Source organism: Lathyrus oleraceus, chromosome 7, assembly GCF_024323335.1.
Source record: "Lathyrus oleraceus cultivar Zhongwan6 chromosome 7, CAAS_Psat_ZW6_1.0, whole genome shotgun sequence".
Taxonomy (NCBI): Eukaryota; Viridiplantae; Streptophyta; class Magnoliopsida; order Fabales; family Fabaceae; genus Lathyrus; species Lathyrus oleraceus.
Window position 1 is genome coordinate 269,437,969 of NC_066585.1, and position 72,089 is coordinate 269,510,057.

At 37.7% G+C, this 72,089-nt stretch overlaps 1 protein-coding gene and 1 pseudogene across 1 annotated transcript; both read left to right on the top strand.

The window, feature by feature from the left end:
- The first annotated feature begins 21,674 nt into the window (after positions 1 to 21,674).
- Positions 21,675 to 21,774, top strand: LOC127108736 (uncharacterized; annotated as a pseudogene).
- A 19,472-nt stretch (positions 21,775 to 41,246) lies between these two features.
- LOC127102115 (inactive leucine-rich repeat receptor-like serine/threonine-protein kinase At1g60630) lies at positions 41,247 to 46,017 on the top strand. The gene is made up of 3 exons (XM_051039527.1): positions 41,247 to 41,567; positions 41,732 to 43,497; positions 45,177 to 46,017. The coding sequence occupies exons 2-3, from the start codon at positions 42,141 to 42,143 to the stop codon at positions 45,839 to 45,841; spliced, it is 2,022 nt and encodes a 673-aa protein (XP_050895484.1). The 5' UTR covers positions 41,247 to 41,567; positions 41,732 to 42,140; the 3' UTR covers positions 45,842 to 46,017.
- The last annotated feature ends 26,072 nt before the right edge of the window (positions 46,018 to 72,089 follow it).

The window sequence follows — 72,089 nt, forward strand, 5'->3', positions numbered from 1 at the left end:
CATCTTCAGAGAGTCAAGTATATCTTTGGCTGTTTCTCTGTTGGTGATCTTTTCATATTCGTTGTACGATATGGCATTGAGAAGTATGGTTCTGGCCTTGTGGTGATTTTTGAAGACACGTTTCTGATCTTCTGACATCTTATTTCTGGGAACTTCAGCTCCATTTTCTAAGACTGGAGGTGTGTATCCATCTGTGACAATGTCCCAGAGGTCAGCATCATAACCCAGAAAGAAACTTTCGATTCTATCTTTCCAGTAGTCAAACTTCTCTCCATTAAAGACAGGAGGCTTAGCATTGTAACTATCTCTTTCATTTGAGTGGGCCATAGTTTTTCTCGTACTGGATCTCTCTACACTGTTAAGTGTTTGATTAGAAAATCAATAACAGAGCCGGAGCTCTGATACCAATTGAAGGTGAGAAAAACAAGAAAGGGGGGTTTGAATTGTTTGGAAAAATAAGCGCTTTTTCAAAATGAAAATCACACAAGGATTTTATACTGGTTCGCTTATAACACAAAGCTACTCCAGTCCACCCGGCCGAGGTGATTTCGCCTTCAACAAGGACTTAATCCACTAATCTTGAAAGATTGATTACAAACAACGTCTAAGAGAAAGATCTCTTAGTCCTCTCAAGTATACAGACTACACAGAGTCACTTGAGGAAATAAACAAACAATAGATAAAAGATTTATGTAATATAGAGTGCTTCTAAGAAAGCAAATATTACAATAGTAAGAACAAAATGATTCACGTTATAAGCAACAGCTTCGTGAATATTTAGAGAGTAAGAGAGTTTTCTTGAACGTTGATGTTTCAGTATAGTTTTCGCTTGTATATGTTGTGTGTGCTGAATGTTGATTTTTAGTCCTTTATATAGATCAGTGAGGTAGTAGTTGAAACTGATGAGTAATGAAATGAATTTACGCCATAACATAAATAGCTTCTTCCAGGATAACTTTCTCTCCTTGAAATGACTACTTACCACATATAGTACCTTCTTTATTGAAATTGGAGATTAACGTCTCTTTCTATTTTAGGAAATCCATTTGCAAATCTTTACTTGACTTTAACGTTACTCTTTCATAATTAGCAATTCCTTGATCAGAGTCTTCGTGTATCTGAGAATCTTGGAATCTTGCTTCTGATGTTGATCTCTTTTGAGTTCTGATGGATTCTTCAGATAGCGCTGAGAGTTTCTGGAGTTAGACAAACCGTTGCTCAGAGTCAGAACTTCTAGAGCTTACTTCTTGTTCAGATGCTTCTGATACTTTGCTGTTTTGCTCAGAGTTAGACTTTCTTGAACGTGTTTCCACTTCAGATGCTTCTGGTCTTCTGATAATTTGTATCTGATCTGGTTCTGTATCTGATGATGTCATCAGATTTCTTCCTTCTTTCTTTAGAACCCTGCACACTTAGAAACTTTTCGTTAGGGTGCCATTTTTGGTTTCATCCTTTGTTATCATCAAAATCAAGGAATCTGATGTAGAACAATTTTTGTTCTTACATACACCTCTCCACCATAATGCCAAGGCACGGCATCATCTTTGTCATACGGAATCGGCCCAGGTACCGTGATGGTAACTGGAGCCGCCTCAGCTAGATTTGACAAATCCACTAGATCAAAATAAATCGTTATGATGGAGACTTCATCCTTCCCCATATCAACCTTCTCAATCAGAATACTCCCCTCATCCATCAGACCCTGGACAGTCTTCCTCAATAATTCACACCCGTTGACAGAAACAGTGCACCCAGCACAATCATCATTACAGCCTGAATAGACCCCATTCAACAACAATTGCCTCTTGACCTCATCCAGAGGAGTCTTCAACTGATCAACACTTGACAACCCAACTCTACTCTCCTCAGAGATTGCATTCACCCCCCTTTGACCATGCGCGGGCATGGGATTAGCATTGACGTTGGGAGATGGTGCGAAGTTGATAGCTTTTGAATCCACCAGGTCTTGAACTGTGTGCTTAAAAGCTTTGTAGTTCTCTATGTTGTGTCCGGGAGCACCCGAATGGAATTCGCATTTAGCATTCTCATCATAATTGGCTGACCTTTGATCAGGTCTCAAAGGTGCCAGAGTCCTGGTCTGTACTAGCCCCAGATCCATCAACTTTTTAAACAGAAAAGAATAAGTCACAGACGGCCTGTCGAACTGCCTATCATTCATTCTCCCCTTGACTTGATATCCGGCCCTCTGAGGCCTCTGTTGAAACGGTTGTCTTTGTTGTTGAGGTTGTTGCTGTTGCTGTTGCGGTGTAGGCTGATGCTCAGCAGGAATAGTTACCGCAGCAGTGTGCTGGAAGTAACGATCCCTACTGGGTCCCCGCTGTGCGTATACTGCACTGGTATCCCCCTCCTTCTTCCTCTGGCCATTACTAAAAGGCTTCTTCGACCCTGAAGACGAAGCTGCACCCTGAATCTTACCGAGCTTCAACCAACTCTCAATCCTTTCACCAGCCACCACTATATCCGAAAAGTTGGTCACCGGACAACCAACCATTCTCTCAGCAAACGCCCCTTGCAGGGTCCCCATGAAGAGATCAGACATCTCTCTGTCAACTAGTGGAGGTTGCACTCTGGCAGCCAACTCCCTCCATCTCTGGGCGTATTCTTTAAACCCTTCGCTATTCTTTTGAGACATACCCTGCAGCTGGGTACGACTCGGGGCCATATCAGCATTGAACTGATACTGTTTAAAGAATGCGTCCCCAAGATCTTGCCAGTTCTTGATATCTGAGGACTTGAGCTTGGTGTACCACTCCAGTGAGCCTCCAGACAGACTGTCCTGAAAGAAATACATCCACAGCTTTTGGTCCATGGTGTAAGCTGAGATCTTACGAACAAATGCCTGCAGATGTGTTTCGGGGCAGGAACTCCTATTATAACGATCAAACGCGGGCGCTTTGAACTTTTGCGGGATCACAATCCCCTCCACTAACCCCATGTTCGACATATTGACCACCCCAGGAGTGGCGTAGCTCTCCAAAGCTCTGATCTTTTCAGCCAGCAGCTGAATCTCTTTGTTTTGTGGTGGAGCACCATACTGACCAAATGGCTCATTGTGCATTGAGAACTGATCTGCCTCTCTATCTTCCTCTCGATCATCTTCAACACCGAAGAAAGGCGGGAAAAGACTATCTTTCAAGTTAGGGCCCATCGGACCAGGTTGACCCCCTGTAGCAGTGCCAAAACCACCAGCATTATCATTTACCATACCCACAGTTGCTCTTTTACCACCGTCTCGAGAACCACCCAGCCCCTGGTTGGAGACACCATTCAGGTTTACACCACTATTAGCCGCTGAAGCCCGCTCGAGCTTCTCAACTTTGTCAGCCAAAGCTTTCTGACCAACTGCAAAACCCTGCATGATGTTGATCAGCTCATTCATTTTATCTTTCAGCTCGAGAATATCCGTGTTCGGAAGATCCATCAGTCTTGGAGTATTGCGCCGAGTAAAGTATCTGTGAGGGCGTGTTGAGTGCAAAGGTACAACTCTACGAGCACGAGCAATGATTCCTGTAACAATCAAGCACGCTAGAACTGATACCTGCAAAACAGCAAACGTGTTAATATGCATGAATGCAACGTCTATCCATATGAGGAAGCTTCCGTCTTTCGATCCTGGTTTCATCGAGACAAATAACATTTTGACATCCATATTCTGAAATTCAAGATGTCTCTCAACCAGATTCTCAATCAATAATGCTCCCCATATGGCTAAACGTAGTTTAGGTGCAGATGAATGCAAAATGGGAATGATGCAGATGTATGAATGCACTGCATTGCCATCCTCCAAGTCCTCTGATCATCTGTTGCTCTGAATCACAGCCCTGACTTCTGAACCAATCACAACCATCTGAAGGAAAATGTAACCACAAATCCATCTCAAGGGTTCCGAAATAAACGGAAGACAGATACACCATCATCATCACCAAACAATCTCTGAGCAGATACCCATAATCCTCTTTGAATCGGCCCGGGGAATCCTGAAATAAACGGATCCCCACTGATAAATAACTCGGACAACACTCCGGCGTCTCAGAAAGAAATGGCCATAAATCCGCCTTATAAATAGGACTCTGATCAACGGAACCAATAGTTACCATCTGAGTCATCATCTGAACATGCATCTGTAAGAATCACCCTCCCCTCACAGGTAAATTCTAATCAGGTCATCCTAAGGCGGATAATAGTCTCGACAATCGGGCGAAGATACTCAATGGGTTTGCCCTTTCGGGTGTGCCATTGTAGCTCCCTTAAGACCGTCTAAACCAAAGATCCGGGAAATGATCGGTCACCAGAGTCAATAGCCCAGAAGAGATAACCCAACCAAAGTGGAAGACCCCACTAAGGAAGAGCTCTCAAATGAACCTCGTCCGACTTGTGGTATGTCACGTTGCAACAACATGCTGATAAAGCAAATGAGGAACGTGAGACCACACTAATCCTAGGTGTATACTCGGGCCTGGGTTTTAGCCCCACTCAGAACACCCACCCCAAAACAGTGGAACCATCTGCATAGAGGACGGCAACAACATGATAGTATGATGCATGCAAATATTTATGCAAATATATACACGGTTAGAATAATAAATGCAATAAATACAACAACACAAACAACCTAAACTATCCTAGAACGCTAGGAGAGACTCACTTAGGGAAGATGGACCAGCACAGGTCAACATCCGTGAAGTCCCCAGCAGAGTCGCCAGCTGTCGCATCCGCGAAAAAAACAACCGGCGGGCTAAAACAAAAACAAACAGAGCCGCCACTGCACGTTATTTATCCCAAAATAGGGAAAGGAAATGCTCAGAGAAACCTGGAAAAAGCATGGTCTCGCGACCAAAGAGAAAGGGTAAGGGAGTCGGTTACGCAAGGGGAAGGTATTAGCACCCCTCACGTCCGTCGTACTCGACGGGATCCACGCTCTAAAAGAAAGAAAAGGTTGCTAAAACAAACACCACACATATACCGAAAACAAAACAGGTGGGGTTAAGAGGAAGAGGGCTCGCTAGGACATCGCGTCCTATGCCTACGTATCTCGTCTGGAACGAGAATCAGAGCTGCCGTAGTTCGGCTCACGCACGCCAAACAAGACACACATAAACTCAGGCAAACATGGAGCCTGAATGCCAATCACTGGGCTTACATCAGCATCCGAACCAAAACAGACACACACTGGAACCCAGATGCCACTTGATGGACTTACACCGGCTTCCAAGCACACCACAAGCACAATCAGGATACGAACAGCCAATCGCTGGGCTTACATCCATATCCTGACACACAAAAGAGTTAACAAACAAACACACGCAAAAAGGAAAAAAAGTGCCCGGAGAGACCTCGCACGGTCTCCTGCCTACGTACCTCATCTGGTATGAGGATCAGGGCGACGTAGTTCCCCCCAACGGGGGAGAAAGACTAGCTAGACACAAAGGGAAGACACACTACCAGGGAGCTGTACTCGAGCCTAGTGTTATCATGCATCATTGCCCTATGTTATGGTTTCTACCTACTTGCACAACAGCAAGCTAATCCTATCCAGGAAGAAAGCAAGCATGCAAGCATCAACAAAACAAAACAAGCATTTCAAGCAAGTATTCACCAAGCACACACTATATCCAGTCAAGTGGGCTCAAACAATGGGTTAGACTGCCGAGGCAAGTCATCTGTACAAGGGTAGTGTTCGCTCTTAACCTTGCCATTGAGGGGCTAAGGTGAAGCAGATGAAAGGGGAGTGAAAATTAGACTTCACAACTCTTATCCCTGTCCAGGGAGAGCTTCAGACGAAGGAGTGTGGGTTCAGAAAGGAGGAACCCTTCTACACTCAAGACTCTGACACAACTGTACAAAGTACAAGATCTTGGGTTTGTGTCCCAATGCATCAACACAATGGTGTGAGCAGAGGGACGACTCAACAAGAATAGCGGGGGATAGATTGCATATCCCTTGGGTTCCGCCGATTGCCTTAATCAAGGTCTTTACCTGCTTGGGGACAAAGTTAAACAATCACAAACATCGCCTCTTAAGGAGGACTTCAGACAGTTGCTTGGCCAAGTAACAGGCCAGGTCTTCCATACTACATGGAGAATAGAAATTCTACCTCAATTGGTTTAAAAACCAAGCAACAGCACAGCAAGTTCTTAAAGAACTGTAAGCAACTAAATGTACCTGAAATCAATCAAGTATCATCAGTACTCAGACAAACCAACAGTAAACAGCAAAAGTCAAACACAAGTTAATGCACACAAGTGCAAGCCATGAGCTCAAACTCAAGCATCAAATCCTACAACACAAAATCAATGTTAGTTTACAACATCAAACAAAACTCAATTTAATCAGCTTGCATTGTTCTCCTTAAGCCTTTTGCATTTCTTCCTGAAACACAATTCAAAAGTGAGAAACAAGACCACTAGGCCAAGCCTAGGGTCCAAAAGAGATAAAAAATCCAAAACAGCAAGTGAAAATTATCCAAAGTCACAATCAACCAAATTAGAAGCAAATGCAATTGGTCCCATGCTCATATCAATCACCATTATCATTTCATGCACACTTTATCACAAACTAGGTCATTTGCAACACCAAAAGTCCAAACAGAACTATATCAATCAAAAGCATACCAAAACAATTCAATTAATTCCACAAAAATTCACACCTAAACAGGACACATTCAATGAATAGCATGTCAATTTTTAGCTCAATTGGACAAAAGGAAGTAGGTCAATGAAAATCAAGAAGTTCAGACAAATTCAAACAAGCCAATACAAGGCATCAACATAAGCATCAACTTCCAAAAATCATAAAACAGTGACAACAATTAAGAAATGAATGGGATCAAAACCACAATGACCTACAAGGTGTCTACAATGCTCATACCAAATTTCACATTCATCCAATACACTATGAGAATTTCACAAGCAACATGCCAACATGTGTCACACAATGTCACCAAAATGATCCAACAGAAGAGAAAATCACAATCAATTAGGAAATGATATCAAAAATTCTAGAAAAAATCACATGTGATCTCAACATACATATGTTCAACCATGCAAAATTTCAGCTCAAATCAACATCCCTAAGCATTTTAAATAAAATCAGGAAGTTCATCAAGCTTGGTGTGACACAAATTGTCACACCTCTATTCAAAAATTCACATCTCTTCAACCAAGTGTCCAAAAATCACAAACTCTACATGAAAATCACCATCAAGATGTCCAGAACAAGCATAAAGAATTTCATCCATTTCTTTGAAGGCATCATCATTTCATGAAAGATATGGTAAGACATGTTCAAATGTGACACATTGAATCAATCCCTAAGCCAATTAATTTTCTACACATGCAAAAATTCCACAAAAATCATGATTAAATTCTACACATCACAAGGAGTATTATGAAAAAAATCTCACCAAAATTGGATAAAAAATGAGTGAGCTATGAATTTTTAAAGATCATGTAACAAAATGTAAAATGAAATGAAAAGAGAAATGAAATAAAATAAATAATTATTGAATCAGTGGCATTCTCGTAATATTAAAACGTCTGGCCAAAACGACGCCGCTTCAATTAGAAGCGATGGCGCGTTTCTATTGGACGCTACTGGCGGTAAACATGAATTTGAATCCAGGCCAGGAAATAATGGATCTACGCGTGCTTCTTCATCATGTTCAGCAAACACCAAAACCGAATTTCCAGAAAATCATGAACATCAAAACTCCACCAAAATCAACAAGCTTATAATCAAAAGAACCGTCTCATCACGTACGTCATGGATATGTACTTTGTTTAACCTAATTCTAAGCATGGCAATGGGATCGATCCAAAATAGAAACGCACACCAAACTTTAGATCCAAATATCTCATTCAATATTCAACCAAATCACAAACCACAAGTTGCATCGTGTTCTACATCACAAGATCTTTCTAAACCCTAGCTTAATTCGAGCAATGGTGAAATTCGAAAACTGACCTAGTGATGAAGGCAGCGCTTGATCTTGATGTTTCAAGGTGTAAAAGCTCCAAACAGATTGAGATTATGGATGAGGAAGTTGAATGCAATGCCTAGCTCGATCCAAAACAGCTCCAATTGGAAGAAACTTCAATTTGCCATTGTTGAGCAAGCTTTGTACAGTCCTTGATCTTGAAGCTTTTGGCAATGATATAGCAAAACAGTTGCACAATGAGGTTTGTGGAGAATGAATCAAAGAAGAATCGTGCCAATTGATGAAGAAATCTTGAAAAATGCTTGATGAAATTTGAGAGGATTTTGCAATTTTGGAGGGAAAGTTTGTTATGATTCTTGGAATATGAAATGTGTTAGCATTTTCTGTTATGATTAGTAACTTATACCAATGCCTTAATCCAATTTGCTAATCTCAATTATCAAAATTGGAAGTGATTAGTGAAAATGAGTTTCTTAATGCAAGGGCAAAAGTGAACTTTCCAATTTGTGCACTATGACAGCTCATGACAGTTCACACAACTTCTAAATGGTATTTGGAGTATGTGGGAATGGTTCTCATGTCCATAGGCCTTGTAAATCTCAATTTCACTATCTCACACCAAAAATGCACTTAAATCCACTTGAAATTTGACTTTTTGCCTTGACCATTTTTAATGAATTTTGATCATACACCATGAAAGTACATGTGAAATGGGGTTTGCTCATAAAAAGATCATCCATTTTGGACATTCCATGTGAAAGTTATGCCACTTTGATTATAGGCATTTTTGGAAAATGAATGGACCATAACTTGTCAACCATACATGAGAAATTCAAGTTCTTGGACTTTTTGGAAAGGTGAGAGCAAGATCTACAACTTTCATTTTGGACAAATTTTCATTTGAAGCTTTTTTGGACATGTAATTGTGTGGTGAAAAACTTTCCATTTTTGGAAACTTCCATTACAAGTCACTTTCTATTTTTGGCAACTTTTCTCCTGATTTTATTTTCTTCATTCTTGAGCTTTGACATGTCAAATGAAACTTGTTTGAACATGAATGAAGTGTATCCAACTCTCTCCCACCTCCAAATCCATAAAATCAAGCATAGTTGACCACAATTGACTTTTTCAACTGATAGATGAATTTGGCAATGCACTGATCAAGCTGAGCCCCAAACTCCTGATGAAATGGCTCAAGGATGATACCCTAGCCTCCATAAGCTCAATATAATCACATGATAATCCCCATATCCATTGTAGACTCCATCTCCTTGCCATGCCCTGATTGGCCCAATGCAACTGATTAGGGTTGACTAGTGGTCAAAACCCTAATCTCAAGGTATCTGATCAACACTTGAACCTCTTGGATGACAACAAAACCATGATGATGATGATGTACCATTTCAACCAAGATCAAGACCAACCTCCTTGAGAATCATGAAACCCTAATTCATAGCCCAATCCTCAGATGGCTAATGACCAATCCATTCAACCAATGAAACCATCAGCTTGCATATATCCACCTCTTTATCTTCTGATCAAGACTTAAGAGGATGATTTGCACAATGTAACCACATGATATGCAATATGCAATGACTAATGACCTAAAAATGCAATGCAAATATATTATGCTAGTCCCAAGAGAGGATGGCAAATTTTGAGGTGTTACAGATGGATTCAACGTTTTCTTTTGCCCTAGTCTCCCTCCGCGCTTTTCTCCTTCTCTGTTCCCTTCTCCATTGGGACCTTGTCATGGGATTCTTCCCCTTGTAGTTCTCAGAGATGTAGGTTACTTTTATGGAAGCCTGGAATTCTTTACGGTAGGCCAACAACGAACCTTTGTCTACTTCGAAGTTCTGCTATTTTCCCTGGCCACACTTTCTACCATCGGCTGGCTTCACCCATTTTCAATTGGAAGCCTCTATAATAGGTTTGAAGGAGATAGGTTTGGCAGCAGGACCCCATTGTCTTGTCCCATCAAGCTTCACCAGAGTTCTGCTTGGGTCGAAATACCTCATTGGATCGAAAGCTCTTCTAGGCTCAAAAACTTGTTGGTCCTGAAGGGCTATCTGATCCCATTTGTGTTTTGCCTTCCTGACTCTCTCAAGATTGTGCGCCACTTTTTTTGTCGAACACGACATTGTATCAAGGGCATAACATGACTTTTGATTTTTTTCATCTGGCACCTATGGAGGAAGTCCGTTAGAGTCTTCTCTTCTTTTGGGAAGGCCAATTTGTTGTATTCTTCTTGTCAACGCTCATCGCCGACTTCCATGGGGGTTTCCTGTGAGACTTTGATCATGTTGACCTCCATGTTGATATCTCTAGTGATGCCCAGATTATGGAATTTCATTTGAAGGCCCTCGACAGCCTTATCCATTTGTATGAAACTATCAGCAGTCTCTTTGGTCACCATCATCAAATTGGAATCTTCAGTGACTCCAGGGTCGAAACTGTCAGTGGTTCCGTTGGCGAAGCTTTTAGCAGTCTGCTGAATAAAATTCTTGAGGAATCCCTGGTCGAGGTACTTAGAGACCCTGACCATGACAACCTTGTTAACGAAGTCCTGAGTAACTTCGGCCATGTTGATGGTGTTGTTGAAGTCATCAGTAACTTCAACCATATTTACATCATCTGGCTCTGTGTAGTGAGTGTCAGCTACTTGTAGAGGGTCAGAGTCAATCTTCATCTGGCTCTTGGGTTTCTCTCCGAATTTGAGTCTTCTTTCCTGAATAACATTCTGGACAAGATCCCTGAAAGAAAACATTGAGACGTTTTATGACCCAGAAAATTATGGTACTTACAAAAACCTGTTTTCTTTCTTTGTTCTAAAGGAGGCATTTTAGCACCAGGAGGCACTATCATTTGGCCATCCTTAACTAACAAATCGAAGATCTCGTCACATTTTATAACGTCGGACGTGTACGTTTTCTTAGGAAATTTATCATTCATTTCCGGTTCGATAGGGTTTTTTCCATTCGAATGGGCTAAGACCTTACAGGAATAGGTAGAGCCTTGTTTTAGTTCGGCAAGGTCGATCTCGCTTTCATCGAAGCTCGAAGGCTTATCATATGGTCCTTCGTTATCTTCATTAAATTCGACGTAGGCTACTCTCTTATTCCTATTTGCTCTAGCTTTTTCTTCCTTCAAACGCTCTAGTTGTCGAACCTTATCAGCCAGTTAGGCCATATCCCTTAAGTATTGGGTGTCCAATTTCATCCTAATGGTATAATTAAGGCCCCCAATGGCCATTTCGACCAACCCACGTTCGCCCTGGGTGTGTCTCTTTGGTTCTATTGAACTTGGTTAATGGTGAGATCCTCCTCAAAGGTTACCCCTTGGGTTTCTACCATATACTCTCTCTGTGGATGTCGGGGAGGTTGAGGCACACCAAAGAAGTTCTCCAGGCGCGTCATCTGCGCTGCCATTTATTGGTTGGTATGGGTAGTATTTTGGATTAGAGGATTAATGATTGTCCCTATAGTTTGGGCCAACATCTGGACCATGTCATGGTTACTCTCATCCATTTGTTGTCTAATGACTGCAGCAGAGTTATTCGCCAAGTTTGGCATGTGGATAGTGTAATACCCTAATTTTGACCCTAAGATCCCTCATGCTATCACATCATATGAATTAGCATTGGGATCACACCTTGGCATTCTCATTACCCCTCCATTCATTGGGTTTGCATTGGGAGACATCACCAAGCACATATGATTGTATCATACTTTGTTTTCCATTACTTACTAACCAAAATACCAAAAATATGTCAATGTATAGTTTGTTGCTTTTGTAGGTCGTGTGTGTAACACCCTTCTAAAATACCCCAAATATTTAATTAATTCAACATAATATAAATCAGAGTAGATATGCAATTAAGGGTGTCACACTTGACACTTCACACCATTCCTCAAAATAGTTTGTCATGCTCATTTATTACTCAAAATAAAATATTGCACAAATCGCAGCGGATATGCAAACCATGTAACACATTACATGTAAAATTATTCAACAACCAAATGAAAACAAGGTAAAACATCTCGTCTCGATGTTACATCTACCATAGCATGACCCACTAAGGAACTACACTAGACTTCAAGCACTAGCTTCTACTCAATCACTGCTCGTTACCTGAAACACAGTTGTAAGGGTGAGTTCCTCAATCGATATAATAAGCATTATAAAATATCATGTAATGCTAAGTAAATTAACACATTTCATCACCCTAATCATATCACACATTCAGCAACAGCAACATCAACTCAAAATCATAATCATACTCAACTCAACACAAAACACACGTATAATATTGGAATACATCCATTCATATTATACGCCATACATACATTATGCAATGAGACTCCATGCATGCGGTACCGACTATTCGTGAACGCATAGTTCAACCTCACCGATCAAACCCAGATACGGCTACCAAGCTCACTAGTCCCACTCATTTGAGACCTAGTGACTCACTCACTAATTCCTTACCATGGGAATTAGCTACCACCCCAAGGGCTATGCTATGCACGCTAAATCACCTAGCATGCAAACATCAACAACAATCCACAATAACTCACTCACTAATTCCTCACCATGGGAATTAGCTACCACCATAAAGGCCATACTATGCACGCTAAATCACCTAGCATGCTGATCGCGACTTTATGAGTCGAATTTGGGGTACAAACTGCAAGTGCACAGTTCTATCGCGTAGTTTTAAAAGATATCGATCCCACAGGGACTTATGAATCGATATACCGTTATCTAAGGTTACTTCGTAAAGCTAAGGTGAACAATGTTTGATTGTTTGGGGGAAAGCTAAAAACTAAACTAAGATCTAGATTAAATATTAATAAAGCGGATATCGGTATGTAGTTCGTCGTAATTAGGGAATCAATTCTTTGTCGGTTTCTTGGTTTTAAAATGAATCTTTTCAGTCGACTCTATTGATTAAAAGTTTTATCTCAAACTCTCGCTCTGTTGAATAAACCATGATTTTATGTTAATGTAGCTGTCACTTATAATTAAGTCAAAAAACCATTTTTTGGAAGCAATACAGTCCATAGAAACTCTTTTCAAGAAAACACTGACCGTTTAAACACCCTTATCTCAAACTCTCGCTCTGTTGACTTAGGTTATATAATTAAATTCGAATGCTTAACTCTCGTCCTCACATTCAATCTTTAAAAATACTTTTTGGAAAAGATCAGAATTTAATTAACTCTAAAACTTGCTCTCGCCCTGATCTAGAATTAATGTCTAATTTACACTGTCCAGTTAAAACCTCAAACTCTCGCTCTATTGATTTTAACTTCTTTATGTCTTTTACTTTCGCAAAAACCTTTGTTATTAAACCTGTAAATTGAGACCGTAAAAAAGAGTGATTTTAATTTTAAACTTAATTTAACTGACTTAGTCTTGATTCCTTATTCCGCTTACTTTACATACCGATATCTAAGCGAATTAGCCAGACATGCTAAACAAACTAAAATACTTATCATGCATAAACAGACTCATCCCAGGCAGATAATATAAATAAATAATAAAACAAAGCATTAATTAATAATTTAAGAACCTGAATGAGTTAAACAATAGTCTTGAACACTCTACCACAAGCCGGTAGGATTTGCTCTCGAATTCTTCAATCAATCAGAAAAATAAAACGAAGGAATAAAAAAAACTAGACTCTAACGTAAGGTTAGGTCCGGTAAAAGGTACACAATAGTTTCCGGTGTAGAAACTATTGTGCGAAAAATTAATTGAAAGCTAGAAAAGAAAATAGAATTGCAAAAAGGTAAAACAATAAAAATTCTGCAAAGTAATACTATAAAAATATAAGCCTAAACTGCTGGAAGAAGAAAAAAATGCGAAAACGGCAAAAGGCGTGGAAAATCTCCGAACCGAGAGCTTTCCCAATTAGCTGCTATTTATACTGCTACTTGTGTAACTGCTTTCCAAGGGTTTCCGTATACACGGTCTTTTCGTTCCGAGGGTCAAGCGTGGGAATAGCTTTCAACGTGGTCAGTTGCGTTCCTAGTGCCAAAAATATAGGGGAATGGTGTGACGTCCGTCACACCATGTGTGACGCTCGTCACAGGAGTGTGCTTAGTGTGACGCTCGTCACAACCTTTGTGACGCCCGTCACAGGCACAACGTGCGCTTTCTTTGGGCTGGGCTTGGTCTTTGTTATTTGTTTCCTTTTTATTCCTTTTTTACACCTCCTTTTCTTCCCTTTTTCACTTTTGCTTCAAAATGGATACCTGACATAAATAGAAAGGAAATACCACATAATATCTGATAAAATGAGATAAATTAAAGCAAATGATAATATAATCGAATTGAATTAAGTCCTAAAATGTGATATAATTTCATGTTATCAAACTCCCCCATACTTAGATCTTTGCTTGTCCTCAAGCAAAATTCAGTATAGAACTTGTTTTGAAAATTTTAGCCAGATGAAATTTCACAACACACATCAATTCGTATTAGGTCGCATGCAATCCTTGTTTAAAAGTGGCTTGAGTTAAATCTCGACATTAACGACACCGTCACAATCTCAGATAACCCCACCTTATGCAAATCAGTTCGAGTAATGCTATTATAGCTATCCTAGTTCCTTTACTCTTATTTCACCCGTTTTCATTCTAGCGAAATCACATTAAGCCCTTTATCTTGTCGCGCACATAGTGGAGTAACCGGTTAGTGATTCTGATCCCCTTTTTAGCTAGAAGTTCTGGTACATAAGTCGGATAACTTCGTTATTCAGCCCATTGCAAATTGCGGGGGATCGAACCGTAGTTCGTCCTACCAAGTTCAGTACCAGATACCTACTGAACCAACTCATAGTGGACCTTTCATATTGTGTTTTTGTATGATCTGCAACCTTTAGATTAAATGATCTGGTAAGGATCACCTAACTTAATTAGTGCATTTCCTGATATATATATATATATATATATATATATATATATATATATATATATATATATATATATATATATTTTTATGTTACTTTGGGAATCATTCACCTATATTCATCAACTCTCCACGTAGTTTGCTGTTAAGATGGTGCTGACTTCTCGTATAAACTACTCGGGGTTACTATAAAACTAAAAGTTCACGGGATGAGTATAATAGGTACTTATCCTGATCTAACATGTTGAGGTTCTCAGAGTGTTTGGCGGTAATAGTTTTCGTCTTAATTCGTCTCAAGTTTGATAGAATGAGCAACCTTTATACTTATTGGGTGTTGAATTTTTTTATTATTTTTGTGGCTCATGGAAGTTTGAGGGAATAGATAATGGAAATTTATTCACACTCGGGACTTAACTTAAAATAATAGATTTTTTTTTTTTAAATAATAATTAAAATAGCAATGAAAGGAAAGGTACATACTTGAAGAAATGGAAAGAACAGGTTTTCCCCCCATACTTAAAATAAACATTGTCCCCAATGTTTTAAGGAAATGAAATACAATATGGAAAGGGAAAAAGAAACTACAACTAAGGCTGCCTTCCGCCTCTGGTTCTTGGACCTGGTGATCTCTGACGTAAGTCTAAGTTGTCGAACCTGCTGAACAACTCAGTAAACCGCTGGTCGGTTATGGCATTCCTAGCATCCTGTTGTTGTTGCATTTGACGCATCATTTGCATCATCTCGACATTTTGTGCCTGCATACCATCAATAGCATCCATGATGTCGTCGTTGGTTGCAGGCCTTCTTCGTCGACGACGTTGGGAGGATGGGCCAGTTGCATTACCGGAAGGGTTGAGCGGGACTGACTGTTGTGTAGGAGGATGATCACCGTGCTCCATGGCTTCAAACTCGTCTGTGTGCGGGTTTGTTTGTGAAGGCTCGGTGGCTTCGGGAGCGTTTAGATCATAGAGGTGGCGGTCGGGGTTTGTGACATCAGTTAGGGTGATATTTGGTAGAACAACGCTAGGGACTGCCTGGTTGTTCACCATAAGATAATATCCTCCGCCTACTCTGTTCTTAATCAGGCGGCTGGATCGACAGTAGCTGATATCCATAGATAGGGGAGGTAGAGATTCTAAAGTTTGGAGTTTATCCCCTAGGTTTAGGCCAAGTGCTATGGTGGTAATTAATCCACCAATTATAAAAGGTTGCCGGCCTCTAGCACATAAGGTGCGGATATGATGAAATAGAAAGGAGGCGGCGTTTACCTTAGTATCCGGTTCGAAGACGCATTGGAGGAAGAATAGCTCCTTTGAGTTGACCTTGCTGTTGTTTGGTCTTCCAAAAACTGTGTTTTGCAGGATGCGGATAAAGTACCGGATAGTTGGGTTATGTATATGGGAAAGAAGGAGCTCTTCCCAGTTGTAGGCATCTATACCAGAAATTTTCTTGAAAAGGCCGAAAACGTCAACTGTGTTCCAGTTTGAGTTTGGAGGGATTCTGGGATGTACCTGACCTTCTATGGGAAATTGTAGCATGGTACTCAATTGGTTTTGGGTTAAGGTGTACTCGGTGTTAAACATACGGAACGTTGCGGCACCGGTTAAAAATTCGTCTTCACCGGTGGGAGTGGTGTAGTCGTATGAACTTAAGAATTCTAAGGTTAGGGAATGTCTCCCATCCTATCTGATTCAGCAAATACAGGACACTTTGTCTCAGTCCAAGGGCGGTCATAGCCCAATCATCAGCATATAAACTAGGTGGCATCTCTCTAGTGGCTAGTTCTTCAAACTTTTGTTTCTGAGCCATCCCTCTGAATTTGATACCCATACGATCAATATGTCCCATTTGGCCAAATGCCGAAAGAAGAAAAAAGTTATTATTAAATTAAAATGAACTAGGAATGAATACTAAACAGAAATTAAAAGAATAATTAAGGAAGAAATAGGAAGATAATAATAATAATATAAGGAAATAATATAATAATTTGTGGGTTGTCTCCCACTAAGCGCTTTGTTTAGATGTCGCAAGCTCGACAAGGAAACAATTAAATATAATCTATTAATCCTGGGGGCATTTCGTCTATATGTAGGATTTGCGAATCTCCATTGGTTTCCGCATAGTGATAGTGTTTTAGACGTTGCCCGTTTACGGTGAACGGTTCAATGGATTTGCCTTTAATTTCTATCGCTCCACTGGGAAAAATGTTAGTGATATGAAAAGGACCTGACCATCTGGATCGTAGTTTTCCCGGGAATAACTTTAGTCTAGAGTTAAATAAAAGGACTGCGTCGCCTTGCTTGAAGATTTTCCTTGATATACGCTTGTCATGCCATTGTTTTGTTCTTTCTTTATAGATTCTGGCATTTTCATAGGCGTCTCTTCTGAGTTCCTCTAATTCGTTTATGTCAAGGATTCTCTTTTCACCGGCGGCTTTATAGTTTAGATTCAGATTTCTAATAGCCCAATAGGCTTTATGTTCTAATTCTACCGGGAGGTGGCATGATTTTCCATAAATGAGCTTAAATGGGGTCGTCCCTATGGGGGTTTTATAAGCAGTTCGGTATGCCCACAAAGCTTCTGGTAATTTCAATGACCAGTCTTTCCTTGAATTGGCGACTGTTTTTTCTAGTATTTGCTTGATTTCTCTGTTAGATACTTCCACCTGTCCACTGGTCTGAGGGTGGTAAGGTGTCGCTATCCTATGTCTCACGCCATATTTAAACAATAGTTTTTCGAGTACCTTGGATATAAAGTGCGATCCACCATCACTGACTACTATTCTTGGGATGCCAAATCTCGGAAATATTATATTCTTAAAGAGTTTAGTTACTACTCGGGTGTCATTTGTTGGAGAAGCTATAGCTTCGATCCATTTTGATACGTAGTCAACTGCCACGAGTATGTATTTGTTACCGAAAGAGGATGGAAAAGGTCCCATGAAGTTTATTCCCCACACGTCGAAGATCTCTACTTCCAAAATACCTTTTTGTGGCATCTCGTCACGTCTAGATATGTTTCCTGTGCGTTGACATCTGTCACATTCCTTAATAGCCGCATGTACGTCCTTCCATATAGTTGGCCAATAAAAGCCGGCTTGTAGGATTCTAGAGCAGGTCTTGGATGTACTTGTGTGTCCACCATAAGGAGCGGAGTGGCAGTGTTGGATTATGTTTTTCACCTCTTCTTCGGGTATGCATCGACGAAAAATACCATCGGGGCCCCTTTTGAAAAGTAAGGGATCATCCCAGTAATAGTGTTTTATATCGTAGAAGAATCGTTTCTTCTGTTGGTAGGATAAGGTAGGTGGAACTATTCCGGCAGCTAAATAATTTACGAGATCAGCGTACCATGGTGTGACAGATATAGCTAAGGTGGTTTCTACTTGTTTGTCGGAGTTGTTCTCTTCCAAAGTAGCTATAAGTTTATCGTACGAGAAATCATCGTTAATTGAGGCTCTTTCCGGTTCAAGGTTCTCAAGTCTAGAGAGGTGGTCTGCTACTACGTTTTCAGTTCCTTTCTTGTCTTTGATTTCTAAATCGAACTCTTGTAGCAACAAGATCCATCTTAGGAGTCTAGGTTTAGCATCCTTTTTTGTTAAAAGGTACTTGATAGCGGCGTGATCAGTGTAAACTATTATTTTGGCTCCGACCAAGTAGGAACGAATTTATCTAGCGCAAATACAACTGCTAGGAGTTCTTTCTCGGTAGTGGCATAATTCATTTGTGCTTCATCTAGGGTCCTACTTGCGTAATATATAACGTGAAGCTTTTTATCCTTTCGTTGTCCTAAAACAGCACCTACAGCATAATCGCTGGCATCACACATTATTTCGAATGGCTCATTCCAGTCGGGTGTCTGCATTATGGGTGCGGAGATCAATGCTTGCTTAAGCGCTTGAAATGCTTTTAAACAGTTATCGTCGAATATGAAATCAGCATCTTTCATCAATAGTGCGGTTAAAGGTTTAGTTATCTTAGAGAAGTCTTTGATGAATCGTCGGTAAAAACCGGCGTGTCCTAAGAAGCTTCGTACTTCTCTCACGGTTCTTGGGGGTTGAAGGTTTTCGATTACCTCTATTTTGGCTTTGTCTACTTCAATTCCTCTGTTCGAGATGATGTGTCCTAAAACAATTCCTTCTTGTACCATAAAATGACACTTCTCCCAGTTAAGTACTAAGTTTACTTTTACACATCGCTCAAGAACTCTTTCTAGGTTTTCAAGGCATTCTTCAAAACTTTGTCCGTATACGGAAAAGTCATCCATAAATACTTCCATGATGTTTTCGAGAAAGTCGGCAAAAATTACCATCATGCATCTTTGAAAGGTTGCGGGAGCATTACACAGGCCAAACGGCATTCGTCTATAAGCGAAGGTACCAAAAGGGCACGTAAACGTTGTCTTTTCTTGGTCATCAGGGTGAATTGGTATTTGAAAAAAACCTGAATAACCGTCTAGATAACAGAAATGTGAATGTTTTGCTAATCGTTCTAACATCTGGTCAATGAATGGTAAAGGGAAATGATCTTTTCGGGTTGCTTTGTTTAGTTTCCTATAGTCAATACACATTCTCCATCCCGATTCGATTCGTTTAGTTATAGTTTCTCCTTTTTCGTTTTCAATAACGGTTATGCCTCCTTTCTTTGGTACTACGTGTACAGGACTAACCCATTTGCTATCAGATATAGGATATATAATGCCTGCTTCTAACAACTTGGTTATTTCCTTCTTTACTACCTCACTCAGGATCGGATTTAGTCTCCTCTGGTGTTCCCTAGAGGTTTTACAGTCTTCTTCTAGCATGATGCGGTGCATACAAATAGAAGGACTTATTCCTTTAAGATCGGTGATGTGGTAACCTAGTGCGGTTGGATACTTTCTTAAGATATGTAGGAGTTTTTCTGTTTCGAGTCTTCCTAGGTCTGCATTAACTATCACAGGTCGTTCAAGTTCTAAGTCTAGGAATTCATATCTCAGATTTTTGGGAAGTGTTTTCAGGTCAGGGGTTGGTTTGTTAAGACATTGCGTCGGGTCCGGTGTTATTGCTAAACATTGGTTAGATTTGTCTTTTAAAAGATAGTCTGATGATTTGTCTTCTCCTAGCTCTGCTTCTTTTATGCATTCATCGATGATATCCATGAAGTAACATGTATCTTCTATTGCAGGTGCTTTCAAGAATTGGGAAAGAATGAACTCAATTTTCTCTTCACCTACTTCGAAGGTGAGTCGTCCTCGTTTTACGTCTATGATTGCACCGGCAGTTGCTAAGAACGGTCTTCCCAGTATAATGGGTGTAATATCATCTTCTCTAATGTCCATAATTGTAAAATCAGTTGGAATGTAGAATTGACCTATGCGTACGGGAACGTTTTCAAGAATTCCTACAGGATATTTGATGGAACGATCTGCTAGTTGCACAGACATTTTGGTTGGTCTTAATTCTCCCATTTCCAATTTCTTACATATGGATAAAGGCATTACGCTAATTCCGGCTCCTAAATCGCATAGGGCTTTGTCGATGACAAATTTTCCCATGTGACAGGGTATAGAGAAACTACCCGGATCCTTGAGTTTAGGAGGCATGTTTTGGATTATAGCGCTACATTCGGCAGGGAGTGTAACAGTTTCGCTATCTTCAAGTTTCCTCTTATTAGAAAGAATTTCTTTTAAGAATTTAGCATAGGAGGGCATCTGCGTAATAGCTTCGGTGAATGGAATTGTAACGTTTAACTGTTTAAGGAGATCAACAAATTTTCTAAATTGGCCCGCATCTTTGGTTTTAACAAGCCTTTGAGGGTAAGGGATAGGTGGTTTGTAAGGTGGTGGAGGTACATAAGGTTCCTTCTTTTCTGTGGTTTCCTTATTACTCTCTTCCTTTTCCTTAGGTTCACTTTCCTCAGTTGATTTCTTAGGGTTTTGGTTTTCTATCCTTGGATCAGACGATCCTTCCACTTCCGTTCCACTTCTTAATATAATTGCATGAGCGTGGCTTCTCGGGTTAGGTTGGGGCTGTCCAGGGAATGTACCAGTTGGGGCAGCAGTAGGTGCTTGTTGTTGAGCTACTTGTGAAATTTGTGTTTCCAGCATTTTGTTATGGGTAGCCAAGGCATCTACTTTGCTTGCTAGTTGTTTAAGTTGTTCGCCAGTGTGTACATTCTGGTTTAAGAAATCTTTGTTGGTTTGTTGTTGGGAAGCTATAAAGTTTTCCATCATGATTTCCAGGTTGGATTTCCTAGGGGCGTTATTGTTAGGCATGGATGGGTTCGGTTTCTGATATCCCGGAGGTATAGCTGGGGCTTGATTTGGAGACTGTCCAGGCGCGTACAAAGCATTATTACTCTTGTATGAAAAGTTTGGATGGTTCTTCCAATTTGAGTTATAGGTATTCGAGTAAGGGCTTCCTTGAGCATAGTTTACTTGCTCTGCTTGGATTCCTGTCAAGAGTTGACAATCCGTAGGAGTGTGACCTTGGATTCCACAGACCTCACAATTCTGAGTTATAGCAACCACGGCGGTTGGAGGCGATACATTTAAACTTTCAATTTTCTGGACCAGAGCATCCACTTTTGCATTAACGTGATCAAGGTTACTTATCTCGTACATGCCAGTTTTCGTTTGAGGCTTTTCCACCGTTATTCGTTCGGTTCCCCACTGATAGTGGTTTTGGGCCATGCTTTCGATAAGCTGGTAGGCATCAGCATAAGGTTTGTTCATTAGTGCACCACCTGCAGCAGCGTCTATTGTTAACCTTGTGTTGTACAAGAGACCATTATAAAATGTGTGAATTACCAACCAGTCTTCCAAACCATGGTGTGGGCAAAGTCTCATCATGTCTTTGTATCTTTCCCATGCTTCGAAAAGAGACTCGTTATCTTTCTGTTTAAATCCGTTTATCTGGGCTCTTAACATAGCTGTTTTGCTTGGCGGAAAGTATCGGGCAAGAAAAACTTTCTTCAACTCGTTCCAGGTGGTGACAGAGTTTGAAGGGAGAGACTGAAGCCATCTTCGAGCGCTATCTCTTAATGAGAAAGGAAAAAGACGAAGTCGAATTGCTTCCGAAGTGACACCATTAGCTTTAACAGTATCAGCGTATTGGACAAATACGGATAAATGAAGGTTTGGATCCTCGGTAGGATTTCCAGAGAATTGGTTCTGTTGCACAGCCTGCAACAGCGAAGGTTTAAGTTCGAAGTTGTTTGCTTCGATTGCGGGCGGAGCAATACTTGAATGCGGCTCATCTTGAGATGGAGCGGCGTAATCTCTAAGAGCACGAGCTGGTTCTGCCATCTCGGGTATCGAAGGAAAAAGGTTTTTGAAATCAGGAAGTTCTACAGGAGGGAGATTGTTTGCAGCACGATATTCCCGAATTCGTCGTAGGACTCGGAGATATAGTTCGATATCGTTGATTCGTAAATAGAGCGGTTCGCCTTGTGAGCGAGTGCGTGGCATACAAATCAACGAAAGAAAGAATAGAAGAAAAAGAAACCTTAGTCTCTACAGCGTAACGGAAGAGTTACGATATCGACTAAATAAAAGTCCCCGGCAACGGCGCCAAAAACTTGATCGCGACTTTATGAGTCGAATTTGGGGTACAAACTGCAAGTGCACAGTTCTATCGCGTAGTTTTAAAAGATATCGATCCCACAGGGACTTATGAATCGATATACCGTTATCTAAGGTTACTTCGTAAAGCTAAGGTGAACAATGTTTGATTGTTTGGGGGAAAGCTAAAAACTAAACTAAGATCTAGATTAAATATTAATAAAGCGGATATCGGTATGTAGTTCGTCGTAATTAGGGAATCAATTCTTTGTCGGTTTCTTGGTTTTAAAATGAATCTTTTCAGTCGACTCTATTGATTAAAAGTTTTATCTCAAACTCTCGCTCTGTTGAATAAACCATGATTTTATGTTAATGTAGCTGTCACTTATAATTAAGTCAAAAAACCATTTTTTGGAAGCAATACAGTCCATAGAAACTCTTTTCAAGAAAACACTGACCGTTTAAACACCCTTATCTCAAACTCTCGCTCTGTTGACTTAGGTTATATAATTAAATTCGAATGCTTAACTCTCGTCCTCACATTCAATCTTTAAAAATACTTTTTGGAAAAGATCAGAATTTAATTAACTCTAAAACTTGCTCTCGCCCTGATCTAGAATTAATGTCTAATTTACACTGTCCAGTTAAAACCTCAAACTCTCGCTCTATTGATTTTAACTTCTTTATGTCTTTTACTTTCGCAAAAACCTTTGTTATTAAACCTGTAAATTGAGACCGTAAAAAAGAGTGATTTTAATTTTAAACTTAATTTAACTGACTTAGTCTTGATTCCTTATTCCGCTTACTTTACATACCGATATCTAAGCGAATTAGCCAGACATGCTAAACAAACTAAAATACTTATCATGCATAAACAGACTCATCCCAGGCAGATAATATAAATAAATAATAAAACAAAGCATTAATTAATAATTTAAGAACCTGAATGAGTTAAGCAATAGTCTTGAACACTCTACCACAAGCCGGTAGGATTTGCTCTCGAATTCTTCAATCAATCAGAAAAATAAAACGAAGGAATAAAAAAAACTAGACTCTAACGTAAGGTTAGGTCCGGTAAAAGGTACACAATAGTTTCCGGTGTAGAAACTATTGTGCGAAAATTAATTGAAAGCTAGAAAAGAAAATAGAATTGCAAAAAGGTAAAACAATAAAAATTCTGCAAAGTAATACTATAAAAATATAAGCCTAAACTGCTGGAAGAAGAAAAAAATGCGAAAACGGCAAAAGGCGTGGAAAATCTCCGAACCGAGAGCTTTCCCAATTAGCTGCTATTTATACTGCTACTTGTGTAACTGCTTTCCAAGGGTTTCCGTATACACGGTCTTTTCGTTCCGAGGGTCAAGCGTGGGAATAGCTTTCAACGTGGTCAGTTGCGTTCCTAGTGCCAAAAATATAGGGGAATGGTGTGACGTCCGTCACACCATGTGTGACGCTCGTCACAGGAGTGTGCTTAGTGTGAGGCTCGTCACAACCTTTGTGACGCCCGTCACAGGCACAACGTGCACTTTCTTTGGGCTGGGCTTGGTCTTTGTTATTTGTTTCCTTTTTATTCCTTTTTTACACCTCCTTTTCTTCCCCTTTTCACTTTTGCTTCAAAATGGATACCTGACATAAATAGAAAGGAAATACGCATAATATCTGATAAAATGAGATAAATTAAAGCAAATGATAATATAATCTAATTGAATTAAGTCCTAAAATGTGATATAATTTCATGTTATCACATGCAACCATCAACAACAATCCACAATGGACATATGCTCACACTCTAAGCCATAAACAGTCCATCCACAATTGCATACATAACAGATACATTCACAGCATATTTATCACATAATCATATTCATATCATGCCAAATAATAAATCACAGTATTAGCACACTCTACTAATACCTATACTGCTCAAAACAACGGGAAATGATCCCTACTATATCAAACCCCAATATAGGCCAAACGTCAGATATGTACACAATATTTGAATATCAATTTTCCACTTTCCAACAGTGTTAACCGGTTAACGCCCTGGGTTAACCGGTTAACGCAACACAGAACACGCTTCCTGGCACATTTTAACAGTGTTAACCGGTTAACGCCCTGGGTTAACCGGTTAACGCAAGACAGACAGCAATTTCTCATAATTCATAATAGTGTTAACCGGTTAACACCCTGGGTTAACCGGTTAACGCAAGACAGAAAGCTGTTCCTGCGCTAACACGAACAGAATGCAGAATCCCCCGCATTTTCGCCGTCGGAGGACTTCCGGACCTCCGATTTCAATTCCGTAAAAAGCTACACGTCCAGAAATTTACGATTCACCCACATATAGATTCAATTACAGTTTTAACATAACTTATTCATCATCATTTACAACATTCCTCATCCCAATTAGGGTCAATTCAACGGCTTATTACTACCCATTACATGTTAACCCATAATACCCATTAAACGACGATAAACCCCCTTTACCTGAGTTAATCCGGCAATCCTTCTTTGACCTTCAACAATCGTGAATTCTCCTCTTGAGCCCTAGCCTCTTCTTCTCCCTTTCTCAGTTCTTCTCTTTCTCTCAATGTTGCGTGTTCTCTGTTTTCACGTGAAAACCCTTTTTACCAAATGGGACCTTTATATATATTCCAACTTTATTATTCCAATAATAATAATCCAATAATATTCCAATTATTTAATTAAATTAATAAATATTCTATTAACTTAAATTAAATAATTATCATATTTTATCGGGGTGTTACAACTCTCCCCCACTAAAAGAGTTTTCGTCCTCGAAAACATACCTCAAGCGAATAACTCCGGATAAGACTCCTTCATCTGACTCTCAAGTTCCCAAGTCACATTGCCACCTGCTGGTCCTCCCCAAGCTACCTTTACCAAAGCAATCTCTTTACCCCGCAGCTGCTTCAACTCTCGATCCTCGATCCTCATAGGTGATGTTTCAACAGTCAGGTTATCTCTCACCTGTACATCATCTACTTGGACCACATGCGACGGATCAGGAATGTACCTCCTCAACTGAGACACATGAAAAACCTCATTCAAATTCGCAAGTGACGGCGGTAAAGCGATACGATAGGCTACCTCCCCTATCCTCTCTAAAATCTGATAAGGACCAATAAATCGAGGTGTCAACTTCTTCGACTTCAAAGCTCGACCAACCCCAGTTACCGGAGTAACACGAAGAAACACATGATCTCCCTCTTGAAACTCAAGTGACTTCCTCCTCTTGTCGTGATAACTCTTCTGACGACTCTGAGCAATCCTCATCTTCTCCTGAATCATCTTAATCTTTTCCGTAGTTTGTTGAACAATCTCCGGTCCAACCACAGCACTCTCACCGGACTCATACCAACATAAAGGTGTCCGACATCTCCTACCATACAAAGCTTCAAACGGTGCCATACCAATGCTCGAATGAAAACTATTGTTGTAGGTAAACTCAATCAAAGGTAAATAACAATCCCAAGCACCTCCCTTTTCCAAAACACAAGCCCTCAAAAGATCCTCCAGTGACTGAATCGTCCTCTCAGTCTGACCATCAGTCTGCGGATGATATGCGGAACTCAATCTCAGCTTAGTTCCCAAAGCCCTCTGCAAACCTTCCCAGAACTTCGATGTAAATCTAGGATCTCTGTCCGAAACAATACTCGACGGAATACCATGCAAACTTACAATTTTCTCAATATACAACTCAACTAATCTCTCTAACGGATAATCCATTCTGATCGGAATGAAATGAGCCGATTTTATCAATCTGTCAACAATCACCCAAATAGCTTCAAAATTCTTAATTGTCCTCGGTAACCCAGAAACAAAATCCATACTGATACTATCCCACTTCCACTCTGGAATAGCCAACGGTTGCATTAGCCCAGACGGCTTCTGATGCTCAATCTTTGACTTCTGACAAGTCAAACAGGAATAAACAAAACTCGCAATTTCTCTTTTCATTCCCGGCCACCAAAATAACTTTTTCAAATCATGATACATCTTCGTAGCCCCAGGATGAATACTCAGGCCACTACGATGTCCTTCCTCAAGAATACTCTTCTTAAGTTCGGTAACATCCGGAATACACACCCGATTACCAAATTTCAAAACACCATTCTCATCAACTCTGAATTCACCACCTTGACCTTGATTCACTAGAGTCAACTTATCAACCAAAAGCACATCGGATTTCTGACCCTCTCTAATCTCATCCAGAATACCACTCGTTAACTTCAACATTCCCAATTTAACACTATTGTGAGTACTCTCACACACCAAACTCAAGTCTCTAAACTGCTCAACTAAATCCAATTCCTTAACCATTAACATAGACATATGCAATGATTTCCGACTCAATGCATCAGCCACTACGTTTGCTTTACCCGGATGGTAATTCAAACCAAAGTCATAATCCTTCAGAAACTCTAACCATCTCCTCTGTCTCATATTCAGCTCTTTCTGATCAAACAAATACTTTAAACTCTTATGGTCACTGAAAACCTCAAATCTTGACCCGTACAAGTAATGCCTCCATAACTTCAGAACAAATACCACAACTGCCAACTCTAAATCGTGTGTCGGATAGTTCCCCTCATGAACCTTCAGTTGTCTCGAAGCATAAGCTACAACCTGCTTATTCTGCATCAAAACACCACCCAAACCCAACAAGGAAGCATCACAGTAAACCTCAAATGGTTCTGACGGACTTGGTAATATCAGAATAGGAGCAGTAGTTAACCTTCTCTTTAACTCTTGGAAACCTTCTTCACATTTTGAGTCCCAAACAAACGCTTGCCCCTTTCTAATCAACATCGTTAACGGTAATGCCAACTTAGAAAATCCCTCAATGAATTTCCTATAATAACCTGCAAGTCCAAGAAAACTCCTTATCTCAGAAACTGACTTCGGAGCTTCCCACTTAGATACCGCTTCTATCTTAGAAGGATCAACAGCAATACCACCTCTTGAAACCACATGACCAAGAAAACTAACCTCTTCTAACCAAAATTCACACTTGGACAGTTTAGCAAATAACTTCTTTTCTCGTAGAACTCCTAAAACCACTCTCAAATGTTCAGCATGCTCTTCTTCAGATTTCGAATACACTAAAATATCGTCAATAAACACCACAACAAACTTGTCTAGGTACGGATGGAAAATCCTATTCATATACTCCATAAATACCCCAGGCGCATTAGTCACACCAAAAGGCATTACAGAATACTCATAATGTCCATACCTTGTTCTGAAAGCAGTCTTCTGAATATCCTCAGTTTTCACACGTATCTGATGATACCCCGATCTCAAATCTATTTTGCTGAACACACTCGCACCAACCAACTGATCCATCAAATCATCAATCCTCGGCAAAGGATACCGATTCTTGATCGTCACTTTATTCAGTTGCCTGTAGTCCACACACAACCTCATAGTACCTTCTTTCTTCTTAACCAATAACACTGGTGCACCCCACGATGACACACTCGGACGAATAAATTTCTTATCCAACAGATCTTCCAGCTGACTCTTCAATTCAGTTAACTCAACAGCAGACATACGGTACGAAGCCATCAATATCGGCCTAGTACCAGGTACTAAATCAATCGAGAACTCAACTTCACGCTCTGGCGGTAATTCATTCACTTCTTCAGGAAACACATCAGGAAACTCACACACCACGGCTAGATCGCAAATCACCCGTTTATCTTTAGCCTCCAAAGTCACTAACAACATAAACAACTCTGCCCCATCTGCTACTGCCTCATTCACCTGCCTTGCTGATAGAAACAAACTCTTTCCTTCCTCAATCTCAGGAAAAATCACAGTCTTATCAAAACAGTTGATATAAACTCGGTTAAACACCAACCAGTTCATACCCAGGATAACATCAATCTGCACTAGTGGAAGACACACGAGGTCCATCCCAAAGTCTCTACCAAAAATACTCAAAGGATAATTTAAACAAACTGAAGTAGTAGTCACTGAACCCTTCGCAGGAGTATCAATCACCATACTCCCATGCATCTCAGATATCTCTAATTTAAGTTTCACAGCACAATCCAAAGATATAAAGGAATGAGTCGCACCTGTGTCAATAATAGCTACAAGAGGAGAGCCATTAATATAACATGTACCTCGGATCAAACGATCATCTGCAGAAGTCTCAGAACCCGATAAAGCAAAGACCTTGCCTCCCGACTGGTTCTCTTTCTTCGGCTTAGTACACTGTGGACTGATATGACCCACCTCTCCACAGTTGAAACAAGTCATAGTCTTCAACCGGCACTCTGCAGCCAAGTGACCACCTTTGCCACACTTGTAACACTTCTTCTCAGTACTGGTACACTCATGTATACGATGTCCAGCCTGACCACATCTGTAACACTTAGCAGGGGCACTGGAGTCTCCCCCACTAGGTCTCCTCATCCCACTCTGTCTTTGGAAACCTTTGCCAGCTGCATACGGCTTCCCACGATCATTCTGATTCTTGCCTTTCCTATCAACCCTCTGCTGATAGCTCTCCGTTCTGGCCTTGGTATCCTGTTCAAAAATCCTGCAACAATCAACCAAGTCAGAAAACACTCTGATCCGCTGATACCCAATAGCCTGCTTGATCTCGGGACGTAACCCGTTCTCAAACTTCACACATTTTGAAAATTCCCCAGTAGCCTCATCATAGGGAGTGTAATACTTCGACAGCTCTGTGAACTTAGCAGCATACTCAGTAACAGACCGGTTGCCCTGCTTCAATTCTAAGAACTCTATCTCTTTCTTTCCTCTGACATCCTCTGGAAAGTACTTCCTCAGGAATCTCTCTCTGAACACCGCCCAAGTGATCTCAGCACTCCCAGCAGCTTCCAACTCAGTGCGGGCAACAACCCACCAATCATCTGCTTCCTCTGACAGCATATGCGTACCGAACCTGACCTTCTGGTTATCGGCACACTCAGTCACTCGGAAGATCCTCTCGATCTCCTTCAACCACTTCTGAGCACCATCTGGATCGTATGCTCCCTTGAACATTGGAGGATTATTCTTCTGGAACTCACTCAGTTGACGAGCAGCTCCCAGTCCAACAACATTCGGATTTCCTCCAAGTACTCCAGCTAGCATACCCAGAGCCTCAGCAATCGCAGCATCGTCTCTACCTCTTCCAGCCATCTCTATTCTGAAAGCCCAACAAGCTAAAACAATAAGTACTGATAGGGTTACACAACACCTATCACATACAGGAAAACAGAATAATTACGACTCGACTCGACCGACTATGCTCTGATACCACTAATGTAACACCCTTCTAAAATACCCCAAATATTTAATTAATTCAACATAATATAAATCAGAGTAGATATGCAATTAAGGGTGTCACACTTGACACTTCACACCATTCCTCAAAATAGTTTGTCATGCTCATTTATTACTCAAAATAAAATATTGCACAAATCGCAGCGGATATGCAAACCATGTAACACATTACATGTAAAATTATTCAACAACCAATCGAAAACAAGGTAAAACATCCCGTCCCGATGTTACATCTACCAGAGCATGACCCACTAAGGAACTACACTAGACTTCAAGCACTAGCTTCTACTCAATCACTGCTCGTTACCTGAAACACAGTTGTAAGGGTGAGTTCCTCAATCGATATAATAAGCATTATAAAATATCATGTAATGCTAAGTAAATTAACACATTTCAACACCCTAATCATATCACACATTCAGCAACAGCAACATCAACTCAAATCATAATCATACTCAACTCAACACAAAACACACGTATAATATTGGAATACATCCATTCATATTATACGCCATACATACATTATGCAATGAGACTCCATGCATGCGGTACCGACTATTCGTGAACGCATAGTTCAACCTCACCGATCAAACCCAGATACGGCTACCAAGCTCACTAGTCCCACTCATTTGAGACCTAGTGACTCACTCACTAATTCCTCACCATGGGAATTAGCTACCACCCCAAGGGCTATGCTATGCACGCTAAATCACCTAGAATGCAAACATCAACAACAATCCACAATAACTCACTCACTAATTCCTCACCATGGGAATTAGCTACCACCATAAAGGCCATACTATGCACGCTAAATCACCTAGCATGCAACCATCAACAACAATCCACAATGGACATATGCTCACACTCTAAGCCATAAACAGTCCATCCACAATTGCATACATAACAGATACATTCACAACATATTTATCACAGAATCATATTCATATCATGCCAAATAATAAATCACAGTATTAGCACACTCTACTAATACCTATACTGCTCAAAACAACGGGAAATGATCCCTACTATATCATACCCCAATATAGGCCAAACGTCAGATATGTACACAATATTTGAATATCAATTTTCCACTTTCCAACAGTGTTAACCGGTTAACGCCCTGGGTTAACCGGTTAACGCAACACAGAACACGCTTCCTGGCACATTTTAACAGTGTTAACCGGTTAACGCCCTGGGTTAACCGGTTAACGCAAGACAGACAGCAATTTCTCATAATTCATAACAGTGTTAACCGGTTAACACCCTGGGTTAACCGGTTAACGCAAGACAGAAAGTTGTTCCTGCGCTAACACGAACAGAATGCAGAATCCCCCGCATTTTCGCCGTCGGAGGACTTCCGGACCTCCGATTTCAATTCCGTAAAAAGCTACACGTCCAGAAATTTACGATTCACCCACATATAGATTCAATTACAGTTTTAACATAACTTATTCATCATCATTTACATCATTCCTCATCCCAATTAGGGTCAATTCAACGGCTTATTACTACCCATTACATGTTAACCCATAATACCCATTAAACGACGATAAACCCTTTTTACCTGAGTTAATCCGGCAATCCTTCTTTGACCTTCAACAATCGTGAATTCTCCTCTTGAGCCCTAGCCTCTTCTTCTCCCTTTCTCAGTTCTTCTCTTTCTCTCACTGTTGCGTGTTCTCTGTTTTCACGTGAAAACCCTTTTTACCAAATGGGACCTTTATATATATTCCAACTTTATTATTCCAATAATAATAATCCAATAATATTCCAATTATTTAATTAAATTAATAAATATTCTATTAACTTAAATTAAATAATTATCATATTTTATCGGGGTGTTACAGTGTGTATGCTCACCTATGCTCCATCAAGCTCACATCTAGGGTTTAAGACCCTCAATGCAAGGAGCACAATCAAGAATTGGTTTAAATTGGTTCTAAGCATCATATATGGATCCCCATGGTTTTCACATGTTATTTTGATCAAGAAATCATCAAGAGTTTGGAGTTTGTTTGCCTTGGAAACCCTAATTCATATGGGTATCTTGTGTGAATTCTTCAACAAGATTCTTTAATAATTGATCAAATATTTCAAGGTATACTTCACATTAAATAATATTACACATATATGATCCTCCATGCATCCCAAAAGTCAATAGAATATCAAGTTAGCAAGTTGGTTCATGGTGGTTGACCAAGGAAAGTCAACTGGTAAAAAATGGGGTTCCCTAGACCCTATCTCCTACAATTTTTGTCATATGAAAATTATTACAAGAGAAACGTTACTCAAAATTACATTACAAATAACTTTCATGTTGAAGTAAAGAGCTAGTTTTGCTTGGAAAGTCATTTTTTATGGTGAAAGATTATAAGTCATTTTGTCTGAACCCTAGTTTAGAAGTCAACTTCTCAAGACCATAACTTGCTCAATTCTTATAAGATGAAGGCCATTCAAATTCCAAGATAAAATTCAAGATGTCCACTTCAACTTTGATGTATGGAGTAGTTCAAATTCAACTTGTAAATACATGTGCCAAGAGGAAACATTATAGGTCATTTTGGGCTAATACCATTAAACAAGTGATTTTCCCCAACTTCTAAAATGCACAACTCCTTCATGACAAATCCAAATGAGGTCAAACTTGTTACCAAATTTAATAGGTTTGGAATATCTACAACTTTGATTAAGGAATGTTTCTCATTTGAAGTCCATAGAAAAAGTTATTCAAGGTGGAAGAAGTGAACATTTGACTTGGGACTTAGAAAATTTTCAAATATGTTTGATTTCCCAAACTTCCACCTAAAAATTCATCATGACCCAAGCTTCAAATGAAAAAGTGTTCAACATGAAAGTTGTTCCCCTTGATCCCACCTTCTCCAAAATTCCAAGATCATCTCATTTGGCCAAAGGATGAAGGACTTAAGCATGGGTGCAACATGAAGAACCATTTGGATGATTTCCACTTCCACTTTTCATACACGATTGCATGGCCTTATAACATGATTTCAGCATGATCCTCACTCATTTTTGGACCTGATGGCATCACTTGATGGGCCTATCACATGTCCATGCAAGCATGCAAGGTAATTTCTCAAAATTTGCCAAATTTGGAAGTGTGTGGAAACGAATCTCTTTGGCTATAAATAAGACCCTCATTGCTCAGAATTAAGGACCTCATGCCCAAGCTTTGAACCTGCAATCCCAAACCCTCACCATTGAAGGATAATCTTGAAGGTTTTCTTTAAAAATCGAGTTTCAAATCTCCATCTATTTTGAGATTGAAACTCCAAGAGTCCAAACCTTTTCTTGATCCTAATCACTTCCAACAAGCATCTGAAGCAAGACCAAGCATAATTGGAATCAAGATCGTGCCAATCTGAAGCTCAATTGTAGGTGAATTTTCAGAATTTTCTTATCTTTGATTCTCCCTCAACTCTTCACCATTCTTTGTGATCTTTGGTTATCTGAAGTCCTATCAATGTAGGCAAGAAGATTGAGTTACTTTGAGGTCAAATCGAAACAACTAAGTTCATGATCCTCAAAATTCAAATCCCTGTATCTTTTTATATACTTGGAATTGGAGAAAATTGAGGCTAGATTCGTGCTTCTGAGCATTTTTCCTTCAAATTAGTGTATTCACTTTTCATTTTTCATAAGGTTTTGGTTGGACCAGTCCGGTGGCCCTCACCGGAGAAGATGACCAATCCAGTGGTGCGCTAGATCAATCTAGGCCATCTGATCCATTTGAAATGTTTTAATCTCACGCGTCCAATCTGATTACCAAGCCTGCAGCGCATTGACTAAGGACTATCATGGATTGCGCGCGCTTGACCATCAGATATGCCACCTCAATTAATGAGGGAGATTTGATGGCCCTCTTTTTTTTTGATTTTTTGATTTTTGTGCTTAATCCATTTATTTTGATTAATTCATATTAATTTCATTTTTAATCCAAAAAATATGGGACTTTCACCAAAAATCTTTAAATATTTTCCTCTTTTATTTTCTGAATTAAAATTAATTTTTGGATTAATTTTGATATTTTTTATGAATTAATTATTTTTGTGCATATTTTTAATTGTTTAAAAATACTTCTGACTTTTCAAAAATTATGATTTTTTTTGTCTAAGGTCCTTTGACCTAGGATAAATCTATTGGCCATTTATTTGGTGTTTTGAAGAGGTTTTAGGTTTTGACCAAACCAAATTTAATCCAAATTTAATTTAAATACATTTTTAATTTGATTTTTAATTGATTAATTGTGTAGAAATTATGTTGAGCCATTTTTATTGACTTGTGATGTTTGTCTATGTGTTTGGGCCTTGGTCAAGGTTGATTTGACTTTTGTTGGGTTAAAATCATTGGATTTAAGGGATTGATAAAATATACATTTCATCTCCCAAAATGAATGAATGATTTTAATTTGATAAAATTCCTCCCATGACCAATTTGTGTTTCTCTCATTTCCCCTCCCTCTTCATCTTCAATCCCATTCTCTCTCATCCCTTCCATTGACCAATAAAATCTCAATATCCTAAGGCTTATTGGTTCATCAATAACTTTGTGTTAGATGAGCCGATACAAGTATGGATGAGATAGGTCCATCCTCTAATCTTTTTCTTTTTGTGTGTGGTATATTTTAGGAGTATGGTTCATTATACCATATCTCTAACATGCATTAACACCTAAATTTCTATTGTCCGACCTTAGATAGTTGTGACTTCTACATAAGTCCAATTACGATTGCTTAACATAAAGCTAAATTTTGACCCAAAGGCATAACATTCTAGTAAGTAAGATTGTAAGTCTCCCCCTTTCATGGTATTGTATGGAAACTTGGCCTTTTTTCCTTCCTTTGGAAGATGTCTTGGTTCAAGGATCCATGCTTGTGAATAGAGGGTTGAGTGTTCTCCAAAGAATGACTTAATCAATTGAAAAGCAAACTCCACTAACTCCTAATCAACTAACATTTGACTAACTTTTATTATACTTGATTCTATTTCCAAGTCATTTACTTTATGCAATTTAAATTCAAGCTATTTTACCATTTCATTTATCATTTACATATTATTTAACTTGTTTATTTTTGTATCATTTTCACTTTGCTCATTTGGGCCATATATTGTGATTGTATATATTTGTTTGTGTATTTTGTTTGTGTTTGTGGTCTTAGGATCTTAAAATACTTAATAAATAACAAAAACCCTAAAAAATGTTTGTGTGGACTGTTGGATTTAATCTGAGCTTTTGGACTTAGAATTAGGCAACCTTCCATATGCAAAAGGACTTGACCAATGCCAACATTTCTGAGACCAAGTTATTATGATTTGAGTTTTCATCTGATGCAAGTATTGAAATCTACATGAATTCATATGCTACATGGTCTTGATAAAACTGTTACTTTGAACTTGTGCCTAATGCCTTATTCTGAGCTAACCAAGGAGTATGTCATCTGATACATGAAAAGACAAAGAAAATTGTTAGATGTGAAGTTGCTTGCTTGGATGTGGCTATCTTTATTTGATGCCTTGCTCTTCATATTGCTAGTTGCTTGTTGATTTTGCTTGATTCAAAGTCCAAAGGGAAAATGGGTTTTCTATATGACACTCTTGTCTGTTGGATTGCATCCCATTGGTCAGATCTTTTCAACTTTTAACTTTTAATTTTATGCTTAGGAATAGTCTCTTCATCTCCTCCCACTTCTTAAATTTCAAAATCTCTCCCCCTTTTCAAAAACCTTATTTGCCTGTGATTTCAAAACTTAAACTATATTGCAAATTAGAAACTTTGGCCTTATGCCATTGCCTTTTAAACTCTTTTCTTAATCAAATTTGTAAATGAACTTAACCATATTGACTTAAAATTTCAAAAGATAAAAATAACTAACACTCATTCGAACTCTTTTGGGCCTTTGTGCCTCTTTTAAATTTAAATTTTGATTAAAAGCAATCCACTCATTTTGAAATTGATACCACGAACTACGAGGTTTTGATCCCTCATTTTCATGTTGGTACGTAAACACAAGTCCGAAGGTCTTGTCAAACACAAAAATATAATTAATGAATTCTTTTCTCATCCACACACTCTATTTATTGCAAACATATTTTATACCAAAACACACACACACATAAAAAAGGACTCCCTAGGAGTACCTATGACACTTTGGGTGCTAACACCTTCCCTCTGTGTAACCAACCCCCTTACCTGTAATCTCTGGAATTTTATTAGTTTTGATTTGAAAACTTCTTATCTTTGGGTTTTGTTCGTACTTTTCCCTTTTCCTTTGGAACCAATAAAAGCGCTGTGGCGACTCTGGTTTTATTGACGTTAAGTTTATCCATAACTTAATGGTCATGAATTTACCGCTACAGGTAGAATATCCCATTCCTAAAGGCTGTCTATTTTGACCCATGTTTACCCCAGAACCTGATCCATGCAACGGCGAAGTCATCACAGGTTCTGAAAATTCTGGAGGGGCGTTTTATAAGTTTGCCATCATCGTAGTTGGCATTTCGTAGAGTTGATCTCGACCACTTAACGACATCGAAAATCCAGGAGGCATAAAAGGTCTAAACACTGAAGTCCCTATTGGTGAGGGAGTTTGTGGAGGGCCCCTTGGCCCAATAAAATTTAGGATAGGCTTAGTGTGGGCAATCGAATGCGTAGGCATCGAACTTGCCATTGACGATATAGGTTCAGAAACGGTTGCTAGAAGCGTTGGTCCCCCCGTCGAAGGAACTGGAGGTGGTTCTCCACTATTAGTTGACATATTCTGAGGGTTCGCACTATTTGGTTGGTTTAAGTTTTCCATTCCCCTCGTGTATCTTCCCCTTTGTCTATCTTCATTTGTGGTGGTTACTTTACCACTTCTTGATAACATACAACGAACTTATAAAAAAGGAGAAAAATAATTGAACGACAAGAACTAACAAAATGAAGAAAATTTACTTCTTTTTTTCTCAAAATAGTTAGCATTGTCCCACTGGGCGTACCAATTTATTTACCGTGAAAGTTGATAAACAATCGCTGATCTTCCAAATTCAAATATTTTGGTTACTTATAGGATCAATCAAATTGATCCTAGGACATGTGCTAATTGTTTTTAGGATGAAGTCTGATGAATGATAAACACTTAGACAATGTTCATACTTAAAATAACTTGTTAAAGAATGTAAAGGAAAGATAACGCAAAGAAGACAAGGAAAGTGTTGGAAAGTAAATGACGATGAAGATAAATTTCTGAAAAGAAAAGATTGATTAAATTGCTTTAAATAAAAACATGGTGCAATATCAAACGTACATTTTTCTCAATTTACACTTTCTCTACACATGGATACTTTGGGCAAGTTGATAAATTTGTACACACTTGAACATCCCTGATCCTAACACTAAGACCTCCTATTTATATCAATCGAAATAACCGCTTCCAATGGCCTATTCACCAGATTGGGTCAAGTGGCACTCTGCATGTATGTAACTTCCCACTACGCCCCACGTATATCCTTAGTAGTTATATAAGAACAAAGAATTCCCTCCCTCATTTGAATTCAAATCCTTTGTCGAACTATCACCAATGACGCTTCTGTCGAAAACATCTCCAAACTGCTAGAAATATTTCTAAGTCCACACAATATCTTTACCCTTGCATCAAGGTATCTTCGACTGGAATTTCAAAATGTATAGGTTTATCGAAACATTCAATTTCTTCACAGGAAACTTTATTTCCTTAATTAATTCCCTTAATCCACATTAGGCGTCGAAATTGGGAGCTAACAATATGATCACCCATGTGCTTTGAAATGCAAGGAAGATCCAAATACACAAGTTTGTTCCAAGGGGTATGACCTAAAAGTCAACATTTTGAAGTCAAAGTTCCAAGGATCGCAACTCTTTCAATTCTCAACATTTTTGAATGCCCCTTTTTCATATGAATCTGCTCAACCTCCTATACAACTTCTCTTTACATGACAAGAGCCAACTATCTTGAGAGGATCATCAAAAGTTTGGAGACATTATAGGTCATTTGTGGACTTAGTGAAATTTGACCTATTTTCAAGTGATTTTTCCCCAACTTTCAAGGATCATAACTTCTTCAATTTCAACATATGGAGATGATTATTTTTGCACAATGTCATTTGTGATGCCATCTACAAGTTTTCTTCAAGGACCAAGGTCAAATTATGCTAGGAAGGCCATGGAATTCATTGGAACATTATAGATCATTTTCAGCCATGAAGCACTCAAATTTTTCTAAGTTATGTGACCAATATTTTATGCCAACTTCAACATGCCATAACTTTGTGCTCAAACATCCAAATGCAACCTTTCTTGGTACATTGTAAATTGACCATGATGTTAACACGTTGCAAAAAGAATGGGATCAAAAAACCTCTTGAGCAGGATGCCCCATTAAGTTAAACATGGTGACTTGTAATTGAAGAAATCACCATTGCCCAAAATTTGATCAGGACTAATCTTAATTCCAAGCCAAATTAGCAAGTGTTTTGGGCCTAAACATGTTTAAACAAGTCTCCAGAAGTTAATTGACACTTAAAACGCATCATTTGGCTGAGTTTTGATGAGTTTCAAGTCACACTTTTCACACACTTGGATCAAATTCGTTTTTCACGAATTCTGCATCATTCCACATGTATTTGGATCCAAATACATTCCTTATAAATAGAGGAAGTTATTGCCTTCATTTGCAAGCTTTTGGGAGCCAAGAAACTCCTGCTGCAACTTGAAATTTTTCCAAAAAATTCAACTATCGTGTTTTGAGTTTCAGCCTGTTTCAATCCCATTTCTTGATTCCATTAGCTCCATCGGCATCCTCTGAAACTTTTGCAACAATTCCCAAGCTCCAAACCTCCTGGAGCGCTCTATCCAGATCAAGCTTCATCAACTTCTGATAACCATCTGGATAAGGTAGTTCTGAGCATCATTTGAACTCAAACAAGTTACCACAATGTAGTCCTTCACTCTTTGATGCTTTCCCCTAACTTATCTGGTATTGATCGATCGTGTTCTTGCATAAATATAGGTTGTGATCTTTTTACCCCTAGCAATTGTATCTTTGTGGGTAGGGATTTTCTTCTCAAAATACTCCAACATCAATTCAATGGCGTGAGCAACACATGATGTCCAATACAACTGTGTTCTCTTTTGCATCAATAATTCCCCGTCTACTTTGTAATTTGCAGCATTGTCTGTAATAATCTGGACATCGTTTTCTTCCCCAACCTCTTCAATAATAGCACATGTCATCTTAAAAACTTTATTAATTATCTTGGTTAATTCAGATGCACCAACAAACTTTAAAAAACAGTTCATTTGGTATCATTCACCAAAAAATTCAGTATAGTTCTTCTCCACCTACCAGTCCAACCATTTGTCATTATGGTGCATCCTAACTACCTCCGAACAAACCTATGCCCCTCTAAATATTTCATAATATGACCATAATAATAATAATTTAAATACATCACTCTAATCTCATGATAAGTTGATGGCTTACATCCTATACCATATTTTAAAGCAAAATTCAAACATTTTTGAAATTCTTTAGACCTTGCAACATTAAATGGAATAGAATTATTGTAAATAAAAAGAGCAATATCCTTACATGCATCATACCACAAATTTTGCTTATAGTTATCGCTAATTGTGGTTTATTTTAGCCCTCTTTTGAACATATCCTTAGATTCTATCTCCCTCATACTTTTCCTTTTTCCACTTGAACAATCAGCAACTTCAAGATCGTTATTGGCGGCAACATTATCACCTTCAATGCTAATTTCTTATGACTTTTGCAACAACTTTTTTTGTAATTTATAAACCTTATCCAACATTGTACTCTTGATGTCATATGGGACAACTAAACTTGACTTAATATTATTTCTGGTTTCGGCCAAATGATGCTTCAAACGATAAACACCTACGGTAAATTCACCCTCATAGAATTTACACTTTACTCTTCTAGAATATGAATAATGTAAAACACATTATTCCCATGCTAGACCATTTTTCATTCAAAAGAGAGTTTTTTTGCCAAAGTAGGAGCAAACACACCACTTTCAGCTGTTGATGGAACATTCTATGACCCTTTATTGAAACCATTACCAAGGGCAAAAAGATCGAATAGTGGTAGGGAGAAAGATGAACACGAAATATAGATGAGAAAAACAACGATTATAATAGAGAGAGAAGAACATTGATGATAACAGAGGGAGAAGAACGAAGATGATAACATAGGGAGAAGAATGACGATGATGATAGAAAGCTGCAGAGATTTCTTGTTAAAAGTGGAGAGTATCGAGTAAAAATGCAATCGTTTTGTGTTTTAGGGTTAGGACTTAAGAGAGAAAACTTAATTAAAATAAAAAGCTGAGTTCACTTAAAAAAACCCGACCCAATTAGAAAGCCACCTAAAAATAGACCCTAACACTATTTTTTCCGATCTTGTTCTAGAAAACTTGATCTTAACTACTACTTAAGTGCACAATTTTTTCCCCTCAAATCGTAACACTAAAAAAGCAAATTCAACATGATAGATATTATTCAACTCTCAATCTTGACTACACTGATTAACTATTATCCAATTAAATTATCATAATAACAAACAAGAATGACAATTAACTTTATTGAAAATATGTAAAATTTACACACTTTAAATCTTGAACTCTACTCTAATCATGATCAACCATTTAGACTCAACTAACCTATAAATTTATTATTAAAAAAAATACAATTATAAGTCCTTAGGAAAATGGTAGCCACTACTAATTCAGAATCTATTTGACTAACCCACTTAACCTTGTTTTTGAACAAGGTTTAACTCTAAAAACTAGACTCTAAAGTTAAGGCCAATTAACATTACAGATCCGAACATTATAGTAGTGATAATGAAGTGTTTTGATGAAATTCCCTATTAGTCTCCCACATGATCCCTATTAGTTGGTAGAAATCAACATTGACCTTATTTGAATTCTATGATTGATATATAATATCAATGTTTTATCATTCTTAATTACTCACTACATTTATTCTGCAATTCGATTCCACAAATATGAGCGCACGATTTCATGCAATCTTCAATAATCAATTCTTGATAGATAGGAGTAGGACCCCTATTTTTGGCTTGGTCTATGAGACTCTACTATGTTCAACCAAACACAGCTACAAAAACACATGTCCTCTTCATTTCACATATCTTTTATTTCCCCCCCTTTTTTCAGGTTTCTAATATAAACATGTTAATTAATTTTCAGACCAAACAAAACCGTAATATTATCTGTAGACACACTATATAGAAAAGAAAAAAAAAGTGTTACTGTTTTCATAGACTCATGAAAAAAGAGCAAAAGAAATTCAATATGACACAGCTGGCAAGAGTCAATGGATACTGATACACGAGCTCAACTACACATCCATGGTTATTTAATTGTAACACGTGGCAGGCGCTGTTACTTTTTTGTGAAATGCCATTTATATCACCACTCTTCTCTTTTTGCCTTCAATTCTATCACCTATTTCTTGTGTTATAAAAAAAAGACCTAAACAAAGGAAGAAAAGAGGCCTGTTTTTTTATGTCATTTCCCAAGAGGCTCTTTCTCTCTCAAATTATAGAGTTTTAGCAGCTGGATTTTGGAACCAACACTCCACAGTACAGTCCACACACCATGTGTGTTACTGTCACAAATATGGTTATTTTCATGTAACTATCCAAATTTCACTTACCAATTTCCCTAGAAGAAAAGTTGAAACCATTCACTAGCCATTGCAATGATTCCAATCAAAAGTATTGGATCCCACTTAACCCAAGAAAGTAAGTAGTTAGAAAATTAGTACTAGTACATGCATGGTTTTGTTTAGTTTGTTTTATTATATTACATATAAAAAATGAAAGCATGTAGTACTCATTTTGTTTGCTTGTTGGTTCAGTTATTGTTGACTGTTTGTTTAATAATAATAATGTTTCTATTTGTGCAGTTTTAACAATATAGAAAGAAAGAAATCATAGAGAAACGAAAAGAATGGTTATTTTTGGTGTTTGGTTACTGGGAGGATTATTTCACGTGACAGTTCTGCCATTGTGTCCGTGAGTTTTACTACTTTTCTGCACACTTTCATGCCAATGTTTTGTTCGATGAAATGTCTCAACGAAAGCTCTTACTATGCATGAATGAAAAATGTGAAGGAAAGCAACCACATATTGTAGATCTAATGAGTTAAAAGCTTTTGAGGTGGTTTTGTTTTAGTAGGTGAATCAACTTCTACCCAACCTGCATTAAAAGTTTCGATAACTTCCACCAAAAATCAACAATGTCTATTCAATAGTAATAGCTTCTACTACAACAATAGGTCTTGTTTGGGGTCCAGTTTTATTGCTGTTCTTAAAATGGAGAGATTCTCATTCTCCTTTCTATTTTTCATCATTTATCTACTTTTTCTCTTCACTCCTCAATTAGCTAGATCACAAAACGACGATTCACAACCACTTTTAGCACTCAAATCCTCCATTGATATTCACAACAAGCTTCCATGGCTACAACAAGTAAACGACGACGTTTGCACTTGGGTAGGTGTTAAAGACTGTTACCAAGGTAGAGTTAGAAAGCTAGTACTTGAGTATTTCAACTTAACGGGGAAATTAGATTCACAAATTTTAAACCGTTTGGATCAACTTCGAGTTCTTAGTTTCAAAGGAAACTCACTCTCTGGTCAAATCCCTAATCTCTCGAATCTCGTTAATCTTAAGTCTATTTATCTTAACGATAACGATTTCTCCGGCGAGTTTCCTGTTTCGGTTTCGCTTCTTCATAGAGTCAAAGTTATTGTTTTATCCGGTAATAAAATCTCCGGCGAGATTCCGGTGTCGTTGCTTAAGCTTTCTCGGCTCTATGTACTGTACTTGCAAGACAATTTGTTTACTGGTTCGGTTCCGAGTTTTGATCAAACCGGACTTAAGTACTTGAATGTCTCGAACAATAGACTCTCCGGCAGGATTCCGGTGACAGCTACATTGATCCGGTTTAATGCGTCGTCGTTTTCAGGAAACATAGAGCTCTGCGGTGAACAGATCCACCGTGAATGCAAAAATAGGACTCTGTTAGCACCACCGCCGTTTGGTGTGGGTCCCGTTGGAGGAAACGCGAAGACGACGTCGTCGAGATCGAACCGTAAGAAACTGATAAAGATAATTGGAGGAAGCGTTGGTGCGTTTGTTTTGTTGTTAATTTGTTTAATTTTACTGGTGTGGGTAATTTGCAAGAACCGTAGGAAGAGAGTGGGTTCTTCCGGAGCGAGAAGGAACAACAAGGGTAATGCTGATGTGGCAGCTGCAGAAGGTGAAAATCCCGGAGAAGGGGAGGGTAGAGGAAGTAATTACGAGGCGAAACAAGGGGGGTTTGCTTGGGAAAATGAGGGTATAGGGAAACTGGTGTTCTGCGGAGCAGGGGATCGTGAAATGGGTTATAGTTTAGAGGATTTACTTAAGGCTTCAGCAGAGACATTAGGGAGGGGTATTATGGGAAGTACATATAAAGCAGTGATGGAATCAGGTTTTATTGTTACAGTAAAGAGGTTGAAAGATGCTAGGTACCCTGGGTTAGAGGAGTTTAGGGCACATATAGATTTACTTGGGAAGCTTAGACACCCTAATCTGGTCCCACTTAGGGCTTATTTTCAAGCAAAAGAAGAACGTCTTCTTGTCTATGATTATTTCCCCAACGGAAGCCTTTTCTCTCTTATTCATGGTACGCATCTCTTTAATTTTACAACCTTATGTCTATGCATTTGTTATATTCTTTTTATTAGTATATGAAATGTGGTATTTGTTGAAATCATAAAACTATCATTATATATGTAGTTTAGATCCTGAAAAGGTGGGGGAGTATGTTTTAAAAGTTGATTATAACGGGGTCCTCATCCAATAGTAATATTTATGCACTGAATGTTTCACTCTCGCACAGGTTGATGTTGATTAGTAGAATAGAGAGGGATTAGGGATTAGGGATAGAGACAAAAAGTGTTGCTTTCCATGACGAACATTTTAATGAATTAATGTGGAGTAGTAATTAAAGACTTTTAGGAAGGTGTAGTAGAGTATTATGTGTGATCTGAAACTGACAACTCATTTATGAATGTGACCCCATGTTAGTGTTGTCCCTCTCACTCAACCATTGAAAAATTAAATAGAGTTGAACGGTTTTGTGCTTAGTGTATAGCCACGTAATTCTACAGTGACATTTAATTTAACATGAGATTTGGAATGTTTAAGTTATGACAATTAGTCTTTACCGTGATTTGTTGAGGGAAAATGGATCCTGCTGACAATGTTTTGAATTATTTTGATGCATTCGCTCATTCAATGAATTAGTAGCTGTTTGATCTTAATTGAACGGTCCATAAAAAAAGTTTGATTTTCTTTTTATTTTACTATAATTAAAAAAAACACAAGTTTTAAATCAGAACTATACGGTCAAAAAACACTTGACTGCGTGATAGCAGCAAATCGTGGCCCATTGTTGGGTCCTACTATATATATATCCAACAAAAACTCTGATTCATTCAAAATTTTATCATGAAAGACTGATGTGATACCCTTTGGTTTTTAAATAATGGAAGTTGAAATGTTCATTCCAATAATTCTTAAGCATGATAAATTAGACTTTTTTATTATATTATATATAGCTGTTGTTGTTTGTCCCTCCTATTGAGGGGATTTTTTATTTTACCAAAGAAAAGGTGAAGGAAAGAAACATGTTGGATACACAACAGTGTTTCTTTTCAGAACTGTTTAAATTTTAAAAGCTGTTATATTACAGATATAAATATTTATATAAAGAAGTTATTCTTTTTGCTGGATAATGCAAAAAGTGAGCATAAAGCATAAGCATTATACCTAACCATGGAACGACTCTCTTGTTCATTAATGTAAAGCATGAGATAAAATACTTTGTGGCTGTGCATTTAACAAATCAACAAGTTAGCTTTCTTTTTCTCTTAGAAATAATGGTGCAATCATAATATCCAAGACTAGAAAGTAACCAATCATGCCAATTGCTAGGATCCTCACGTGTATTTTGTTTTGCTTTCTTTCTTTATTTAATTAATGTTATTGAGCTTCTTTAGTCTATAAGCAGGTTTACCATATTTTGTTCTTTGTAAAAGTGGTATACATTTTTATCATATGATTGAAATTGTCTGTATTTGTTGCGTGACCATTTTGGAATAATCAATTTTGAATCAAAATATAGATGCAATTTTTGTGAAACAATTATTTATTGATGCAACTATCAACAACATTCATGATTTCTTTTGCTAAGGAAGTAAATTGAATAAAAACTTCTGTATTTTGACATTACTGTAATACTAATGTAAGTAATATTTGAACCAGAGCATCTGTTGACAAATTAGTGACTGTAAAATGCAGGATCGAAAACATCTAATGGGGGAAAACCTCTTCACTGGACATCATGTCTTAAAATTGCAGAAGATCTAGCAACAGGCATTCTCTATATCCACCAAAACCCTGGCATGACACACGGAAACCTGAAGTCTTCTAATGTGTTACTTGGTTCCGACTTTGAGTCCTGTCTCACTGATTATGGTCTCAACGTGTTCCTCAATCCCGACACAATGGATGAACCAAGTGCCACTTCTTTTTTCTATAGAGCACCCGAGTGCCGCAGTTTTCAAAGGCCACAAACTCAATCTGCCGATGTATACAGCTTTGGTGTTCTTCTCCTCGAGCTTTTGACAGGAAAAACACCCTATCAAGACCTTGTTCAGGCACACGGTTCGGATATACCTAGATGGGTTCGGTCAGTACGTGAAGAAGAGACCGAGTCCGGAGATGATCCTGCCTCATCAGGCAATGAATCTTCTGAAGAGAAGCTTCAGGCTCTTTTGAACATTGCAATGGCATGTGTTTCAGTTAGTCCAGAGAATAGACCTACAATGAGAGAAGTTCTAAAGATGATAAGAGATGCAAGAGGGGAAACTCATGTCTCATCTAATAATAGTAGTGATCATTCACCTGGTAGATGGTCAGATACTGTTCAAAGCTTGCCAAGAGATGAACATCTTAGCATATAATTTGAAACTTTTTTTTATTTCTGATGCATTCTTATTTTTCCTGAATTGGTTATTAAATATTGATTTCGGACATGACTAGGTGATAATGCTGTAAAGACATACATTCATTCTTAATCTCTTGCTTTGTGAGTAGTTGTTGGTTAGAGGTAAATTAATGGATATGGATTCATATCAAAGATTCAGCTTGCAAAAGATGTGCAGAGCAATCCTTTCAGCTTTTAGATTTTTTGTTTCTTCTATTTTTTTGGTCTCCGGCTAATAATGGTCAATGCCACAATGCAATCTATGCCTTTTCTATGTAACCTTAAATTAATGTGCCATGACCCGATGGTTATTAATATTTTATTAAAAATATTTAGAGCTTAATACATCTTCTTAGTCTTTCAATTTATTTTAAAAATATTTAGAAGGTTTAATATATCTTTTAGTCTTTTAATTTGATTAAATATTTCGATTTAATCTTTTAAAACTTAAATGTATTTTTGATTCCCTATATGTGACGTTTTAAATTATTGATTCACCTATTATAAAATCAGGTATTTTAATCCTTTAATTTTTATGATCTTTTAATTTTTGTAGTCTCATTCCAATTTTACATGTGTCAGTAATGGATAAATTTTTTATTTATGACTAGATTTTTTATTTATTAATATTTTTTAATTAAATTAATTATGTCTTTTAATTAATAATAGTTTATTTATTAATTTTCTTCTAATTAATATGTTTTTTAAGAAATTATTAATACAAGTTAAAAATAATAATTATACGGGCTTAAGGCCCAATTGTTTCGAGATTCTCTCTCTTCAATCCACAAGTAGCCATTGGAAATAGTTTGAGTTAGCTACATAAACACGTAAGTCTAATAAAAACAACGTGGGAGTATACTGTATCTCATTTGATCTAGGGTTAAATATATGTCACCCTCCTGTCAATGTAGCAAGTTTTAATTTCACCCCTATAAGATTTTTTTGTGTGATTCCCCCCTTACCAAATCCAGATTCCCTCAATGAAGATCATGAAGTCACAATTTCGCTCAGATGTCCTACGTGGTATTGGACAACTTCCTGGTTGTGTATTTATTTTCACACGTTGCATCAGTTTTTGATTTACCCCTCGTGAAATCTAGGGCTCACAAATACGTTGCGCTTTTTCGTTATCTTCTTCTTCCATTCGCGATACGTTCCTCTTCTTCTCCCTGGCGCGAATCTCTTCTTTTTCACCCTTATACGAATCTCTTATTCTTCTCCCTGGTACGAATTTGCTTAGAAGCTAACATGGTTGGAAGCAACACAATTAGAAGCAGCGACATACCTTCCGTTGAATTTTCATCTTTACCCAGGTGTGGATGTGATCGTGCAATGAAGATGTGGGTCGCCAACACTGTTCAAAACCGTAATGGAAGTTCTAGAGATGTCGTAATGCAGGGGTAATAAAGTTAATAATGTTGCATATCATAAAATCCAGTATGCGATATTTGTGTGTAAATGTTGTTTGTGTTTGTAGAATGAGAATAACTGTGATCTGTTTGTGTGGGATGATGAAATTGAACATTGTATGAATGCAAATACTAATATTCTAGCAAGTTGCAAAAACTGTGAGATTACAAAGGTGAAGTTAGAAATCACAACAAAGAAGTTAGAAAAAGCAAAGATGGAGATTGATGTTCAGAAGAAGAAATATTTCAATTTGAAGATGGGACTTGTGATCTCATGGTTTATGTTTGCAATGTTGTATAAGATTATGTAATTTTCATCTTGTTGTAATTTGCTCTAGCTTTATGTATTATGAAGTTTATGCATAAAATGCATTATTGTATTTGAAGATTATGCAAAAAGTGTGCATTAGTCATTACAAAATGGGATTAATAGTTTATAAGATGATTATAAAATGACACAAAAAGATGATTATAAAATGACACAAAAATGGTGCATTAGTCATTACAAAATGACACAAAAAATGCGCATAAGTCATTACAAAATGGCACAAAACACTACAAAAGGACATAATAAAAAGACACACGTCATTACATAAGGACATAAGTGATTACAAAAGGACATTATCAGATTACAAAAGTCATTACATAAAACTACTTATTTGATTTCTTCTTTGGAGATTTCTTTGTTATCTTCTTTGAATTTTGAGATCCATTGCCTTCTTATATCAGAATGTCTCATTCATCTTCTGTTAAATACATTGGTTGGTTAGAGTTTGAACCAGACTCTATGATTGATTTTTGAAACCCTTTCAGCTTAATTCTCTCACTCGACCTCTTTCTCATTGATTTTCCTTCTTGTTTGACTTTAGATTTGCCTTTCTTGTTGGCACTGGCTGTGTTGATGTCAATTTCTTGTTTGACTTTAGATTTGCCTTTCTTGTTGGCACTGGTTGTGTTGATGTCAGTTTCTGTTTGCATAGCTGGATTTGTTGTGTTGATGTCTGTTTCTGTTTGCATAGCTGCATGTGTTATGTTGATGTCAGTTTCAGTTTCAATTTGTGTTAATGTTTGTTTCTGTTTGCCACTTTGGTTTACATTATCTGCATCAGTCTTGAGCTTTTTCTACAACAATCCAAATGACAAACAATATCAGATTCATTTTTTGACAGAGAAACCAAACAACATGACTGAACAAAAAACATACCTTTCTTTTTAAGGCATTTGGATCTTCTTTTTTGCTCTTGCATGACTGAATATTGTGTCCAAACTTATCACATTTTGTACATCTATAAGATACACCGGGAAATCTTATTATAGCACCATCCTCACCACACTCCCTAATTCTTAGTTTTCTTGGTTTGTCAGGACTTTTTTTTGTACAAATGAGGTAGAATCTCTTCACTTTGAACTTCAGGCCATATTTCCTGTCCATTTATGGGACTCATAACAAAACCATAACAAAGGGCATATTTTTCCCTAGAATAACATTCATCAACAAACATTTATGGATTATGTTGCCTAAAACCTAAAGCTGCAACAACATGCCTACAAACTCCCATAAATTACATGTACAAGACCTTTTTGGCAATGTCAAATATGAATTTTTGTGTGTTATAAGAATGAGTCACCTGAAATTTTTCATCCATTGCCCACTCATGGCCACCTATTTATCTAAACTCTTCCTAGGAATTGGCATAACCTTGTGTGGCCACCTATCAAGTTTGATGGAAGAAGTAGAACACATATTCATCAAGTACTTTTTAATCCACTCACACATGATTAGTATAGGTTTATTCTAGCTACTAAAATTGTCGCATTAAAAGACTCAACAATATTGTTCATCAATACATCACATTTAGGGTAAAAACTAAATGCATGCTTACACCAACATTTTGGAGGTACTCTTATTAGCAACGTCCAAGCCTTGAGATCTACTTGCTTCAGCTCATTCATTTTTCTTAAAATTTGCATACAAGTATCTTAGACACAACCTATGCTCTATTCTTTCAAACATTTCTTCAAATGCTATTACTAAACCCTGTAACAAATATGAAAATCACACACCTTTAAATACAACTAACAGTAGATAATTTAAAACATAATGAGAAGTATGAAAACCACACACCTTTTGCTGATCTGAAATAAAGATATATTTATTGTCTTGTCCAACATATTCCATTAACATCTGTAGAAACCACCTCCAGTTGTCTTTTGTTTCAGTTTCCACAACACCAAAGGTCAATGGGAAGTATTGGTCATTGGGGTCCCTACCCACATCAATTAAAAGATGACCATCATATTTTGTTTCCAAATGGCATCCACCAACCCCAACAAATGGTCTACATCCATTTATGAATCCTTTTTTGCAACCATCAAAATAAAAGTAAAAAGATCCAAACCTTAGTTGAATTAATGGGTTTGGTCTGTCAACGTTGATCTTCATAGTATTCCCAAAATTTACCCTTTTCAACTCAGCAGCATATCTCCATAAATTTGCATATTCCTTGTATGCATCTCCTTCAATTATCTTCTTTGCTATCGACTTTGTCTTCCATGCCCTAGCCACAGTAATTCCCATAGAGTAATTATGTATCATGTCTTGAATAATATCACAAATCCTAACTGTCTCAGATGTTTGAATTTTCTTCACAACTGCCTTGGCCACCCACCTTGAGTTTGCAGATCTATTATCAAAGCCCTAGCACATGCGTGGTTGTCTATTATTTTCTTTATAGCATAAGTGTGCTTATGGCCCACTTTAGAGCATAACATTAGAAAACCACATTTAACCTTGCATTCTACTCTTACCCTGTAACTCTCATTTTTCACAAAAGTAATTTCTCTACCATTTAGTACTGAACACTCACGAATTGCCTCTCTAAAGTCATCTAGATAATTGAATTGCATACCCCACTTAAACTTAAAATTCTTATTCAGTTTGTCTTTTCTAAACTTTTCAAACTTAGGCCCATTATCATCATCAGAAACATCTGGATCAGAGTTGTCTAGCTCATCACTAACATATTCATCATCTTCCCCTTTGTTCTTTTTGGAACCAGTTAACAATCCAACAACTGTGGTACCCTCATCAATGGGTAGAGAAACATTAATTCCATCAAATCCATCTGCAATAGTAGTGGTTCTTTTATCCTCACTATCTCATCATCACATCTATCTAACTCTACCATCTCATTCACACACCTAGGACTCTTTACTATGACCTATATACCAGTGACATCATGCTCCACAAACATTTCCCCATCTACTTCTGTCTCACAAGCGTATGCAGCGAAATCGTAAGCATCATCATTATTCCTGATCTGGAAAATGCTTTTATCTATGTCAAGAATTTTAGTCCATATTCTGTACGTCCCTTCTATGTAACCCCACCCATTCACCAACTTATGAGTGTTAACCATTGATCACTTATCAATGAGTTGCCCAGACATTATGGTCGAAATACCACCCTTGTATATCGTATCACCATCATTCAATCTTATAAATTCCCCTCCATGGTTAAATACAACATTAAACATATGAAGGTACATATAACAGAATCTTTAGGCCAAAGTACAATGCAAAAATAATTAAGAGCGACGTTTAAACGAAACTTCAAACCAAACCTATGACATTTGTGATTCATATGCATCTTCGTACCACCGTGACTGCACCATACTCCATCTTCTCTGATTTCTATTTTGGGTGAATGACCAATGTTGAGCCCTCGGTCTTTAACGATGGGTTGAAAAGAAACTGAATAAATTATAAGTTCTTTTTTCTTTTAAATAAAATACTAAATACACAGTCAATAAGTTGCACAATGTCACGTAGGACATCTTTTTAGATTCTGAGCGAAAATGTGACTTCAAGGTCTTCATTGAGGGAATCTGGATTTGGTAAGGGGAATCATAAAAAAATATTATAGGAGATGAAATCAAAACTCGCTACATTGGTAGGAGGTGACATATATTTAACCCTTTAATTTAAGTGCAGCCTTAACCATCCAACATTAGGTATTCATAGCATTGGAATTCCTGAAAGTTATGCATGGGAAAGCATAAAGCTCTATAATGTCAAGCGTTATAAATAATAATATTATGCACACTGGTGGCTGCATCTAATATCTAGCATATAGGGTTCAGTCATTTGCATGAAGTAAAACTCTCTAGTTTCTCACACAAAAATCTATGTAATTTCTTGACAATGATCACATATTTGTAGGAACTAGGAACTAATGCTTGTAAAAAATATTTCTCTAATCCTGTCACCAACAAAAGTATAATAATCCATCTTTTGTTAGAGAAGAGTAGGACTATAAGAGGATACACACCAAAAGAACAATTGTGTTTTTTCGTTAACATAACATGTCACACTATCAAGGATCTCTATCAAAACTCCCTTGATAAAATTCAAGGTAAAGTTGCTACTATATAACCATGGTGAGTTTTGGAACAACCATATAACACATTTGCTCGGAGTCAAAAATAGTTTTGTTAAAGATAACATTCACTATCTAATTTGTGATAGTGACTGTATGAGAGTGGGGCTAGGAATTTTTGGATACATAAAATATGACCTCATTGCAAACTCTTACAAACATGGTAAATCTAACTAGCAAATTTCCATTATTGTCTCATCAAAATCAAAATTCAGATTATATGTCATTTTCCTTTCTAACATGTTAGTGTTAAATTTATTTGACTATTTGTTTATAGAGTTTGGACAACCTATTATGGCTTGCTATGGATATGGAGGTCCACCATTGACTGCCACATTCGTGTTTCTTATGGACTAATAAAGATCTTGAACGGAATCACAGTTACAGCAAAAGGTTGCAATGATAGTAGTGTGTGTATGTAAACTGAGATGTGACTCATTACACTGAATCTGCAAATTGATATGTTACATTACAAATTCTCACTAGAAACTACTCCAACACTCATTTGTTATAAAAGATAACATACAATCACTCATTTGCAAAAATCAAACAAATGCAAAACAACACAACTTGTAATGCAACAACATTCGTAGAAACCATGTCATTCAACTTTCACTTGTTATGTGCAATGAAGACAAATAAATAGTATAATAAGAGAGTGGTGCCTTTTATGCTCGCTTATGGTACACCATGCTTTAGACAGTGCTCCACATTTCCAAATGATTTTGAGATACAAAACTTAGATATGGTATAGTCACACATTGTTTTTGTTAGACTTACATTTAGTGTTTATATAGCTTATTCAAAAATGAGATATGATTCTGATGACTTGATGTGACATAAATGTCATTGGTACAAATCTGAATGAAATTAAAAACTTTTAACCGCCAAAAACAAAACTCTTGCAATTTAAACGATGTATCAATTTTTAATTACATATGTTAACTCAAATTTATATAAATGATCTTGTTGTCACGACACGTCACCAAAATTTAACTTTTTTTTTGTCAAAAATTGACGGAATAGATCAAATATGATAACTGAAGTAAAATTAAAAGATTATCTTGTAACGTTTTTAAATTCAGAGACTAAAACGAAAAATTAAATTAATTTAAAGAATTTGATGATTAATTATATCTATTTAAAAATATTGCACCTTCTTTTTCAATTATTATAAGCTCTTATACTAAATAATTGTTATTATCTTGTACTACTTAGGAGGCAATATTTAAAGGAAAACAATACTAGTATTGAAGCTAGATTCAAAGGTATTCAATATGCTTCGGAACACGTTGGCTCTGTTTCTGATTAACCTTAACAAGATTTAAAACATCTATAAAAGATCTTTTTCTAGATTAACACTTTCCAAGGGGGTATTCTTCAAGAAGATATTCTAAAGTTTTTTTAAAGATATTTTCCAGACCATGTTAACAATATGTCTACTCTTAGTGACATGGGTTTACTCTCTTTGACGAACCCTGTAACCAAGGATGAAGTTGTTGTTGCTCTGAATCCCATGAAGCCTTACAAATTACATGGGTCTTTTACGGTTTTCAAGGTATTTTTTCAAGCAATACTTAAGCTTTGTTGATGTTGATTTGTAGCACACGGTAAAAGATGTTTTTGCCTCAATTACTTTTGATGATCCCTTTCTTCTACTTTAATTTTATTTAATTCCAAAGACTAATAATCCTGCTAGTTTTAAAGACATTATACCCATTAGTTTATGCAGCACTTTGTACAAAGTTTATCACTAAAGTAATGGTTAAGAGATGGACACTTTTTCTGCCTAAAAGGACCCCTTTCTAAGAGATTATCCATAGTATGAGGAAACCTAAGAGGAACAAAAGTGATGTGACTTATAAAATTGATTATGATAATTTATAAGATAATGGGAATATAGAGTTCTCTCCATGATTTTGTTTTCTCTAACACTATCATCAGGATCATTATGCATTGTGTCACCTTCTCCTCTCTTTGTATCAGTTGGAATGAAAAGAAATTTCATGCTTTCTGTTCTAAGCATGACTCCAGGCAAGGTGATTCATTTTATCTTTATTTTTTGTTATTATTTGTATGAAGGATCTCTCTGTAACCATCGATGAGAAAATACAAACACGTTTGAATAAAAAATGCCAACAATTAATATAAACACTGTTTAAGTATTAGAGATAATCCCTTAGAACAAGTTTGAGTAAAATATGAAGATATTTAAAAAAAAAAACAATTTAGCAGAGTAAATTAATTATATCCCCTTTACATCAAATATTTTCTTCTCTTTCTGTCACTAAACAAAAAGTGTGAGAAAGTTATTTGAGAAGGTAAATAACTTTTATGAGACAAGTGTCAACATAAACTCAATATAAAAAAGATACTTCCATGACTTAATTAGAGTAAAACACAAAGATTTTCATAAATATAACATTGAAGCATAAAAAAACAATTCCTATAAGGAATAATATTGAGATTATTCAAAAGTTACTTAACACAAGTCACAATTAAGACTAGTAACAGAAACAACATGGGTTAATTCCATGAACAAATCAAATTCCACATCGTTGAGACTATTGAATAACAACTATAATTCTTTTAAATAAAGCTTCCGGTGGAAGGAGCAACATTTCTTTAATTTCTTAAGGAACCCTTGTCGGTTGAGTTAGAAGGGCATAAAGATGACAAGAATTTCTTCATTTATATTTAGTGGAGAGGTAGGACTTAAAGGAGGTGGAATAGTGGGAGAAGAAATGGTGTTTATCCTTCTAAAAATGGATGCAATTCGTTTGAAATCCACTATAATATATGAAGAATTTCAATCAATCTGGATGATCAAGATTGTTATCACCCACACAATAAAAATAAAATAAAAAAATAATGGAGAAAAAAAAGAAAGAATAATGGATAAAAATAATATTTTTTACAGAGTTTCTCTCTACCCACAATCTGTGGAAAATTTCTTTATTCACTTTGCAACCGTAAAATTCGGTGAATACAATATTATGAATGCAATATTACAAGAATAAAAATTACTCTCTCTATTTATAGATTTAGGTTAACTTATTCCCTAAGTCAAAGCCCAAAACTATAAAGGCCCAAAATAGTTAACACTACTAAAAATAGGCATAAGTCGAAATCCTGTGTGAAACAATATGCTTCGATACTTCGACACACTAATACAACTCGACATACTAGGTGATTCGACACTTCCTTGTTTTGTCGACTAATCTGCTTCGACACAAGGTTGCCTTTAAAATCTATTATGGGGAAAATGATGGACAAGAAGTACAAATGGGAAATGAAGTACGATCTAAAGTTGTTGGAACCGGATCCGTCGAACTCAACTTCACTTATGGGAAGAAAGTCACTCTTGTTAATTTGCTTCATATCCCCGACATGAGTAGGAATCTTGTTAGTGGGGACTTTTTTGGATAAGTCGGGAATTAAATCTGTATATGAATCAAGCAAACTTATATTGACCTGTAATGATGTATTTATAGGAAATAGATATTCCACTGAGAGAATGATCAAACTATGTACTACCAACAATATTATAAATGAAATTTCCAATTCTGCTTACATGCTTAAGCCTGTTTCTTTATGGCATAATAGATTAGCACATACTGGTATTATTTCTCTATAAAGAGAATAATTAAATATGATTTGATCTCATGTAATATAAATTATTTTGAAAAATATGAATTATGTGTTAAACCAAAGATGTTAAGAAACCTTTCAAAAGTGTTGAAAGAAATACATATCTCCTTGATCTTGTACATTCAAATTTGTGTGAATTTAATGACATGTTAACTCGTAGGGGAAATATATATTTTATTACATTCATCGATGTTTCTTTTAGGTTCACATATGTATAACTTTTAAGGCATACGGATGATGCTTTAATGCCTTTAAACTTTACAAAGCAGAAGTAAAAAAATCAATTAAATAAAAGTATCAAAGTCCTTAGGAGTGACAGGGACGGTGAATACTTTTCTACAAAATTTGATACGTTTTGTGAAGAACATGGCATTGTACATGAATGCTCTGCACCTCGCACACTACAACAAAATGGTGTAGCCTAGAGGAACAATCGAACATATCAAGATATGGTGAATGTCATGTCAGTACATTTCAAATTGCCATTTAATTTATGCGGTGAGGCCTTACTAACCGCTTTCCACATAATTAAAAAAATTCCTTTGAAGAAAATCGATATTTTCCCATATGAGTTATGGAAAGGTAGAGCACCAAATATCGGTTACCTTAGAGTGTGGGGGTGTGTAGCCTAATATAAAAATATGGATCCTAAGAGAACAAAATCAGGTCCTCGTGGAATAAAATGTGCCTTTATAGGATATGCAGCAAATAGTAAAGCATATAGACTTTTAAACTTAGAGTTTAATGTAATTGTTGAATCGCAGGATGTAAAATTCCTTGAAAACCTTATTACTAAGGATAAAGAATCTGAGTCTCCCATAAATAAAGAATCTCGTGAGAAAGATTCTTCTCAGAGTATCGAGATATAACCCGAAAGTACTTCTTAGATCATTGAAACACAAACCGAGCCTAGGATAAGAAACAGAGTCCGAAAAACAAAGGATCTATGACCGAACTAAATCAATTTTCAACTTGTTTCCTTTTATCTAGTTGAAGGAAACTATGAGAATTATGTACGAAATATTCCTATTCTTCTTCAAGTAGAATATGATCCTAAAACTTACAATGAAACAGTGGCCTCGAGGGGCTCTTCCTTTTGGAAGGATGATATCCAAGATGAAATGGATTCAATCACGTCAAATCACACTTGGGAACTTGTTGGCTTATCAAAGGGATCAAGGCCCATTGGATGCAAGTGGATGTTTAAAAAGAAATATAATAGTTAAGGTACATTAAACACATATAAGACAAGATTAGTAGCAAATGTATTTAGAAAAAAAGAGTGTGTTCATTACTTTGACATATATGCACCAGTAGCAAGAACAACAACAATTAGAGTAGTGTTCGCCTTAGTCTCTTTGAATGACCTTATAATTCATCAAAGGGATGTTAAAACAACATTCTTAAATTTAGATCTCGATGAGAAAATATAAATGGAACAACCAAAAGGCTACGTGCTTCCTAAAACTGAACAAAAGGTATGTAAACTTATCAAATCCCTATATGGACTAAAATAAGCATCAAAACAATGGCATCAAAATTTGTATTATGTCATACTTTCAAATGGATTTACTCTCAATTCTTGTGACAAGTGTTTATACACAAATGTATGAAAAAATATTTTAATATTCCTTTGTCTATACGTTGATGACATGTTGATAATTAGCAATAATATGGATGAAATTTTAGAGACAAAAAGGTTTTTAACTTCCACATTCGAGATGAAAGATCTTAGATTAGTGGGGGTTATGAACTTAGTCAAACACATTATATTGAAAAAAATGCTTGATAAGTTCAAACACCTAAACTTTAATGAAGTAACCACTCCATTTGATCATGATGTCAAACTTCAAAAGAAAAATGGAAGAGCGGTGGCTCAATTGGAGTATGCAAGTGCAATATGGTGTCTTATGTACTTAATACAATGTACTTGACCTGACATATCATTTGCAGTTAGTAAAATGATTATATTTACAATAAATCCAAATAAAGAACATTGGAAGGCAATCACAAGGATTTTCGGCTATCTACAAAAGACCAAAAATCTTGGCCTTCACTATGGCAGGTTTCCCGCCATACTAGAAGGATATATCAATGTAAGTTGGATATCTAATATTAGAGACTATAAATCTACAACTGGGTGGATATTTACACTAGATGGAGGAGCAATTTCTTGAAAGAGCAAGAAACAAACATGCATTTCTCTTTCAACCATGGAATCAGAGTTTGTGGCTCTTGCTTCCTCCGGTCAAGCAGCTGAATGGTTGAGGGACCTTCTGTTAGAAGTTCCATTGGAAAAATTCAATGTTTCAAATGTGTAGATATATTGCGATAGCCAAGCTACTTTAGCTAAAGATTTCAGCAAAATGTATAATGGAAAGTCTAAACACATAGGACTTAGACATTCCTTTGTGAGAAAATTGATTAAATATTGAATCATTTCACTCACCTATATACGAACGGGCTATAATTTGGCTGACCCATTTACCAACCTATCATACCCCAATTTTGTCCGGGCATCTTAAATTTCCATTAATTCGATTTTAATTTCAGTTTGCATCATTCACATGTATTTCATCATGAATAATACCTAAAATATCAGTCGAAATAAATTCTTGAATATACAGACAATTTGGTTATATCATTCCTCGAGTACGTACAAAATTACCGGGTAAATTTTTTCGAAATCTAGCTTGCAGACGTCAATATTCTTAATTTACGGTTCACGTGGTTTAATCTGGTGTGCTCGTTATATTTTTCGACGACTTTTTCAGTCGCATTTTGATCCGTCTGAGCCTTTTAACCGGTGAAAATTTATTTCAAAATTAAAAGAAACGTTGTATTTTTTCAATAAGTATATTTCATGCTGATCATTTTAGTGCGTCCGATTTAATTTTTCGAGCAAAATTTCGCCCGACATTTATTCAGTTTTAGTCGTTTTAATTTTGTTCTTTCGCCAAAATATTCAGAAAAAATAGATAGAATTTTCTCTGTTCTTATTTTAATTTTATCATGTTTATTTAAAAAGTTGTGAATTTTATTTGAATTAATTGATTCAATCCCGTTTAAATCAATTAAATCATCTAGAAGGGGCAACTTTGCCATTTTAAATTAGTTGTGCTTCTTTGAGTTAATCAGGATCGTCGGTTCAAACTTATCAATGGTCCATAATTGCAATCCTTGCCCACTTCATTTCATCCAATCAAAAAAATAAAATTAATTAAATTAAAATTGGCAAAGAAAACTAGAAAATCAAAATATCTTGTTTCTCCTCCAGTAAGGTTGAGCCACGAGTCCTCTTGAATTAACTTTACAGGTTTTTGAAATTAAACAGGCATCTTTATTTGCCAACTAATTTGAAAAGGACTTCATCTCCCCAACGGTCCACTCACAAACTCTCACTCTCATGAGCTGTCAAAACACAACTAGCATTAACTGACTCTCTCTCTCTCTCTCTGAGCATTAAAAGAAAAGAAAAAAACAAAAACACAGGGGCATTGTTCATCTTCTCCTTTCGCCTTTGTTGGTTCTAAGTGTTGGCAGTAATTTTGGTAAAACAAAGAGTGTTCACAAGATGTTGTATGTGATGTCTTAACATAAGATATATGTGTACCTGCTGGAGTTTAAATGGAAAACATAATTATGCAGGATTGTTTCAGGATGTCATACACAATGACATGACATCTGACATTATGTACCTGCTGGAGTTTAAAAACATAATTATGCAGGATTGTTTCAGGATGTCATACACAATGTCATGGCATCTGATATTTTGTACCTGCTGGAAATTATAAATGGGATTATGGAATTATGCAGGATTGTTCCAGGATGTCAGACCCGATGTCATGACATCCTGTACACAGAATATTCAGGGAGAATGTTATGTGTTATGTGATTGCGCATTTAATGGCAATCTATGTATGATTGAAGATCTGATATGCAGACGCATTCAATCATTAATTACAACCTGATTTACTTATTTTTCAAAGAGATCTAATCAGCTGTCATGAGAAGATTTAATTGGAAAATAATTTTAGGGTTTTCAAGATGTCCAAGCCCAGCTGAAAGCTTATATAAAAAGGGACTTGGAAAACCTGATTTTACACACAACCAATACAGAGCGAAATACTGAGAGAGAATAAGGGTTTGTGTCTTGTTTAGTCGTGAGACTTGTAAGCCATTCAAGTCATCCATAGATGATTGAATTGGTCTGATTTGTGGGTTGTAATTTGTCACTCTAAGCTTGTAAGCAAGAGTGTGTGTCTACTTGATCAAAGCTGTGAAGAAAGATCAAGTGTGTGTCTACTTGATCAAAGTTGTTAAGCAAGATCAAGTGTGTGTCTACTTGATTGAAACTGTGAAGTAAAATCAAGTGTGTGTTATTGAAAAGTGTCTTCTTTTCACACAGAATTGTTGTTTAGAATCACAGGTGTGATTGAAGGGAAGTGAGTGGGTTCTGATATCTAAGAGTGCTTAGGTAGAAATTGCACGGGTAGAGATTAGGTGAGAAAGACTGTAACTTTTTGAAGTGTACGGAGAGTCTTTGAACTGATTCTATTTTAGTGGATTTCCTTCCTGGCTTGGTAGCCCCCAGATGTAGGTGAGTTGGATCGAACTGGGTTAACAATTGCTTGTGTCTCTTGCAATGCTATTCTTTATCTTTATCCTGTTTGGTTTACTCAGATATTAGTGTCGTGACATTACCTTCGACATCTCATATCTGATACCAGAAATTTAATTGGTATCAGAGCAGGCATCCTGCTCTGGTTCTGGGTGTGTTCTAGGGACAATACTTTCTGGTACTATGGAGAGAGATAGAGGATCTGTTCACAGGCCACCAATTTTGGATGGATCTAACTATGACTATTGGAAACCTCGAATGGTAGATTTCCTAAAAACTCTTGATAATAAGGCTTGGAAGGCTGTGTTAACAGACTGGGAACATCCAGTAATTACTAAGGAAAGAGAAGCCACTACTGATAAGAAGCCTGAAGAACAATGGTCCAAGGAGGAGGACGATCTAGCTCTTGGAAATTCTAAAGCATTGAATGCCATCTTCAATGGAGTAGACAAGAACATCTTCAGACTGATAAACAACTGTGAAGTGGCTAAAGATGCTTGGGACATTCTCAAAACCACTCATGAAGGTACCTCTAGAGTGAAAATGTCTAGACTACAACTGCTCACCACCAAGTTTGAAAACTTGAGGATGAAAGAAGATGAAAATATTCATGAATTTCATATGAGTATCCTTAAAATTGCCAACGCCTCTGGAGCTCTGGGAGAGAAGATGACAGATGAAAAGTTAGTAAGGAAAATACTCAGGTCACTCCCTAAAAGATTTGCTATGAAGGTGACAGCCATAGAAGAATCTCAAGACATCTCAAATATGAGAGTTGATGAGCTAATTGGATCCCTCCAAACATTTGAGATGGGAATATGTGATGAATCTGAAAAGAAAGCCAATAGCATAACCTTCATGTCAAACACTGAAGGGGAAGATGAGGAAGGTGATCAAGATATTGATGAAGAGCTGGAAAATGAGGTAGCAATGCTGGGAAGACAGTTCAACAGACTTATGAAAAAGATAGATGTAAGATCTAAGGCCAATGTCAAGAACATCGCATCTGACATCAGCAAATCCAACAATTTTGGAAGAAGAACAAGGTCTGAAGAAAAGCCAAAAGAAGGAAAAGAAGTTCAGTGCTATGAATGTGATGGGTATGGTCACATTAAAACTGAATGTGGGACCTACCTCAAGAAACAAAAGAGGAGTCTTGTTGCCTCTTGGTCTGATGGAAGTGAAACAGAAGAAGCGACAAATCATGTGACTGCACTGACAGGAAGATGGGGTTCTGATGAAGAGTCTAGTGATGATGAAGTAACCTTTGAAGAGCTGGCCACTACCTACAAAGATTTGTGTCACAAAAGTGCAGAAGTGTGCAGACAAGCTGAAAGCCAGAAGAAAGTGATAGCTCAGTTGGAGAATGAAAAGGGAGAATATGTGGAAACCATCTCCAAGTTGAAGACTGAAGTTGTACTCTTGAATTCCAAACTAGATGAAATGACCAAGTATGTAAGAATGCTTAACAATGGATCTGACATCTTAGACAAGATTCTTCAGACTGGTCAAATAACAGGAGACAAATTTGGCATTGGATTCAATGAATCTAAGGCTGAGTGCAGTTACACTGGTTGCAAACCAAAATCCAAACCTAAGTGCAGCCATATTAAAAGCAAACCTGAGATGTCACAACATCAGAAGGGAAGACAGCAGAAAGGGAAACATCAAAGATGGAAATGCCATTACTGTGGAAAATTTGGCCACCTGAAGCCCTTCTGCTATAAGCTATATGGTTATCCTAGTCCTGTTCATCATCAGACTCAATATCAACCAAGACCCAAACATCACAAGCCTGTCAACAAGAAGCAATGGGTTCCTAAGACAAATGTTACAAGTCTAATAGCTCACACTTCCTTCAGAGTTTCAGCCAAAGAAGATTGGTATTTTGACAGTGATTGTTCCAGACACATGACTGGAAACAAAAACCTGCTAACTGACCTTCATCCCCATGCCACAAGTTATGTTACCTTTGGTGATGGAGCAAAGGGTGAAATCAAGGGAATTGGTAAGCTGGATTGCTCTGGAGTTCCTAACCTTGACAATGTCCTACTTGTTAAGGGATTAACTGCTAATATAATAAGCATCAGTCAACTGTGTGATCAAGGTCTGAATGTAAACTTCACTAGAACTGAATGTCTGATTACTAACAAGGAAAATGAAGTAATCATGAAAGGAGTTAGGTCTAAAGAAAACTGCTACATGTGGAGTTCTCAAGAAACTGGTTACTCTTCAATGTGTACCTTGGCCAAAGAGGAAGAAGTGAAGATATGGCATCAAAGATTGGGCCATCTGCATCTTAAAGGTATGAAGAGGATCATATCTGTTAAAGCAGTTAGAGGAATTCCCAAATTGAAGATTGATGAAGGAAAAATCTATGGAGAATGTCAGATTGGAAAATAGACAAGGATGTCACACCAGAAACTCAAACTTAACATCACTTCCAAAGGAGAAAAGCTCATGATGGCTCAAATAGATAGGAGGTTGGATCAGATGGTTGAACATGTTGCTAGTCATATACAGTCTGAAGTTGGAAAGAGCTTTGTTGGACTTGGGCTACAAGTCAAGCAGATAGAAGGGCCTATGTATCTATCTCAAAGCAAAAGTGTCAAGAACAATGTTGAGAAGATTGGGATGGAGAGTGAAAGGACACATGCTCCTACACATTTGAAAGATGAAAATAGTGTTTATGCTGAATATATAGCAGATGGAAGTAGTTGTTCTCAACAGGGTTGCTTGAAACTACTGATGATTGCATACAATGTCACACACGATGTCATGACATTGTACTATGACAACCTGAATACTACAACTATATCCAAAAATCCTATTCAGCACAGTTGGACCAAGCACATTAATTTCTGTCATCACTCCATTAGAAAATTTGTGGAAGACAAATTCATAGCTCTAAAGCATGAAATGCAATTAGCTCACAAATTTGCAAGGGGTTTGGATGATAATCAGCTTGAATATGCAAGAGGGAAATTGGGGATTTGGATTCTTGTGAAGTTATGGAAATTAAAGTGGAGTGGAAAAGGTAATAAAAATATTGTCTGCCCACTTAAAAGAAAGAGTCACATTAATGATGAATTATTACCTAGTATTGGAACTAGTATCTATGCCATTTCCACACGCTACCTAAACACAACCATTTCCATCTTCATCCAACTTCTCAGAAAACCTCTGCTAGGGCAAAGAGATTTTTTTCAAAAGTTCAACAAAATGTCTCAACATCCCCCATCCTCTGGTTTAAAACCCTCTCATCATGCAAGGACTCCCTCCATGGAGTTTCTAGATGAAGACGTGTTGGATGTTACTCCTCGTTGTGTGATACCAGGTGACGCCCCAGGCTCTTCTTCCATGGCTGGAAGTAAGCAAGGTAACATTCCTGAAAAATCTCCTCATAAAGATGACATGCACTTTACTGATCGTACCATTAGGAACCTAGTTATTAGGATTCTGAATGAAGGGCATGCAGTCAAGGGTGTTTCTACCCCTCTGTCCAGAAGGGACCCCTCTCTTGAGGTGGAACCCCAAGCTGAGAAGGATGATGATTCATCTAGATCGGAGAAGAAAGTGGCTGCTGAGGGATTATGTTCTCTAGGTAAAACCTTACCTAGTAAGAAACCAGCAGATGTGTCTCATGAAACTGCTGAGAATGTTATTGATCTGGAGGAAGAAAGTTCTGAGGAAGAAGATGACACCTTGGTCCATCTTGTGAAACCAACTGTAGCAAAGAAACTGAGGACTAGAAAAGGGAAGACTATGGCTGAAATGAGGACAACGAGAAGAGTGAAGAAGGTTGCTGGTGTATGACCCTCCAAATCATGGAGTAAAGTTGAGGTTAAGAAGAGGAAGGTCATAGAGAGTTCTGACTCTGATGATGATGTCGAAGACGATGTCCCAGACATCTCTCCTGCTAAAAGACAGACTATCAAGAAGTCTCCAGGCAAAGTTGCAGCTGTGCACTTAGATAACATCTCTTTCCATCTTGAAGATGGTGTTGCCAAGTGGAAGTTTGTCATTCAAAGGAGGGTTGCTGTTGAAAGGGAGCTGGGAAAGGAGGCTGTAGAGGTGAAGGAAGTGATGGATTTGATTAAGAATGATGGTCTGTTGAAAACTGTTGCTGGTTTACCCCAATGCTTTGAGGGGTTAGTGAAAGAATTTGTTGTGAATATCCCAGAGGATATTTCTGAAAAGAGTAGCAGGGAATTCTGCAAGGTTTTTGTAAGAGGTAGATGTGTGAGATTCTCCCCAACCATAATCAACAAGTTCCTAGGGAGAGGAACTGATGGAGGAGTGGATTTAGAGGCTACAGACAATGAAGTCTGTAGGACTATTACTGCTGGCCAAGTTAAGGAATGGCCTAGTAGGAATCACCTATCAGCTGGCAAGCTAACTGTCAAATATGTCATCTACATAAGATTGGTTCAGCCAACTGGGTGCCTACTAATCATATCTCAACCATCTCCATTGGCGTTGGAAGAATCATTTATGCTATTGGAACCAGGATAAACTTTGACTTTGGAAGGTTTATGTTTGATCAAATTGTCAGACATGCCTCCACTAATGCAGTGAAGCTGCCCATTGCCTTTCCATCTATCATCTGTGGAATTATCTTGAGCCAGCAACCAGGCATTCTCAACACAAGTGACATTCCAAGCAGAAGAAAGTCTCCACTATCCATTCACTACAAGCTGTTTGAAGGAAGCCATATCAATGATGTTGTCATGACATCTACAAGAAAGGAGCCTGCCTCTCAGGGTAGCTTGATTGATCAATTAAAGGAAACTTGTAAGGAGCTGGATAATGGTATTAGGGTTACCAAGGCAAGGAAAGAGGCTTTGGAGGTTCTTATTGGTAGCTTAGAGAAGGAAGAGATGGAGAAGGCTGGTGAGACCAAGGATTCAGATGCCAATACCTCAAGTGAGAGGTCCAATGCTCAATCTAGTGGCAGCTCTGATTCTGAAGGTGAAGATGATGCCTCTTCCTCAGATTAAGTGGTAATGGTTTTCCCTGATTTGAAGACTGTGTGTGCTGCTGTTATGAATGTTATGAAAGCTTGGATGTTTTATTGTTTTGTTGAAATGTGTGTAATTTGTGGCAGTACTTACTGATGCCTTTATGTAATATTTGGGATCTTAATGAGTTCCATGGATTTCTCATTCTCTCAGCTATCACAATTGTGTATAATGATGGTTTGTATCTCCTAACAATTATGTTTTAACATTTTTAATGTTATAACATCTGCTGTGACATTCTTTGCTAGGTTAATTGACATTTATTTTGTCCAATTGGTCACCTTTGGTCAATTTTGACTAAAAAGGGGGAGAAGTGATTATGGAGCAGTTAATGTGGAGATGTATGTACTGGTGTAGCTGAACAAATGAACAACTATTATTGAAGGAGATGTGTTTGTTGTAAGACAAAATGCTGCTCTGTTTACAGATGTCAAAGGAGATGTTTGATGTGGTGCACATGTGGGATAATGTGGTGCACATGTGATGTTGAAGCAGATGTTAGAATGATATTCTGACTGTTACAGGTGTTGTGGTTACAGGTGCTGTTATTATTAAAGGAGATGTTTGTGTTGCACAGATTTATGGGGAGAAGAAGAACCCTTGTGCATTTGTGTGTTTTACTAGTTGCCTCTATAACTAGTAATTCTGTTTATGTTGCACAGATTTAGGGGGAGAAGAAGTACCCTTGTGCATGTGTGTATTACTAGTAGCTATAGCTAGTAATTGTGTTTGCTTCTGCTGCTGCTTAAACTACTGTTATGTTGTTTAACTGTTGATGTGTTTTTTTTTCTTGTGAATAAAATGGACAGATATATGTGTCGCATCGCGCGAAAAACCGGCGGGAAAAGAAGAACAACAGAGCCGCCACCGTGCGTTATTTATCCCAAAAGAGGGAAAGGAAACGCTCAGAGTAAACCTAGGAAAGAACATGGTCTCGCGACCAAAGAGTATGGGTTCGGGAGTCGGTTATGCGAAGGGAAGGTATTAGCACCCCTACGCATCCGTAGTACTCTACGGGATCCACGCACAAAAGGAAGGAATATTGGTTGCTAAAACACTGCTCAAACTCACACACACTGGCTGAAAGAGACACTAGAAAACAGACTGAAACTGACTCGGCAGGATATCGCATCCTGGGCCTACTTAGTCTATCAGGCATAGACATCAGAGTCGAAGTAGTTCGGACTGGGGAAACGACACATGCTCGCTAAGGTATCGCACCCTATGCATACGTATCTTCTCGGACGAGGGAAGAATCAGAGCATTCGTAGCTCGGCTGACACGCACGCAAACAAACACAGGCAAAGGCAAACGTGGAGCCCGACTGCCAATCACTGGACTTATGTCAGCATCCGAACCAAAACGCACTCAAGAAGGCAAACGTGGAGCCTGAATGCCAATCACTGGACTTACATCAGCATCCGAACCAAAACACACACAAGGGTGGTCAACACAAAGGTGGAAAAAGAAAAAGGGCGCCCGGAGAGATCAGCTCAATCTCCTGCCTACATACTTCATCTGGTATGAAGATCAGGGCGATGTAGTTCCCCTACAGAGGGATAAAGGACTAGCCTAACCAGATAACAGAGGGAGACACAACTAGGGAGACTACGACTCGAGCCTAGATGTTATCATGCAAAATCATCCCTAAGTTAAGGTTTCTAGCTAACTGGCACAGGGAGCCAGCCTATCCTAGTCATGACTTGCACAGGAAGCAAGCCACACACACACTTAACTTGCACAGGAAGCAAGCCAAGCAAAACCTACTTGCACAGGAAGCAAGTCTAAACTGATCCTAACTTGCACAGGAAGCAAGTCAAACAATCCTATCTTGCACAGGAAGCAAGTCAAACAATCCTATCTTGCACAGGAAGCAAGTCAAACAATCCTATAAGCACAGATAGCACACGCTATACACAAACAAGTGGCTCAAACAAGGGTTAGGTTTTAGTCAAGGGGTCATATCAACCTCGACAAACAAACCTCTGGAATGGGGTGAGTGTTGCTCTTAACCTTGCCATTGAGGGGCTAAGGTGAAGCAGATGAAAGGTGAGTGAAGGTAAGACTTCACAGCTCTTATCCCTGGCCTGGGAGAGCTTCAAGACAAGAATGTGTGGGTTCAGAAAGTGGGAACCCTTCTACACATTTAAAACTGACTCAACTGTACAATTGTACAAGATCTTGGGTTTGTATCTGAAATGCATCAACACAGTGGTGTGAGCAAAGCAGATGACACACTGAATAGTGGGGGATAGATTGCATATCCCTACCTTCCACCAATTGCCTCTTCACTTAGGAGGACTTTGACTCTATGCAAGGACAAAATTAAACATCCACGAACATTGCCTCTTAAGGAGGACTTCAGACAGTTGCCTGGCCAAGTAACAGGCCAGGTCTTCCAGACTACGTGAAGTAAAAGAGACATACCTCAATGCAAATTGCTTATAGAAGCAAAGCAAAGCAAAAAAGTTCACAAAGAACTAAGCAACTAAAGCACCTGAAACAGTCAAGCAGATGTTAGTATGCAACTTCAAACAAAACAAACAGAAACAGACAACAACTGTCCATTAGAGGCACATGGATGTGCAAGGCACAAGGCTTAGGGCATGTGAGCCAAGCCACCTACAAAACAAAGAGGTTAGACAATGATACTTGAGTAAGCTCAATCAAAAGAATCGGTCTCAATGGCCATTTGATGGTCAACCTGAAAACACAAGCTCAAAGGTGAGTAACAGGACCACTAGGGCAAGCCTAGGGTCAAAAGTGAATGAGAAAGTCAAGACAGCAAGGGTCAAGTATCCAAAATCATGTTCAAACAATTAGGAAACAAAACCAATTGGGTTCACATTCATATCAATCACTATCATCATTTCATGAACCATTTAGGTCAAAACATGGCAAACAGGAGCTCATAGAAGTCAACAGCAAGACTTGCATAAAAAGCAATCTAAACATTTTCCAAAAATCACCAAATAAATCATGATCAAACCTAACACATAGCATGGTAAGCATGTCAAATTTCATCCCAAACATGCTCAAAGAAGTCAACCAAACATGCATCAACTTAGAAAAATCATAAGTCAAGAATGGTGTATGATAAATGAATGGGACTAAAGCCATGGCAAAGATGAGGATGTCTAGTTATCTCATGCAAAATTTCATGTCCATCCAATAAAGTATGAGAATTTCACAAATGAAATGGGAACATGTGTCACACAAAGTCAACATTTGACTAGGCAGGGAAGAAAAATCTCAAACAAATAGAAAATAGTTCAATTAAATCCAGGAAAATTCACATGTAAACTAGACATACAAGAGTAGGCTCATGCAAAATTTCAATCCATTTGGAGGTAAAGAAGCATGGCAATGAAAATCATGAAGTTGGTCATCAATGGTGTGACACAAATTGTCACACCCTAATTCAAAAAATCATAACTCACAAACCACAAATGATAAATTCACAAACTCTATACCAAAATCACCATGAGTGTGTCTAGTTTAAGCACAAAAAATTTGAGAACCATTGGATACATTCTCATCATTTCACAATTGATTTGGCAAAGTGTACAAAATTTGGTCACATGTCACAAACCCTAAGGCCAATTAAAAACCACTCATCCAAAAATTCTGGAAAAATAATGATAAAAAAGTAGAGATCATGATGAACACAACACAAAAAATCCCATTGAATTTGGATCAAAAATGAGCAAGTTATGAATTTTGGAGGATTGATGAAATAATTGAAGAAATAAATTGGAATAAAATTGAGAGAATGGCATTTTTGTAAATAAACCAGTCACTTATCAAAACGACCGTGTTTTGGTCCAGAAAATGAAATATTTTCATTGGCTAGTGGGGGGATGGTACAGTAACACGTGAGAATGAAGGAAATCTGGGCTTCTAGGGTTTGTGAACAGTGCTTCATCCCTCCCAAAATCGAATTTTCCAATTTCTCCCAAAAATGTCAATTGAGCATACCATTGTAATCATCAAACAACATACAACAACAATCCAAACCCTATTTTCATTAATTTGAACTACACAACAAGAAATCGATGGAAACATTTTCAAGCATCAAGCTTCATTTCATCATATCTTCATGAATACACAACTATTTTCAAAAAGGAGAGCATTATGACACTCAGCATTGAAAAACCTTTCCAAAGTATATGTCAATTTGAGAAAATGGGAGGGTCGAACCCATACCTTTTTTGAAGGGCAGTTTGTGTTCTTGATGTTGTTTTGTGATGCCTTGCCAAAACAGATGAGCCTTAAGCTTTCCAATGATGGATAATGGTGATGGTGTGGCTCAAGACATCTTGGAAGTGCTTAGATCATGGACTGTCATGGCTGAGAGTTTCTGACAGAAAGTTGAAAAATGAAAAGATGGATTTTTAGAGAATGAGATGAAGTTGGCTGTGTTGACAGATTTTTAGTGAATGCCAAGGTGTGGTTGGAATGAGTGTAAGGTGATTGTGTGATGTAGGCTAAGTCATGTTATGTTGGTGGTCACAGTGCAATGCTTTAAGTTTGGTTCATGCAGGGTTTAGGCAACTTTGGTCTTGGACAGGTTTTTGGAGTTTGGCCAAAGCAAGGTGAAATGGCTGGTCTTGGTTGGTCTGCTATGTAATGCTTCTATGCCATTGTCTTTTTGGACAGACCAAAACAAATGCCAAATAGCAAGGTGAGTTAGGTCTAGTTATGTTGGTTTGTTGGCTAGCTGCTCCATGATGAACAATTGGTGAACAAGGTTACTGTTGGTTGGCCAAGCAGAGTTTTGGTTATTTTGGAGCTTTGGACAAGAAAGAGTGAGATGCCAAGATAGCAGGGTTAGTGAATGCTGTTATGTGGTTGTGGCAAGGCCAGGTCTGAGTTGGTTGTGGTGGACAAGGTTTGGGCAGAAAATGCACAAGCAAGGTGAGGTTTTGGTTGGAAGCTTAGACAGATGGGAGGAATAGCCAAAAGCAGCAAGATGATTTTAGAGAGTGTATGATGTTGGTCATGTTTTGCTGGTTAGCAGGGTGCAAAGCTTCAGGTTTGATTTATGCCAGGTTTTGGTGCTATTGTGTCTTGGACAGAAAAGTGCAAATGGCAAGGTAAGGTTCTTTTTGACAGCCTTGGCAATTTGAGGAATGCATGTCTAATGAGAGAGAGTATTTTTGTATCAGGTGGTGTGAGGCTGCAGTGTTATGTTGGTTTTGTTGGTCTGCTACTGCAGGAAATGTTGGTAGCAGGTTTTTTTTGATCCTCCAAGGCCAAAAGCTAGGTCCAGTTTTAGAGAGTGTATGGAGTTGGCTAGGTTTTGTTGGTTTTGTTATGACAGAAAATTGCAAATGGCAAGGCAAGTTAGGTTTAGTTGCTGCTACCAGTTTTGATGACAGGAAAAATGCAAAATGGCCAAGTGATCTCTGTTTTAGGATGAGTGATGAATGGTCCTGCTATGTGGCTGCCATGGATTTTCTGAAATGCAAAGCAACTAGCAAGGGTGAGTTTTTAGGATGCTGTATCCAGTGTGGTTTGTTATGTTTGTTGACAGAAAATGGCAAGGTGAGGGCATGATTTTCTGCTGCAGTGTGGCTTGGGTTTTTTTTGAGGTTATTGAGTTTTTGACAGCCCAAAACCTAATGCCAATATCAGGGTCCTCTTTTGTAGGATGTGGTGACAGGTTTTTTCAAATGCAAAAACCAAAGAATGGCCAGGTGAGAGAGTGAGCCCTTGTGCATCAGTAAGTTTTTTTTTTAGAATCAGAATCCCCTCCTTTTTCGATTTGCCTTGGCCAAATGGTTTTTGTGTGATGCCAATTACTGCTACCAGTGCCAGCAAGTTATGGCCTTGGTCTGCTATGAGCAGTACCAAGCATGGTAAGGCCCCTACTGTTGGATGCTTGACAGCTCTTTTCAAAATGGCCAAGGATCATGCTCCACAAAAATGAAATTGTCTCTTGTGTTATGCAGCCAAGCCCTCAAAATGACAGAAAATGTTTTCATAAAATCTGCTATGTCACATGGTACAAGCATGGTTCATGGCTTTGGTTGTTGAAACAATGTCCTTTTGCCAATGTTCAAGTAAGCTAGTATGGCCATATGTACTATTGGAGTATGGCTGCACAATGAGGCTCACCATGACAGAAAAAAAATGATCAAGAATGCTGCATAATGATGCTGGTACAAGGCATGGTTGTGGAAGCATGGACAAGTATGGTGCATTTGTACCTTTCTTATAATTCAAGCAACCAAGTATGATTCACATGTGCTGCATAATTTGACTTTGCAAACACATTCTAAATGACATTTATGAGCTGTTACAATTGGCCAAATGTTGAAAAAATGTTTAAATCAAAAAGTCAACTCTTGGTCAAACTTTCATTTAAATGAAAAAGGTCAAAATATGCCATTTTGATTGGTGAAGTTTTGGCTCATGAAATTTATATTTTTGGAAAGAGGGGATCAAATGTGACTTGTAGGAAAAAACCCCACCAAAATTGGCCAAACGGTTTGGGAGATATGGCCCTTTGAAGTTCAAGATTTTCTGAAATCGATTCGATCATAACTTGCCAACCATACATGGGAATTGAGAGTTCTAGGACTTTTTGGAAATGGGAGAACAAGATCTTCAACTTTCATGTTGGGCAAAAATTCATTTGAGGCTTGCATCATGATGTAAGTTTGAGGATCAAGACTTTCCATTTATGGCAGGTTTCAGTTACAGGCCCAATTTCTGTTTTGGGAAATTCATGATCTGGCTTCAAATTCTTCCATGATGGTGTTTGGCATGATGTATGATGACTATTTGGACATGAATGAGCTCTCACAAACCAAATCCAATCATCAAATCACTGATTAAATGGACAGTTGACCAACAGTTGACTTTTAGGGTTTCTGCCTGATTGTGCATTGACTGATGACTTCCAAACCCTAATTCCTTGAGAACTTGACTTCAAATGATGTCCCAAGTTGTATGAACCCTTGATTATTGACCATGGTGCCCAAATTCCACAAGAATGACCACCATCCACTGCTTTGACTGACAGTTGACTTTTTTAGGGTTTTTGACTGTCTGGGCATGAACTGCTGACCTCTGAG

Excerpts from the sequence above, each read along its gene's own strand:
- LOC127102115 (XM_051039527.1), top strand. The coding sequence starts at position 42,141 with ATGGAGAGATTCTCATTCTCCTTTCTATTTTTCATCATTTATCTACTT. Across the intron at positions 43,498-45,176 it reads CCTTTTCTCTCTTATTCATG|GATCGAAAACATCTAATGGG; the intron begins GTACGCATCTCT and ends TGTAAAATGCAG.